Source organism: Glycine soja, chromosome 18, assembly GCF_004193775.1.
Source record: "Glycine soja cultivar W05 chromosome 18, ASM419377v2, whole genome shotgun sequence".
Taxonomy (NCBI): domain Eukaryota; kingdom Viridiplantae; phylum Streptophyta; class Magnoliopsida; order Fabales; family Fabaceae; genus Glycine; species Glycine soja.
In genome coordinates this window covers 48,214,207-48,277,738 of record NC_041019.1, presented here as the reverse complement: position 1 = coordinate 48,277,738, position 63,532 = coordinate 48,214,207, and the positions used below count along the sequence as shown (strand labels likewise).

The window sequence follows — 63,532 nt, the reverse complement described above, 5'->3', positions numbered from 1 at the left end:
CCTTTTCACAGCAATTGTTGGGTGCACCAGCAAAACTGTTGGGTGCACCTAACAACACTCAACTATGTAATACAAGTTACTTGGCGAAAAGATCAAATGGCCGCAATAATTTTTTAAAATTATTAAATGAGGCTAAATTTTAAATTAATACCAAGAAATAAGTTTTGGGATAAGGTGTCCCACGGCACAAAGTTGTAAATATATAACTTTTTTTTTTGCTACTTGTAAATAAATATTTTATTTTTGATTTTTTTAATGATGACTTTAAAGTTGCAATTATTTTAATTTTTTTTTGAAATTTTATTAGAACTCTTAAGATTAATTATTAAAATTAATTAATAACAACACCCAAGAAGCTTCTTCCATAATAATCCTGATGGCTTGTTTCTTCACCAAATCAAACCAAATTCTAGATACCGTAGAACAAGTGACTCCAAAGATGTCAAAGCCAAGCCGTCAACCTTGATTCATTGTCAGTTGCATTATAATATTTTTACCGCGATATGTCTATATGCTTATGAACATGCACAGGTATCAAGAATCTCATCTTTAAGCTATCAGTTATAAGCTATCACAAATATTGTACTCTTAACCATGGCTTATAAAATTTTATTCAGAAGCCCCCCTCTAGGCAAAATATGAGTAAAAGATTCCTTATCAATAAAAAAAACTTATTTGGAGTCGTAAATCATTTACAACTTCTAATAAAAATTAAAAAACTTATTACTTTAAAGTTGTAATTAAAAAATAAATTAGTAGTCATAAACATTTTTACAACTTCAGTAGAAAAGAAAATAAAAAAGTTATAAATTAATTTACGAATTTGTACTTAGAAGTTATGAGATACCTTACAATTTATCTCTATCTAGATATTAATTTAAAATTTACTCTCATTAGGCCGTTTTCCCCATGTTACTTCTTTCACTTGGAACGAGTTTTAGCCGTTTCTTTAACTGGTTATCAGTTACTAGCCACAATGAAGTGTGGAATAGGGTTACTAAAATAATTAGTTTTTAAAAAATAACTATAACTATAACTAGTTTTATATAATTACTTATATAAAAGTAGTTATAAAATTATAATCAGCTTTATAGTTATGGTTATTTCAAATAATTTATTTTTATCTAAAAAAATGAGTTTTTTAAATAATTTATTTTTATTCATTTATGATTATGTTGATTTTAGATATAACCAGTTATATAATTAATTAATTCATAATTAGTTTATATATTTATTTTAAAAATAATAACTGATTATGACCAGTTATATAAAAATTAATTATAATACCTACTTATAATCTAATTATTTTTAAATTATGGTTATCCCATATTTTAGGTGGATATATCTTTTTCACTTGTTGTCTAGAGGCTTTTTGACGCATAAGATCCTCGTAAAGGTAGTAAGCACACAGCATATTACATTTATATTGAGAGTGCGGTATAATTTATTTATTTTTCTTTCGGAAAGAGTTTTCTAAAGAAGACATGAAAGGTGTATGCAAATGTAAGATTTTAGTGCATTCCACTCTAAGGAGTAAAACACTAAAAATTAAAATTTTCAACAATCATGTTTTATGTAAAACACTATATGTTTATGTAATTTTAACAAACACTTGGGGTACAATTAAGATTCTTTCACTCAAATACAACTTTTATTGTATTGAACTGAACTCTAAGCTGCTTTGATTTCATGTAACAATTTTCCTAAACATGGGATAAAGTAAAAGACAATCTGCTTTACCGGTATTCTTGTCTCTATTTTGGAGAACCTCATGAAATTTAATTTAGTATCATCGATTATCTTTAGAAATTCCATACATGACGACACACCACCGAGGACCGTTCGATTCACTGTTAAGTTTTCCCAATCATGAAATGAAATGAAATTTTAGGAGGAATGAAGAGAATCATAATTAGAACACCAGCTAGACACAGTATTAAAAACATGAAAGAAGCCAAATTACCTAGTAGAGAATGACATAATTTGAAAATTTTGGCTTATTTTACGGACCTAGATGCTTTCATCCATGAAACTAAGAGCATCTTCAATGAGAAGTGTTTCCATGATTTCTTAGACTAAGGAACGGTTTCTTGTGAGTTCTTCTGCATTGGAGCATAGTGGCGTGGTAAAGTGAGTTCCTTGTTAAGAATAGTTTCTTATATAAGAAACTCTAATGTTTAAATTTCTTGTGGTTTCTTACAATTTTTTATGAATGACATGACATGCGGGGACCACAAGAAGTGATGAGGAGATCACAAAAAGATGATTAAGAAACTCACATGAGTTTCTTACATTGGAGATGCTCTAAGCACAACTTTATTCCCATCAATGAAAAACTGCTTGATTTGGTGGCTAAGAACACCCTCAACAATTTTAAAGTCATAGGAAGCAACAAAATTTTGAATTGCACCGATTACATCCTTCTTCTGAGGAAAGAAGAAATTTGGTTTTAAAAAGATAAGTATATCACTACTGCTAAAATAAGGTCATTTATACTGTGCTGTCTAAAATAGATAAACATGCTGGCAAATGACAATATATAACTTAGCATAACCATAAAATAATTTCCAGCTTATTTTGAATAATTAGACAACAGGGAAAGGAGGGAATCAATGTACCACTAAATATATCTCAGAAAAGTTTTCCTTATTCTAAAGGTTTTATAAATGTTATTATGTTACTGTATGCTAGAAAATATTTTATTTATTATATATCGTTTTTCAAATTAGAATGACTTTAGTATTTATTTTCTTTTGTCTAGTCGTGTATCATCTTTATCTTACGGCATATTTTTATGAATTTTTATATCAAATTAAATTGACATTTTTTAATTAATTATCCATTAAAGATAACTTTTAATTCCACTCATTATTTAATAAATAAATTTTTTATTAAAAAATCACTAAAATTCCATACATATTTTGTTAATCATTATATACATATTAATAAAACATTTAAATTTTTATAAATTAATTTTTATGAATTAAATGAATTTATAAAATTTAAATGCTTGTGATTTTTATAAATTTTAATCTATATTACGTATTATTAGTAAGATAACTTTTTGAATTATTTAATTTTTTTCATATTTACGTGTACTTAATGACACCTTATTAAATAAGAGTTATCAATGAATTAGTTTCCTGTTAATTGATTATTGGTAGTTAGAGATTAATCAACAGCCATTCATTAATTGATAACAAGTTCACAACTGATTGATACCGACAAAAAGCATTATATTTTTTTTAAAGGGACAAAAAAAAACATTATATAAGCTCATGTATGTGAACTTTCGCCAATCAACGCAATTAATCAATGATTTTTTTTAACAGATTTGTTCCGTTTTCTTCTTTTATCTTGTACATGAAACTCGTTGATTGAATACGATTGAGTGATTGATACTGGCATAGAGCGTTATAAAAGCCATATGTGAGCCTTCAATAGGTGCAATGAATTAACATATAACTAAATCTTTTTTTTTTTTTTGGAAGGCAAAAGATATATATATTATTAATAGGTAAACTAATACCTGTGGTACCAGAAATAAAGATTACAAGGCACCAGAGTGCTACCCTCCAAAATAACCACCCACCCAAATATAGCAAGATTATAGAAGCCCATTCATACTATCCAAAGGAATTCAATATATTGGAAGACCAATGGTTGAAGTTAATATTAAAATCTTTTTCTTTAGCCTTGAGCCAGGACCAAACTAAAAATATAGCATGATCCATGACTTTATAAGGATCAAAAGGTTTTCCTTGGAAAATCAGGTTGTTCCTATGGTGCCAAATAGAGCTAGTTAAGGCAATCCACCACCCACACCTTGTATCATGATTCACAGGTTCCCCAAAGCCTTCATAGAATTGAATAAAGTGGCACTTCGGGGTAATTGGAAGAGGACCTACTACCCGGATCCATCTCATGGATTCCCACCACAAACCTTTTGTCAGATTACAGTTGAAGAATAGGTGACCCACATCCTCCTGTACACTACCACACAAAGGACAGTTATGTTCCTGGATATTGATATTTCTTCTTAGGAGATTGTCCTTGGTGGGGAGTCTATTTTTAAGGAGCCTCCAACAGAAAACCGCTACCCGAGGGGGAATTTTCAACTTCCAGATTGTCTTATAAATCATCCCATCTGAACTTGTTGTGCTAGGGTTAATGCATAAGTTGTAAGCTGATTTAGTAGTGTATTGACCATGGGGTTCAGCCAGCCACATCATAGAATCTCTAATATGCCTCTAAATAGGAATAGAGCAGATTTCCTCCATAAACTGCACAGCTAAATCACTTTCATGATCGAATAAATTCCTCCTCCACCTGAGGTCCCACCCCCAACTATCATTATTAAAATCACCCATGTTTGAGATGAGGGAATTTTGCTGTCTACTAATCCGAAAAAGTTGATTATATTTCTGCTCAAGAGAGTAGTCTGCCCCTAGCCACTTGTCTGTCCAGAATTTGATTCTTTCCCCACTCCCAACCTTCCAAGTCAGATGATATTTGAAAATATCGGGATCTGACCGATGGTATAGCTTTCTAAGGTCCCTCCACCAATGGGAATGACCCCTCTTGTCTGTATCAAGCTGGAATTCTGACCAACCCCCATATTTAGAGTTTAAGACTCTTACCCAAAGCTGTTGCTGACCAGATGCAAAAGCCCATATCCATTTGCCCATTAAAGCTACATTGAATTTTGAAATATCCTTTATTCCCAAACCCCCATCATTCTTGGGCAGACAAATATCAGCCCATTTCACCCAAGGAATTTTGTTATGAGCATTGTCTCCACCCCCATAGAAAATTCCTTTGTAAGGATATGAGTGTTTGGACTATCCTTTGAGGTATCTTGAAAAAGGAGAGAAGGTAAATTGGAAGGGCATTGAGGACATAGTTGATAAGGGTAACCTCTCCCCCATAGATATGTCTTTCTGGGCCCATTTGGATAATTTAGATTTGAATTTAGTGATGAGAGGCTCCCACACCAACTGACTTGAAGGATTGGCACCAATAGGGATGCCTAAGTAGTGAAAAGGATAATCCATTTGACCACAGTTCAGGGTATGAGCTGCTTCCAAACCCCAATTAACTCCACCTTCTATGATTCCAAATTGGCTTTTAGCAAAATTAATCTTTAAGCCAGAAGCCAATTCAAAGCCTCTAAGTAGAGCCTTTACAACATAGACATTCTCCCAAGCAACCTCACCCACAAAGACAGTATCATCAGCATATTGCAGTATATTGATAGGTTCATTCCTCTTTCCAACTAAGTAGCTTTTGTAGAGATTTTTCTGGGCTGCTTCCCTCATCATATCAGTGAGTCCTTCCCCAATTATGTTGAAAAGCAAGGGGGCTAAAGGATCTCCTTGTCTCAAGCCTCTTGAGGGGCTAAATTCCTTAGATGGGCTACCATTAATCAAAACTGATATGGTTGCAGATTAAAGGCAAGCTGATATCCATTTCCTCCATTTTTGGCAGAACCCCAACCTAAGCAGCATATAATCCAAGAAGGACCAAGATACAGAATCATAGGCCTTTTCAAAATCCACCTTGAAAATCATTGCTGGCTTCTTGCTTCTCATTGCTTCCTCCACCACCTCATTAAGGATCAAGATGCCATGAAGAATATGCCTTCCTTTGATGAAAGCTGACTGTCTTTCATCAATGAGATCATCCATAACAGACCTTAATCTGTTAGACAGCAGCTTGGCTATCATTTTATACATGCAACCTATCAAAGATATAGGTCTATAATCATTGAGGGACTGAGGGTGATTCATTTTGGGAATTAAGGCCACAAAGGAAGCATTGTTGCCTCTAGGGAAGCTTCCATGAGCATAGAACTCATCCACGAATCTTCTAAAGTCTGGATTCAGCACATCCCAAAATTGCTTAATAAAATTGAAGTTCAGGCCATCTAGCCCAGGGCATTTATCCCCTCCACAACCCCACATTGCTTCTTTGATCTCTTGGTCAGAGAATGGGGCAGTCAGCTGCTCCCTTTGCCCCTGAGAAATAGATTTGAAGTGTACCCCATCCAAGGTAGGTCTAGAGTGCAACTGTTCAGTGAATCTATTCTGGAAGAAATTAGCAGCTTCATTTTTCACTGTGTTAGGTTGTTGGACCCACTCCCCATCTGTAAGGATACCTGGGATAACATTATAAGCTCTCCAGAAATTTATTAATTTGTGAAAGTAAGCAGTGTTGTAGTCCCCTTCCTTCAACCATCTTGCTCGAGATTTTTGTCTCATTAAAGATTCAAAAGCATTTGAGGCATTCCATAAGTCCTGCTGAAGTGCTTTTCTGTCCACAAGCTCTTGATCAGACAGATTTTGATGAGAGGCTAGGTTCTCCACCTCATTTAGTTTCTGCTGAATGTTGAGGATCTTCTTGGCATTAATATTCCCCTCTACCTTGCTCCACTGTTTTAAAACAGCTTTTAAGTTTTTCAGCTTGTTCTTAAGGACAATACCCCTCCAGCCCCCCTGCTGATCATTAATCCAAGCCTCCCTCACCATTTTTTGATACCCCTTTTGCTGCAGCCACCAGTCAAACACCCTAAAGGGCTTTGGACCCCAATCCACCATGCTAGTTTGCAAGATGGTTGGGCAATGATTAGAGAGATTCCTTTGGAGGACAAGTTGGCAGCTTTCAGGCCAAAGAGATAGCCAATTTTCTGAGACCAAGAATCTATCAAGTCTACTTTTCACATAGCCATTAGGCCTGATCCAAGTAAAACTGTTCCCAGCACATTTAATTTCTTGAATCTCCATATAAAAAATCCACTGATTAAAAGCTGAAATGTCATATGGATCTGCCCTTCTTTGAGATAAACTAATTCTTTCCTCTGAACTTCTGATATTATTGAAGTCCCCAAGAAAACACCACAATCCACTAGGATTAGAGGCCTTCGGCTACCTTAATTCATCCCATAAAGCTTTCTTCCCAACCAGATCACAGGGAGCATAAACATTGACAATCATCATCCTCTGATTATTACTTATGCGTCTCCCTTCAAGCAGTAAAAAACTTCTACCTTTCTCCCTCATTTTCACCTCAAAAATGGAGTTATTCCACATACATAGTAGGCCACCAGCAGCCTGCATAGAAGGAACATAGTCCCATTGAGCAGTGGAGTCCCCCCAAATGACTTGGCAAATACTTTTATTAAAGTTCTCCCTTTTGGTTTCTTGGAGACAGACAAGGTCCACTTTGTGCTTTACAATGAGCCTTCTAACAGCAGCCCACTTGATTCCCCTCCCCAGACCTCTAGAGTTATAGGAAAGAATGATCATAATTGATGAATTTTATTTCCCTTCTCTGCTGCCATCATATCGTCCTTATTCTCCATATCCAACAACAACCCCTTAACCCTGTTATCATCTTCCCCATAAGACAAACCCATTTCCTTCAGAAGGGCGCATTGCAGCTCTATAGTGTCCTCATGTAATGAAGGCAGAGGATCAGATTTAGAAGCTGGGTTGAAATCCACAATTGGTTTCTCAGTCTGTTGGGCATTGCAATTACTACCCAACACTTCCTTTCTTCTTACATAGACCTTTTTGGCAGAAAGAATTGGGCCACTTATTCGCTGGCCCATTTCCATAGATGCCACCTTTAAGTCATGTTGACCAGAGGCAGCATAGGCCTTGCTGGTATTCGTGCTATTCAAAATGTTGTTGTGAGGTAGAGTTACCTCAAGTGGCCAAGCTTTTTGGTGCTCCCCCTCTGTTACATTTTCTGCCTTGCCCAATACTTCCCCACAGATGTTAATCCCCTGACCCTCAGCAGCATGGCAGTTTGTGATGGGGACCTTTTCATTTAGGTTACTACCCTGCAGAGGTCTTTCTTCAGAAGCATTTAATGCTGAACCATTTTCGGAAATTTGACCGTTGAGTGTTTCCTGCACTTTCTCGACATGGAGACAATGTTGGCTTTGTACGTTGTCATTGTTGGAGTGTGCCACGTCATCACTGAGGGTGGCAGACCGGTCCCTACCGATACGACCAAGGGCTTGTACCCAGTGGTCTCTGCGCGATAGATAAAGGAAACAGGTTCCTATGATCGGAGAAGCCGCCGAGGACCTCGTCAGAGACTCCATCAGAGGTATCATCGCAGAACGTGGCCCCAGGAATGTTATCACCCTCTGTTACGGGGGTGTTTGGCTGGGTCGAGAAAGGAGAAGGGGGGAACCACTGGTTGTTTCGATTGAGCTTCTTCGATACTCCCAGGCTGGTCACGTCCTCCGCCACATGTAAGACGTAATGTGCTCCATCAATGGTGGCCGGCACCGTCGCCTGAAACATAGGTTTCATCTTCGTCCTCATGAGAATACGCGCCACATCCATCCTCTGCCTGGCCTCCACATACTCATCCACTTCCACCACCTCACCGAAATCCACCAAGATCTTCGCCATATAATCTACCTCCCATACTGTCGGAGGAAGGCCCCATAGGAGAACCTACGTGAGCCTATGGGTCGGACGTATCGCCGGAGACCATTTCTGGAGCTCCGAGATAGGGGTGGACCCATTATCCTTCTCTTGTTGTATGAGTGGAGCGGCCCTGGATTCCTCCATTTGAGGGAAAAGAACCCAATCGTCGACCCAGTAGCTGGGATTAACATCATCTTCCACCACCCATTTCAATTCCTCCTCCACCCTTTCGAACATGCCTCAGTTCTTCAGTCTTCCTACCCAAGCCTTGTGAAGCCACTCCGTGTTCTCCTTATTCGAGCACATGATCACTGGTCTGTGATTGTCCTTTTCGGCACAATGTGCACCTTCCATCAGGTTCAAGGAGCTCGTTGGGCCAGGTTCGAGCTCCTTAACCACCTCAGCATATGAACGAGGTCTTCCTTGTTTAGCATTGGCTCTCTTGTCCATCTGAGCGCCTTTGTACACCCCCATACCACGGGTAACAATGCCACTTTCATGTGTGCAAAACACCTTCCCCCTGTCAAACTTCGGTCTATTGACAAATAGCTTCTGCCCACCTATGAAGAGGTTATTATCTAGTCTCCTTTCCAAACTCTGCACATCCACCACCTCCTTAAACTTGACAAAACCAAACCTATGGCCTAGTTTGTTTTTGGTTCTGAGGATAAAAACCTCCCATACCTTTCCCCATTTCTGGAACATCTGCCACATGTCTTGCTCCGTTATCCCTTCTGGGAATCTGGAGAAGTAAAATGTCGTAACATCCTCCTTATTCCTCCATGTCATCTTCTTTTCTTTCCATTGGTAACTATTCGTTTCCAGTCTACCTCTACTAGCCACCATTTTCGTTTTCCTCTTGCGTGATACTTCAACCCAGTCTCCATGGTTAGTGGTATCGTCAAGCAATTCCTCCTTCCCGGTATTCCATCTTTCTACAGTTCTTTTATATTGACTATGGCCTCCATTGTTGCTATTCCATTTGTTGTATCCAGTTTGAGCTTTATCCTCAGAAATGCGTCGTGAAGAAGATGCTTGTTGTTGTCGTACCCTCCCAGCATCATTCCGCCGAGAGGTCCTTCTAGTGCTCAAGGTTCGCCACCCATGATCTTCCCATTTCTCACCCTTTGACTTTCTTTGTGTTCGGACTCTCTCTCTCGGTCTGCCTACTCTCACACTCCCCCACCCTCTGAATGGGCTCCCTCTCTCTCTCCTCCTCACACTTCCTCACTCTCTCTCTCATCTCACTTTTTTTTTTATTTGATTTGCATTATACTAAGTACTCTCATTTATTTTGCAACTGTACATATAACTAAATCTTATTTTAACAAATTTTGTTCCTCTTTTTTAATTTCTATTATTTTGTGTATTAAACACATTAATGGAACACGGTTAATTGATGCTAGCAAAGAGTGTTATATAAGCTCTTGTAGGTGAACCTTCATCGATCAATGCACTGAATCAATAGTTGAGTCTTTAACATGTCTGCTAATTTCCCTTTTCTTCTTCTATCATGATCTTGAAATTCATTAATTAAACATGATTGTTTGATACTGACAAAAATCATTCTATAAACTCCTATATGAAAACCTTTAATTTACCATCCGCAATGAATCAATAATCGAGTCTTAATATATTTGTTCATCTTTCTTCTCTTATATCTTGTATGTTAAACCCATTAATTGAACACTATTGATTTTGACAATGGGTTATATCTTGTATTAGTCCTTTATGTGAACCTTCACCAATCAATGCAACACTTCAGTCTTTAACATATTTGTTTCCCTTTTCTTCTTCTTTTAGCATGTACATTGAATTGATTAATTGAACACAATTGACTTATATTGAGAAAGAGTGCTATATAAGCTCCTGTATGTGAACCTTCACTAATTAATGCAATGAATCAATATAATCAAGTCTTCAACATTTTTGTTCCCCTTGTTTTATGATGTACGTGAAGCTCATTAATCGAACACGATTAACTAATACTGACAGAGAACGTTAAACAAGATCCTGTATGCGAACCTTCATCAATCTATGCAATGAAACAACAAGAGAGTCCTTTTTTTTTTTACTGTAACGATAAGAGAGTCTTGAGCATATTTGTTCCACTTTCTTATTTCATCCTATATGTTAAACTCATTAGTTGAACACCAATGACTGGTACTGGAAGATAGTGTTATATAAGCTCTTGTATGTGAACCTTCACTAATCAATGCAATGAATTGAGTCTTTAATATGTTTCTTTCCATTTCTTCTTTTATCATGTATTTAAAACTCATTATATAATGTGAACCTTCACTAGTCACTACAATGAATCAATAATTGAAAACATGTTTGTTCCCCTTCATTTATCATGTACCTGAAACTCGTTAATTGAACATGATTGAATGATACTGCCAGTGTTATATAAACTCATCTCAATGCAATGAATCAATCTTTAAATTTCACTAAAACAATGCAATGAATCAAAATTGAGTTTTTTACATTTGTTTACCTTCTTTTATCATGCACATGAAATTTAACATTTGTTTACCTTCTTTTATCATGCACATGAAACCTGTGACATTATTTTGGATAGAATTGTTGACTTAAAACTCATATTTTATACTATATTGATGCAAAATAATATTGTCACAAGTCAGGAATACGATAAAATATGATGTCAGTAAACGAAACTTGAACTTAATATGTGAAATACTGTTCGAATTACCAGGAGAAAAACGAAGTTCAACTTCCCAATCCTTTTCAAAAGGAGGTCAGCATGGTCGTATGCTAAGGATCACCAGAATTTATTGCTAATTTTAGAAAGATACTAGCATTTAGAATAATGTAATTTATGTTTTTATTGTAATAATCAATTCTTCAAAGTAAAATCAACCATGTAACCTAAAGTAAATAATTCTGGAGAATTCAATAAATTCTAAAAAACCTTACGTAAAACCAAACACACGCTTACTCTTAAATCTACTTCCTTTCACACTCCCTTTACCTTTCATAATTTGATATTAATTCGGTTCTCATTGCATTATCTTTCAGCAACATTGGATCTTTTTTATAATTGATATGGGGGATAACAAAATCATTAAAACTGATTTCAAAAAGCCTTTTTGGTTTCTTTCCTGCATTGCAGCCTACCAGACCACCCTTTTCAATTATCAAACAGTTTGGATTAAGAACCAATCCATGGAAGTGGCTTGATTTGTTAAAAAGAAAAAAGAACCATGCACACACCCCAACTAAAATGAGCGTATGAAAATTGCTATTAGAATCAATGTCGGAACACTATACTAAAATTGATATCCAAGCAAAATACAATTTGGTGAACAGTGTACCAAAATTGAAAAGGGGTATCGAAAATGAAATGAAAAAACTTCTTTCATTGTTTGGGGGAGAGGAGAGGGGAGGAGAGTTAAGTCACTCTTGAGGAGTGGCCTCGTTTGTTGAGTCCATAGGCTCAGCTTCAGCTGACTCATCTGCCTTCTCCCCTTTCTTACCTGTGCATACAACCAAGAAGCATTATTTGTTGAGCCATTCGATATAAGTAACGTTGAAACTTTACATGTGCAAATGATGCAGTTCTGTGCAATAATACAGAAGCATGATGCAACACAAGGAATAATAGAACAATAGCAACAACATGCTCTTCCAGCCTACCTTTTTTCTTCTTTCCACCACCTTTCTTCTTAGTCTTTGTGCCCAAGGCTAGCCAGGCCTTAATATCAGGATCATCTATTGTTTTTGTGGGCTGCAATTCTTGGAGTGGATGAGTTGTGATTCGATCCGATCCATTTGGCATCAACAAGACTGTGAATTTGATATGTGCAACAAAATCACCTGTAATGCAACCAATGTAATGCATGACATGAAGGCTCACATAAATGACAACACAGGATTTAATTATGCCTACTGGCCATAAGTTTTTTACCAGGCTTTTCATGCAAAACAGGATATGGCTGCAAGAGCTCATGGTTGACACATTCCACCAAACCAAGTCGAGCTCTTTTCTCTTCCAAAGCCCTATTATAAAACAAATGGAATTTTAGGAAATAAGAATAATAATTAGAACACCAGCTAGACACAGTATCAAAAACATGCAATAATCAAATTACCTAGCAGAGAATGGCATGATTGGAAATTTTTGGCTTATTTCACTGAAAATGAACCTAGACGCTTTCATCTTCAAGTGATAACTCTTGTCAACAGCCCTCTTATAAATAGTTGTCTGCTTCTCATCCAACAGCTTAGGCTGCAAGAGAATGAAAATTTACTTTTTATCATGCATAAGCTCTACCATACTAGTATACATGTTAATATAATTGACCTACCTTGCCATCCCCAGTGCTTGTTACTATATCAATTGCATAAACTTCGTTCTCCTCAAACTCTGCTTCGTCAACCCTTGTGTCTGGATTAGACAAACTAAGCACAACTTTATTCCCATCAATAACAAACTGCTTCATTTGGTGGCTAAGAACACCCTCAACAATTTTACAGTCATAGGCAGCAGCAACCTTTTGAATTGCATCACTTACATCCTTGTTCTGTGGATAAAAGAAAAAAAAATATTAAAAATGAGTACCCACTGCTAAAAATAAGGTCATTTATGTATACGAATAATAATTTTAATAACGTGCTGATTAAACTAGACAAACATGTTGAAAATAATAGATCAGCATAACCATAATAATTTCCAGCTTATTTTAAATCAGGCAACAGAGCAAGGAGGAAATCAATATAATATCATTAATCATCAAAGCAAAGTTTTCCTTACTAAAGGTTTTATAAATGCTACTGTATTCAATCCCACATGAATATTAAAATAACTCAACCAAACTAATGGTTTGAATATAGTATTATATTATTCCTCTTTTCTAGTTCTATGCAAGTGTTAAGTAATGGTTTTAATAGTTAATACGGTAGTATGGTACTATGTTGGCTATACTACATAAGTGTACTGACTGTATATATCAGCACAACCATGAAATTATTTTCAGCCAATTCTAGTATCGGCAACAGGGAAAAGAGGAAACCAATATGGTACTGATCACCTCGGCAAAGTTGCCTTCGCATATGCTACAAAATATTAGAATCCACATATACACTGATAAAGCTAACATGAGAGGTAAATTACGGGATGAATGATTCTCTCAGTGTAACTATGACAAATGGTGGGCACTGGACAGTCATGTATGTGTAGAATAGTGGATGACTGATTCTCTATCAGTGTAACTATGACAAAAACAGGCATCATTGGAGTTTATCCATAGCCTATGATATCTTCATCATATAGAGATCAGTTCATAAAATATACAATATAATATTATGGATCAAAATAATATAGTTTTAAGAGGAGGGAATATGAAAAGAAACAAGAGAGATCCCGTCAGGATTTTTTCTAAAATTTTATCCGAATAAAAAATAACAAGTGTTTGATGACAGCACATGATAGCATTTATCATACAGGTAAAATAACAGAGTGGAATACAAAATGAACAAATCTCTGTCAGTGTAACTATGACAGAAACAGGCTTAATTGGAGTTTATCCGTAGCCAATAATGTCTTCATCATACAGAGATCAGCTTATCAAATTTACAATATATTATGAACCAAATTAAGATAGTTTCAAAAGAAAACAGACATATCCAGCTGAATTTTTTTACAATAATTTGAATCAGAATAGAAAACAAATCAAGTTTTTGATGCAAATGCATGACAGCATTCATCATGTAGATAAAAAACACTTAAATGAGAACCAAGTAATCTCAAAAGAACAAAACATATAGCATAAGGTGAGAAATACACATTACAGACGAGGAGTTCCAAAAAGTAATGTGAGAGAAAACACGAGAAAAAACATGAATGACCTCTATCAGTGTAACTATGACAATAAAGCTTCATCGGAGCTTATCCATAGCCCACAGCAGTTTTCATCATTTAGAGATCAAAATCCATAAGGCATGTCTTTAGGCAAAGAAAACCCTTCAAACAATACACATGAAACAACCTAATTTCTCTCCAATTTTACTAAGCTGAATTGCTTATAATAGTGTATGACCTTATGCCTATTAACCAAAGATACAAATCAAGAAAGACAACATGTAGTAAAATCCAAATCAACTTGGATTATAAAAATGCAGATACAGTAAAAAGAAAATGTTACAAATGATTACCTTCTTTCCCGGCCTGACAAGCCTCAAGGCCACCTCAGCAGCAGTATTTGCAGCAGCAATGACATCAGCTGCCCTTCCAGTAACAGGACCTTCCTGAAGAACATGGGTGTGAGCTACCACAGCAATGAACCCATCTATATGGCATGCCATATCACTGCAACCAACCAAAGAAACAAACACCAACTTCAGAATACTAGCAGAAACCACCGACTCCATCCCCCCCCCCCCTCATCGCAAATTCATGTCCTGAAAATCTTACATTTTCAATATATCACCTTCTTCCAACACGGCCTCATCACTGGCTAGTGGAGAGAAATGGCAGACAACGTTGTTGACTGATAAACATGTTGGGAAAGCAACACCTCTCTCAATCTTCCTCTTCACATTCTTGTACACATTTCCAGTTTGCCTACACACAAACCAAACCCAATTAGCTAATCCATAAATATTAAAAAAAGACACAAACCAGCAACTGAATGTACAGATATGTTAAGAACAGACAATGCTCCTTCATTTATGAATATTATAAGCTTACTCTCTAATGTATGAATCCCCTTTCTCACAAATATCCACAATCTTCGCCTTTGGTTTACATTCTGAAATAACTAGCTTCAAGGCCTCTGTAAAATCATAGACAAACACAGAAAAAAAAAAATCCAGTGCAATCTTAGCAAAACAAAAAATGTAAATTTAAAAAAAGAAAAGTGAACTCCAGCAAGGTTCCAGAAAAAAATTGTGTCCAATGTATAAAATAACCAAAAACCCAGATAGAATTTGAGACCACAAATATTAAGAGTAAGAGAGTGAGGAACACACTGTTAACGATCTCAGCAGCGGTTTTGTATTTGGTGACAACTTCGGCAGAAGAGAGATCCAACTCTTTCTCCTCCCTTTCATCGTCCGACATGGTGGCACAACTCTTTAGTCCTTGTAACCTCTGAAAAACCCAAATGAAATGGGACAAAGAAATGAGGAAAACAAAAACAAAAAACCAATCTTTATCCAATTGGGTCGTGCAAGAGAATGAAAAACCGATAAACAAAGAAGACCAAGATGAAACATTGGGAAATTGATGGATTTTGAAGTAACACTCACTGTGAGGAAGTTGAGGATGATGGCAGTGCAGAGGAATGAGCGAAGAAGAATGGGATTTTAGGAATTAAATAGAAAAGGAAAGACTTGTAGAGCCAAACGGTGCTCCTGTGCAACTAGGGTTACAGCCACAGGCAGCTTTGGCTTATATAGGAGTTTTCATTTTCGTTGCAAGAGTACAAACGAGTAGGGCTTTTACCTTCCATTTTTTCCCCCTTATTTTTTATTTATTTATCTATAGTACATTACCCTTTTGGTACTGTGCTGTGTACTGTATTATACACAAAAAATTAAAACTACAACATGTATGTAATGAAAAAAAAAAAAAAACAATCAAAAAATACTAGGAGACATTTCTTGTTTTAAATAATTATATGACTTGCTCCAAGTTATTTATCATTTATCATTAGATTACAAAATATAAGATTTTGTTCTAAAGATGGGGAGAAATGTTTATAATATTTTTATTTTTAATATATTCTTTATTATTAAGTAGATTTCATATTAATTTTATTAAATACTAAATAAAATATATTATATTTTTTACTGTATAAAAATTATTATATAAAAATTAAGACTTACGTTAATTTTAATGTTAAAAAAATATGTTGTATAATATATATATTTTTTAAATTAGAATAACTTTAATATTTTTTTGTAGTTGAGTGTCTTTCTTTTATTTTTTTACATATGTTTGGGGATTTTTATATTGAATAAATCTATATTTTCTTTTCCTTTAATTAGTTATCCCATCAAAGATAATACTTTTTAAAAAATTATTTTTATTATTTTCATGTATTTTACAAAATGACATCTTGTTAAATAGCAGTTATCAAATAATTATATTACAAAAAAGTTTAACAAATAACTATATTTCTGTTAATTGGTTACTTAAGAATTAATCAATCGTTATTGGTTATTTGAACACAATTAACTATGAAAGAGCACATATATGTGAATATTCATCAATCGATGAATGAATTAATAATGGAGTATTTATCATATTTGTTCCATTTTCTTTTTCTTTCATATTGTATGTGAAACTCATTAATTAAATACGGCTGTCTGACACTAATATGAAACACTACAGTTTATTTTTAAAAAAATGTTAACTTGTTAAATAACGATTATCAATAAGTTAGTTTCTCTTAGTTGGTTATTAGTAATTTAATTAATCAATTGCCATTTATTAATTGAACATGGTTGATTGATACTTAGAAACATATAGGAAAGGTGTGCAAGTTGTTCGAGTCCCTTTATGGAGTTAAGCATGCTAGGAAGAAGTGGTATGAAAGGCTTTATTTCTTCCTTATTAACCATGACTTCATATAATCAGCAATTGATCATAAACTTAGTAAGAGCTTTCCAAGGTGAATTGATTTCTGCATCATTAGCTTGGTATCATGGGCATTGGATCCCTCTCAAGTATTCCATGGGGATGGAAGTTGCACATTCTTCGAAGGGATTCCTTTTTGCCAATGAAAATATTAGTTAGGTTTCCTTAGTGATACAGGTGTTCTTGATGCTATCCTTCGAGAATCATCATTCTCTCTATTTGAGAATTATTCTCAATAATGATTGTCTGCAATCGGTAAACTTAGGATTTCGATTAACACAATATGAGACTTTGTCATTTCATTTTTTTCTTTACTTCGAAATCAACCCTTTTTTTTTCGTGCCGTTAAAAAATTTAAATTGACAATTAAAACTTCCACAATTGAAAAACAACCAATTTTTTTTTAGACGTCCCTTATGGAAAAGTACAAGAAAATGCTAACTAATTTTAAAGTGCAACAAAAATAACTCTTAATAAACCCGGTCGCACTTTCATTTTTTATTACTATTTTGAAACATGTTTTTCCAAACTTCTTTATAAGTCTTCATTTTAAAATAACCAGTTTTATTAAGCCATTTAAATTCAATTCATGTCCAATTATATTTCAATGACTTGTAATCCATCTATCACCGATGTTTTCAATATTTTTTTCATGAATGATTATTGATAAATAATCATCCGTCATTAAAACAAAAATATTATATATGAACTCCAGTAATATCAAAAGCATAAATAAATTTATCCTTTGAATACCTTCAATTTAATCATATTGACTATTAAGAATATCAATCGAAGGGATTTTAAATGTAATAATGTTGGCCAATAACTAATAGCCATAACAAAAAGTTCAATTGAAGGGATTTTGAATGTAATAATGTTGGCTAATAACTAATAGCCATAACAAAAAGTTTAACACATATATACTATCCTTTTTGGGATCCCTTACCTAGCGCACCATTTTATTAACCGTGAAATTTGTTTTTGTTTTCGTTAACAAACATAATCCAGAGGTATATTCGAGGAAGAGAATAATTTTTTCTTTGGAGGCTTTTTATCTTCTCGGTAGGCCCTTCATCATAGGTTTATATGTTAAACTTCCATCAATATCAAAGATCAATCAATGGAACATATTAAAAACAAAAAAGTAATAAGTTTTGAAAATATTGACTCCAATAATAATTCTAATAGTATTTTGATAATAGTTCTAATAGAGATTTCAAAAATAATTTTGATAGTAATTTAGATGATAATAATAAGAAATAGGGATTGAAAATAATAAAAGTTTTGAGAAGAAATAGAAATTGAAAAAAGTAAAGTTTCAAGAAGAAATAAAGATTAAAAAAAATAAAAGTGTTTAGAAGAAAATAAAAACTATAATTGAAATACGGGTTAAAATATTATTCTAACCCGTCAATGTGTAGACATCGCGTGGACTTAGGATATAAGGGTGTTGTTCCAACCCTTGTTAAAATGGTACAAACTAGTTTTTATAGATAATAATTTTTACCAACCTATAACTTTTCAAATAACTTTTAATCGTCATGTTCACTATCGATGATTTTTGTCTTCAATTTTTACCTTTGATAACATGTATCTTCAATCTCCATCGTTGATATCTTTTAGTGTCTTTGATGCTTTTCACATCTTGATGCTTTCTAAGTCTTCATAAGTTCTATCATCGTATAATTAGTTAACAAATTATATTTTAACACTTAGTCAAAATAATTTATAAAAAAACTATTTTTTAATACTTTATTGAAGATTATTTTTTGATAATTAAAAAATGTTAATATTAACACTATTTTTAGTAAAAGATCTTTCACTTGATTAAAATATCATTTCTAAACATAAATTAATTTTTTTAACATACTTTTTAAAAATAATTCTTTTTAATATTATTTTTTAATCAATTTTATCACAAGTTAAACTAAATAATCCATTTACTTACATCAAAATCATTTTTTTTGGCATTCTTAATTAACTCCATTAGTCATAAAAAAGGGAGAGATAAATGAAATCAAAACTTGCCTAATCATTCAAAAGAAGATATATTTTCACAAATCCAACAATAGATTCTTCCTAAGTCAAGAATCTAGAAACGTATAATACAACATATCAGAAAGAAAAAGCAAAGTAACAACTAACAACCACAAAGGACAAAGTGATGGACCCTTAATTAATCCAATTGATGATCCTTTGAGGAACACCATAGTCATAGGCAACCACTGTGAATATTCCAGCCCACATGGCCAAAGTGATCCAAGCTACGGTGGCTGAAATGAAGCTCAAAGAAAGAACTGAAACAACAGCTCCAACAATAAGCATGATCCAAATTATGAGTTGAAGAAGGCTTCCCTTATATATCTGAAGTATTGTTCCAATGGTAGCACAGAAGAAGTATAAGACCATGGTTAAAATCAGAGACATCATTAGCTTGTGCTGTTCTGTAAACAAAAGCTTCCCGGACTCGGTGTTTGTTACTGAAATCAAAGCAATGATCAGTGTTAAGAATTTGATGAGGATCTCCTGCAATTCCTTGAATACATTCACCACTTGGTCCCTAAGTAATTAATTAAGCACAATTATGGGAAAATAAAAGGTAGTATTTTGCTAGAAACACATGAAGGCAGAATTTGACAGAAAAGCGAAACACAAGGATTGTCTAGTAATAGAAAGAAGAAATGCATGGGAAAGAAAGAGCTTATAGTGTATATAATAACCTCAATGAAGTGAAATGAGTGGAATTCAGGGCAGACATGCTTGTTTGTTGTATCCTGAGAAGGCTTCTTCACGCTTAATTTGTTAAGGGAAGGAACATGTGCTAGGATATATATATATATATATATATATATATATATATATATATATATATATATATATATATATATTGATAATGAGAGAACTTAAGATGTATAATGAGGCTTCATGTCTGAAGAAGAAAAGGGGTTTCATGTGAATATATAGGGTAGAGTTGCTTATGGCAAAAAGGTAAATAAACCAATCCTTGTGGGTTTATTTACAAACAAGTGATTTCGCAGTGCAGGCACAGAGGTTCAAAAAGGTAAAGACGACTTTTTAAATTGGCTCTTTATTATTTATAAGATCGGTTATAAGTCCAAATCAAGAGTGAAACTTAGTGGAGAAAGTGAGAATTTCTAAAATCGCTCTACAAAATTAAATTTAGGATATAAACAAGAAGGGTAAAGACGACTTTTTAAATTGTCTCCTTATTATTTATAGGTAAAATTGGTCTCCACTTTATCTTCAATTACGGATTTGATCCCTCTATAATTTAATTCACAAATTTAGTCCCCCAGTTTTATAAATCCCTGCAAAATTGGTTCTGAAAGCACGATTTGGACGTTAACCGTTAATTTCAAACGTTGACGGCCATGTGTCAACGTCTGAGTGGTTCCCCGTAAAGGCTTCATTTTTTGTAAGTAAAATTATACTTTTGATCCCTCAGTTTTACTCTAATTTCAATTTTGGTCCCCCTATAGTTTAATTCACACATTTGGTCCTCCAGTTTTATAAATCCCTTTATAAATTATTCCTGCAAAATTGGTCTTTTGAATGGTTTAGCTACTGGTGCTAGAGACATAGTAGGTCTTGATAAATCTCACACTTTTTTTTCATCGCAAGTTTTTCACTCACTTGAAACCCAGAGAAAAATCACTCTTTGTCACTCTCCCACTTCCGGGGTTGTTCAACTTGGGAAAGTGGCGCATGAATCCCAACCTGGGTCTGAAATTTTCAAATCTCTTACTTTAACAAGTTCTGTAATAACTCCCTCTTTTTTTGCTCCCCCATGCGATATTATGCGTATACAACTGCTTAAGTGGTCTATGTATGACAATGGTATTTTTGTTTAAAATTTGAAATACAACTTCTCCAGTAATGAAATTTGGCTGAATTTATAAAGGGATTTATAAAACTGGAGGACCAAATATGTGAATTAAATTATAATGGGACCAAAATCGAAATTGGAGTAAAACTGGGGGACCAAAAGTGTAATTTTACCTACAAAAAGTAAAGCTTTTACAGGGAACCACTCAAACGTTGACACGTGGCATTGACACATGACCGTCAACGTTTGAGGTTAACGATCAACGTCCAAATTGGGCTTCAAGGACCAATTTTACAGGGATTTATAAAATTGGGGGATCAAATTTGTGAATTAAATTATAGGGGGACCAAATCCGAAATTGGAGATAAACTAGGAGACCAAAAGTGCAATTTTATCTTATTTATACGATTTTTTGCAACGCCTTGGTGTGAGTGGTAATTCCATTTAACACTAAGTTAAAATTTTATTACATCTTTGTCGTATTTATAAGTAGTCTATTGTTAATAACCGGTGGAAATCCTCTCGAAGGAAGAAAAAGCATCCCTCTGAAAATAATTTCCAAGTTGAAAACAAAAAGGGTAAATTGTGATTTTTGTTTCTAAACGTGTAATTTGCTAACAAATACGTATTTGAAAGATAAAAATATTAAATTTAGCCCCCAAAAGTGTAAAAAGTGAAATAAATATACCTGATCATTAACTTTTGTCCGTCACAGTTGATAAAATAGTTTACGTGACACAGAGAGATGAATTTATCATTAAAATAATTGTCAACGTGATCATGCTGACTAGATTAGATAACAATGTCAAAAAAATATCATTTTTGGACTTGAATATTAGTAATTTTAGTGGACGAAAATGTCAATATTTTTTATTAAAAAAATGAATAATTTTTTTTATCTAAACTTCAATACGTTCCATTCAACCAAAGTATCAATAAGTTACCATTATTGGATGCAAATGTTACTAATTTTTTATTGAACCTAAATATTCATATATTTTTATTAGACTAATTTGTTGAATCCAAAATTTTGTTTCATTTAAGAGTAAAATATAATTTTAGAATAAATTTTTGTCATTTTTATTAGCACAAACACAACATCACACTTTCATTTTTTTTATTTTTTAAATTCAAAGACAATATGACAGTACTATCCACTTTTATGTTTTTTGGATACTAAGTACTATCCACTTTTAGAAATTAAAAGAATAATGTAGTCAAATAATAACCAATTAACCAATATGTAATGAAAGCGACTAAAACACTTCATTGGGTTTTTAGTCTAAATCAATTTTATAAAAACATAATCATCATAAAATGAAGCTCGTGCTTTGATAAAAACAAAAATCAATTGTATAAAATCATAATTATCCAAAATCAAGCCAAACACACATTTCAACTATAAATTCAACAACGCCATGACCAGGGATCCACTTTTAAACTCTAAGGTGGGCACATATTATTAAGTTTCTAAGAAAGGTCTCTCAACTCAGTACACACAGTATTCATAAAAAAACCTCAGTCCACGCAGTTGGTCAAGCCCAACTTCTAAATTCTCAGATACATTTTTGAGACTGCTACTTTAAATATGTTAATGTGTACAAAACTGGAGATGAGTTTCTTTCCTTCCCAGTCCCCCACATCCTTTGTTACAAAAACTAGAACAACTCAGGTTAGATGCTTCGGCTGCATCAAAACTTTTTACCGAAGGACGAATTGTCATACATAACCAGTCACCAAATGAGGAGAAGCACGAGGCAGACCACATACTTGACACTATCAATTAGCACAACCACAAAAATCCAAGAGAGTGATTTTGGCCTCATCATGCCATCAACATCACCATCACCAACCTCTCTGGGATCAACAAGGACTGAAACCACCATAGAAGACTTGTTACCATGGAGGTGGTCTTTCTGCAAATTTTTCACTTGTTCTTCAGTTATGTTTAGACTAGACGTGTAGACCCCATTAAGCGGCTCTGGGAGCTCATGAAGGGTTCTTCTATTCCTGGTCTTCTTGACACTGGTAGCATTCTGATGGTTTTCGGTGGAAACATTGGCTATTGATGTTATAGGAACTATTGCTCCAGTACATGGAGAAACATCAAACTGGAAAACTTCAGTGCACATGCCAGAACTTAACATTGGCCCTATATCAGAGAACAAGAAAACTCTATGTATTTTCAACGTTATGCAGGTTACCAAAATAGGCCAACAGGGTCCTTTATTTTGGCATAAAAGAAAAAAACTTTGCTCAGGCATGATTGAGAGGTGGACACCGTGAAGCCATTGTTTTCAGCTCTTATATTCACAAGAAGACACCATCAATAATGAGTGCATATCATGGCTAGGGATGAAAATGAGTCGAGTCGCTTGTCAAAGGGCCTTTGGCTCGGTCTATTTAAAACCCGGCTCGGCTTGACTTGTTTACTATAAAGGTCAAGTTCAAGCTTTTTAAAAAGTTTTTTTAGATAAAAAGGTCAAAGTCAAACTATAAAAAAGCTTGTTAAGCTTGACAAACCGACTTGTTTAAGTAATAATAATAATTATTATTATTATTATCTATATCATTTTTATGACATTATGAATGACAGGATGAAGTGACATAAAGTGTTTAGAGAATTCACTTGCATGTAAAAAAATTTTAAAAAGAAAAAGACTCAAGTTAAAAGGATAATGCAACTAGATTCATACTTCCAAAGAAAAGAATGTTTTGTAAAGACATTTTTAGACAATTTAAATATTTTTATTTGGCTATATTAGTATAAATCATCTCTAGTCCATATATTTTTTAATATTATGTTCTCTTTTTTTCATTTTCTTTTGATATATTTTGTATTTTAACAACTTGAATTCAATATGATTTTGTTTATCAATTATTTTTGGATTTGTACATTACTTATACAAAATTTTATAAGTTTCTTTTTTTAGTTAGTATTTCACTAGGTTTTAAAACAATTAATTGGTCAAAGATGTCTTTAAGCAGACCTTTAATTAGGCTCGTAGGCCAAGCCAGACTTTTATGTAAGCTGGACCTTTAAAAAAAGCCTATGAAAGGTAATGAGTCAAGCTTAAGCCTTGCGTATTCAACTTAAGTCAAGCTCAAACCTAGTAAAGCTTGACTTGACTTGACTCATTTCCACCCCTAATCATGGCCTAAGAAAAAGCTATTCTACAGCTACAACAATGAAGAAATGAACCAACAATGCAAAAATTACTGGAAAGATATTTTTAATTCAAGATCATTTAAAACCATGCTCATCAAACTAGTCCATCTAACCAACCAATTTGAAAGAAATATGAAAGAACTAAGGAAACTTATTGCATAAATATTTATATCATACAAATTTTCAATGATCAAATAACATGATTTGTAGTCGAGGGAAACTAAGGAACAAAGAGGAAACACAAAACATGTTAGCATATTCAAGACTTGATCATCGCCAAAATTAAAAGCCTTAAAACTATAATATGTGCTAGAATATTCACAATTAGATTAGACAAAAATTAGGAGGACATAACATAAGCCAATAGAAAAAGAGTTAATCTAACATTTTCATCCCTATCACGCAACCTATACAGAGAAAACTCACAAGGAAAGCCATAATATATAGATAATCACCTGCAAAACCTTCACAAACCACTATTGCATTTTACCATCAGTTGCAAAGGACTTCGTATGATCCTTCAAAGCTTTGGCTGAACCAGAGCCAAGAGCCTTGCTCTGTACAGGAGAAACCCTATACACATGTGGATGTTGACCTCTGCTTCTACCAACACCAAATCCTTAGGAATAGCCAATGCATAATCCAAATCCTTAGGAATGGCCAACCTAGTTTCCCTATTATTTTTATTTTCACAAACTCTGTTTAAACACAACATTAGTAAATTAACTGTCAAATTTTAAGAATAGAGGCAAAATGAATCCCTGTGTTCCAAATTTCAAAATCCAAATGGATGATGACAACGATGGACGACGCGACAGCAACAACATCATTAGAGATTTCGAAACCCAAAACCAACGAATTTTCAAAAAATAATCGTGGACATCGACGACGGACGCCAACGGTGCCATTACGGCCAACCAAAAATGACATAAAGAAGATGTGTGCAAAAAAGAGTGAACAAACACTACTACAAAAAGCAGTTTTAACATCGGCTTATTAACATCGGTTTTGGACAAAACCGATGTTAAGTTAAACGCGGCGACATATTTGTAAATAAAGTATCCTTCTTAACATCGGTTTTCCAAAAAACTGATGTTAACTAATGATGTTAACATCGGTTTTTAAAAAATCGATGTTAACGTGTATGCATTAACATCAATTTTTTGAAAAATTGATGTTAACTAATGATCAAAAAATCGATGTTAATGCATACACGTTAACATCGGTTTTCCAAAAAACCGATGTTAACATAGTTAATATCGATTTTTGAAAAACCGATGTTAATATAAACTTTTTTTTTAATTATTTATATATTTTAAAAAAAATCATATATTGCGTTATTAATTATATTTTAATTAAAAAAATATAATAATTAATAAACAATTATAAATTCAAAAGGTAAGCATTAAAAAATTAAACTAAATTTTTAAAATGAATTTCGTAATTTTAATTTTATTATTTCATGATTATCATTTAAATATAACACACATTTATATAAATTATTTGATATTAGTTAATTTGAAAAAAAAATGTTTTTAATAATAGAGTTTAACTTTTATAGAATTTTTATAGAATGTTGGTAAAAATAATTATATCGTAAAAAATTAAAATTTATTATTAATATATTTTTATTTAATTATTATAAAAATAAAAAATTATATTTCTTCTGATTGTTTTACATATATTATATTTCTTCTGATTGTTTTAATCAAATATGGTAATTAAGCATTCGCTTTCAAAATATTACTACATTAATGAACTGTTCTCACCAAACTTGCCCTCAAACCATAATAATAACTAGCGTTAAATTATATATTGTGGTTGGAAGGGAGATCAAATTCGAATAGGGATTACGATATTGGCGAAAGTGAAGTCATGAGTAAGGTGTTCAATGCTTTTGGTGCAATTTTCGTCATCATTGTTTGCAACACCAGTGGCTTGCTCCTCGAGATACAGGTCATATTTCTATTCTCCTTTTTCTTATACAAATTAATTGCGTTGGCACTTACATAAATAGGGAAGAAAAATTATTGTTTTTTTCTCTCAAGAAAACATAATAAATTAACTAGCCAAGTTTGTTGAAAGTTGATAATTAATGCCACTTAACTCGTGGAACGTTACATAGATAAAAAATTGCTTTTAATTTTATTCATTCAAATATTTTATTAACATCGGTTTTCAAATAACCGATGTTAATATAATTTTTTTTAATTATTTATATATTTTAAATAAAATCATATATTGCGTTATTAATTATATTTTAATTAAAAAATAAAATAATTAATAAACAATAATAAATTCAAAAGGTAAGCATTTAAAAATTAAACTAATTTTTTAAAATGAATTTTTTAATTTTAATTTTATTATTTCATGATTATCATTTAAATATAACACACATTTATATAAATTATTTTATATTAGTTAATTTAAAAATATAAAAAAAACTGTTTTTAATAATAGAGTTTAACTTTTATAGAATTTTTATAGAATGTTGGTAAAAACAATTATATCATAAAAAAATTAAAATCTTTTATTAATATATTTTTATTTAATTATTATAAAAATAAAAAATTAGTTTTTTTCTTCTTAAAAAGGTAAATGGAGAATATTGTTTAAAAATTCTATGAAATCCTACTATATTTATATTATCGTATTATCTTTAAATTTAAAATAAATTAAAATATTTGTATATATTAATTTGATTTATTGAAAATATATGTTACAGTAATTTAATTTAAATAATTATAATTATCTCATATATTTGTAGGATTTAAAAAAATGATATTTTCATTATTTTTAAACAAGTTTTTCAGAACAAAAATAAAAATATTTTCATTTTCTTGACACGGTATTTTCATTTTTATTAATTTTAACTATATATATATATATATATATATATATGAGTTATTATTTTATCATACAAATTTTCACAATACTTATTAATTACTAACTTTTTACAAAGTGCATGCCCCCGTAATTTTTTTACTTTTTTGGTTTTAATTTCTATTAGTTTTAGCCATTCTACTTGTTAGAATTCCACAAACCATATTCTACATTGGATTGATCAAACCATGGCATATTATGAAGACTTTTTTTGGTTTTAATTGCTATTAGTTTATAATAAATTTTAGTGTTATAGAAAACATATATTTTATTTATCCTATATATTCCGCATGTTAAAATGCTAGTGATTTTTTCAACATCTAAATGAAATAATAAGAAGAATGTAACCTCAAAAAAGAAAAGAAAAGAAAAGAAGAATGTAGTTGCACTTGCAGGTGTATATTTCCTTTTTCTTTTGGAGCAATATTGCACGTCGTGGAGTTCACACGGAAAAGGCCTTGGTACTCGTGTGAAATATAGGGGGCTCTTCTTCTCACTGTTTCACGAGAAAGAAAAGGGGTTTCGTCTTCATAGGCAGCGTGAGAGTTAAGACGAGATTTCTGACCTCGCTGCCCTTAAGCCCTTACAAAGGAACCGCTCTAATAGCAGAGAAGAAGAGACAGCTTCACGGAGACCCTTCACAACATTTGATTTCCGAAAAACGCAAACGCAAGCTCTCTCTCTCTCTTTCTCTTTCCTTGTTTTCTCTTCAAATCTTGACCCACCCTAACCCTAACCCTTCGCGTTTTCACTTTTCAGGACCAAAAGGACGCCTTACAGAATGGTTTGGTAACCATGGAAGATGTTCAAATGGCAGTTGCTGAAGGTACTTGCAAAATATGACATTGGTTTGGATACCAAAGATACCCTTAGACCTTCACCAAAAATTCATTCAAAGAAGAAGGCCTTGAAACTTAAACAGCTCAAGCGCAAAGGTAACTCTATCTCGCACTAGGTTCTATTCTATGTATGGGTTGGAATACATTTGCACAAAATTACATGTTTAGTTCTTAGGGCATTACAATAAAAATTGGAATAATAAATATATCTATCTATGTGAATGCTCTGATAACTTGTGGAATGTGTTACAATTATGTAACAACAATTCCTGAAAACAACATCGGTTTTTTCAAAAAACCAATGTTAACTGTCAATAGTAACACATTCGTTAACATCGGTTTTTTTTTTACAGAAAACCGATGTTAACTGTCAACATTAACAAATTCGTTAACATCGGTTTTTTTACAGAAAACCGATGTTAACGTTAGTTAACATCGGTTTTTTGAAAAAACTGATGTTAACTGTCAACATTAACACATTCGTTAACATCGATTTTTTTATAAAAATCGATGTTAACTTTCAACATTAATATACATTTTTTGGGTGTAATTCATATTAGCAACATCGATTATTTATATAACCGATGTTGGTAATTTTACGTTAACATCGATTTTTAAAAAATCGATGTTAACGATAATACTATCAGTGTCGGTACTTTCAACAATGGTTCAAAAACCGATGTTGAAAGTCATAAATAACCGATGTAGAAAACATATTTTCTAATAGTGAAACGAAAAAAAATGCAAATCTGGGTGTGCAATAGAGAAGACAAAAATGCTATGGTGATCGTCGTCATTGAAAAGACAACGAGTTAAAAAAGGATGCACCTCGGGGAAGGGAGCAACAAAACTATACAAGAAGAAGAAAAAGAGCCAAGGTACTGTGTAAGAAGAAGAAGAGGAGGCAACCTAAAGGATGGTTTTTTATTTAAAATTATTAATGTCACAAGATATTCATATTCCCATAGAATGAGGAGATAAAAAGTCAAAGAAAATATTATATGACCAATATATTTATATGTTGACAATTAGGGATAACTACGTTGACAATTATTTCATTTCATAAATTTGTCCTTTTGTGTCACATTGGATATTTTATTAACCGTGCATAAGTTAAAGGTGGTCGAATATATTTGTCATGTTATTTACATTTTTGGAGACTAAATTTTATTTTTATCTTTTAGAGCATTTATAAGCAAATTACACATTCAGACGAAAAAAGTGTCTATTTATGAGGAAAAAAAAAGTTAACATTCTAAAGTTACGTAGGCCAAAACTCAAAAGAGTGTTGTGTGTGAAGATAAAATTAATAAAATACATATAAAATGTTTAGTACGTGGTGGGGGTCCTACATGAATTTTCAGAATCATAGTATTTATTTTCAATAATCCATATCCTCTGCCCCTATTTAACATTCCATCCAATATATGATGATCACAATTCAAACACCAACCAACAATTCTCAAACGGGAAACACACTCGTCATCTCACAATTCACTTCAACGAGGTTATCCCATTTCTTCTTATTATCGACTAATTTGGACATTTTTTTTGTTGTGTTTAGGTTTTCTGCCAGATTTGGCTTTTAACTACATTTATTTATAGCAAAACTACATCGTAATTCTAATGTATCTAACTTTTCTTGTTTTGTCTCAATGGGTGTGTTTAGGGACTAAGTACACAATCTATTTACGGAATTGGAAAAGATTCATGACAGATTCTTAACACTGTTGATTGCCTTGATTGCAGCAACAAACACTGACACAGGAAATTTTTTGTTCACAAACAACACAAGCGAATGATGAGTATGGACGTATGGTTTTGGCCGTTGTTCTTTATTCCTTCTTGGCTACTCTTGGGACAAAACTTCATACATATAATAACAGTAACACGAACCTTCTTCCTATCATAACATGTGCTATGCTTATGTTGGGAAGTGTTGTTTCAATTCTGGCTTTGAGCTTTATCTCATCCACTTTTGCTTGGATCACTTTGGCCTTGTGGGTTGGAATATTCACATTGATTTCTCATGAGTATGGTGCTCATAAAAGGACAAAAATTGGATTACCGGTTGCATCACACGGTGCTAAGGTTGTTGCCTCTCTAGAGAAAGTACCTTTGTCAAACTCTGACTATACTCTTTGTTCACATAGTTAGAGTTTATCAGTTCTGTTGTGTTTTGTGGTTATGTTGTGTTTTTTCTTTGATTTGGTTTGATTTAGGATTCTAGATTCTTGATTCAGGAAGAATCTATTGTTGGATTTATGAAAGCATCTCTACTTTTTCATGCTTAGTCGAGTTTTAAATTGAGTAAGTTTTAGAATTTTAAACCAAATAAGAATTATTTACTTTAACATTCTATAAAATTGATTTTGCAGGAATTAATATTATATATACTTTGATTTAAAAATGGTTTAAAAGTTATTTAAGGTTTGAAATTATATTTTAATACTGAGCTTAAAAGAATTAAATTTATTTAATGTTCTGTCAATTTTTCCAATGAAGATTACTTATACTTTACACTAATATTACATTAAAAAAATAAATAGTATAATAGAGTATTTTTGAAGACATAAGAATACTTTTAAAAAATTGATAAGTCCCTTCCTATAATTAATTCTATTTATCTTTGAAATTTGTTTGACTTATGTTTTTAAAATTAATTTGGTTCAGTGTAAAAATTGATTTTAAAACAGAAAAAAATATAATCACATACTATTCTTAGCCTAACATGGCATGTTAATCTTTTGTTTCCTATTAAATCTAAGGTTTCTAAATTTTAATTTGGCAAAATTATAATTTTCAGTCTTCAAAAGTATAATTCGGATTTTAGTTTAGCTTTTAAACTTATTTTTTTAAAAAAAATTAGTCCTTTAAGATATTTTTACGTTAATATTTTTTTGTTAGTTGGAAGTTATGTTAGTGGCAATGTTGCTATAAAGGTTGTCGTTAACACAATATAAAATGAAAAAAATGAGATGGCTAAATAAGAACAACTTACACATTGCTATAAAGGTTTTCTATAGGTTTACTTTCAACTTGCTTCATAAGTCATTGGCAAAACAGATAAAAGTATTGTACAAATAATATAAAGAAAAGTCTAAATATCTATCCACAAAGACATGCTTGTATCAAGCTATTCGTGCAAATTCAAGTTCTAAGCAAATGAGATTTTGTTTTAAATGTAACAAAGCAAAAAATAAAATTGGTTCTAAACTAAAAAAACAACAAATTAAAGGTGAACAAAAACAAAGACAATTAGTGGAGAAGATGAACTAAATGCAAAATAAATGAAGTGTTGGAGATTTGACTATACTAAACAAACAATCTCAATCATTGCAAGGATTTTCTTTATCCAATGTTTATTCTAATGTTACCTCAACTTACGATAGTGTTCTAACCATGATTTCTTATGTGAGAGAACTTAATAAGTTGTTTAATTCAACTCCTAAACCCTCGAAAAGTCAAGCTAAACCACTTGGATTCAAGAACAAGTTTAACAAGTGTTATTCCATCCCTAGACATAACACTCATTAGAAGTCACTTTCAAATCTTAGTTAAAAACCATTTGCCAATGATATTTTAACTATGAAACATGTTTATATTGTTTATCACTAATGATACTAACAAGCATCCCTCCATTCCTAGATGAGACATTCATTAGATGCTATATTCAAAACTCAGTCTTCAAACATTTTCCAATGACAAAACAAAGAATTAGAGATAAGGTAATCAAACCATAAAACAAGCAATAACATAGGAAATAAAGTTGAACAAATATAAAGATTAATTACATGATAGTAGCTTAGCACACCAATTGTAAAACCCTAACAAATCACACCAGAAAGAGAGGGATCCAAAGGTTGTGCAAGTATGAGACTGTACAATTGAGGATGACTCAAGTGAATTAATTAATATTACATATACAAACAAGATGCATCTACTACTGAGATGGATGACTTTTTGAAAAGTTTTCCAAAAAAGCATGTGAGTGAGAACAAAACACATTAAAAAGTCTCATGTTGGTTTGTGGGGATAATCATTATTCCTGAAAGCAACTAAAACATAGCATCGATTTCTCGATTTTCTTTGCTTTAGATTTAGCTAAGCTTCATCACCTATCATAATACAATTTCCATTGAAATAAATGTAATTTAACAGAGCAATATCATTAGCTGGACAACTTCTAGCTAATTAATCTTTTACAAATAAACTTTCATTAAAAAATCAAGCAAAAAACAAAATGACTAATTAGGATACTTTCTCCTTTAATAATAAATGATAATAGAAGAAATATAAAATAACACTTTAAATAATGTCCATATCTATTGTGCTTTTAATTGTCATAGTTTTTGCGTGTCAAATGTTTGCTATTAAGAATAATAATGGATTTGCACAATTGTACATCGAGTCACAAATTTGTACCATTCTATTGCTGGAATTTGTTGAAGTGTGGCACATATGGTGTCTAATTCTATGTTGATATTGCACATCTTCAACTACTAATGATTTACACTGTTTTTTTTTTTTGTGGGTGGATGGGTTGGGGGGATCAACTTAGTAAAAGAAATTCATACTAACCAAGAGAATTTCTACCGGTACTGTTGATTCAATGTTGCTTCTTATGTTGCATCAAAGTATGCATGACCCATATATGCACGTTGTTCGTGCATCTAGGCACCAATCTAGTTGCATTGTAATTTTGCAATAGTATAGTGTATAGATTTTTTAATCCATATATGTTAGTTTGTTAATTTTGTTAAAAATATTAGTGGAAAAATTTGGACGCACAACCATTTGCTTCCTCTTCTCATCCTTAAGTTTCCTCTTCCCAACCATTAAACCAATATTATATATAGTGTTACTCATGGGTGGGGTTGGATCAGTTTTGGGGGAAAATGAAATATAAACCGATTGGTTTTAATTGGTTTAGTTTGGTTTGGATTTTAGATTTTTTTTTTGTCTAACCCAAACCAAACTAAACGAATGTTGAATGGATTGATTCAATTCAGATCATTAGATATTCGATAAAAAAATACTAAAAAATATGTTTCGTAAAAAAATATAAAATAATAGTTTTATACCAAAATTAACAAATAATCTCATGACATACACCAAATTAGTCAAATCCATCTACAATAATAGACATGAAATAAACCAAAATGTCAAACATAAACCAAATTAGCTAGATCCACCAACATACACCTTATTGTCTAATTAAACAAAGACACAAACCAAATAGTCCAACAAAAAACATACAAGATAAACTAAATTGTCCAAAAATGAAAGAAATGTCCATTGTCCAACATAATTAAAGTCTTCACACTTCATGCATTATTCTTAACCATTGGGGAATTAATTCTTGAATGTCAACCTACAATAAGATATCAAGTGAAAGTAAATGTTATAAGTTGTTTACTATTTATTTTAAAACATAAATTCATAAATTTAAAATAAATTGATAACCTTAAGATGAATTAGGTCCAGATGTAGAATTAATAGCTTTACCATCACTTATATCTAGTCCAAACAACTCTACACAATACAAATACAATTTAGACCATAAATCTATAAGCATAAATTAACAAACTAAACCTGAGAATAATAAAACAATTTTTTATAATTGATTCAAGCTTTTGTGATTGATCTCATATCGTAGTTCTGAAGTCAAAAGACATTTATGTCTTGAGATGAATCAAGATCCTTAATTATTTTGATTAGATGTAAACAAATACAAAGGTTAAAAACTACGTCTTATGCGCTATCAAAATATGTTTCACGAAGTCTATATTTGATATTTCAGACGATAGCAAGATGAAATCATGATCTGATACAACATTAAATATGACATTTAAGACTTAATTTAATATTCTGTGTTTGAGATCTATTTTGCAAAGATAATATCTTAGGATCTGTCAAATCCTATGAAGAATAAATGAAGTCAAACTCTGAAATTTCTCAATTGTCATTAAAAGAAGAGTTATGTTGTACAGACCTGCTCTAATGCAAAAGGAAGCGATTTCTTGTTGTGGTGTTCAACACGCTAGCAATGAAGAATGGTTTCTCAACAAAAATAAGTACGTGCATTTAATGCCCCCAACAACCACATTCTTCAGACACAAGCTTAAGAGAGGAAATATGTCTGTTTAGAGACAACAAAGGTTTGATTGAAGATGACCTATAAATACCAAAAGTTTTAAAGACATTAAGTACGAATTGAAGCACTTATTATTCAAATTATTTTTGTAAAGAGCTTTTTGTCTAAATTCTTGTAAAGTTTAGTAAAGCTCTTAAAAAACTTTGTTTCTCTTTAGAGAAAAGACTAAGTGCTGAAAGTGTCTATTCATCTGTAAGATGATTGAGTATTAGTCATTGTGCAATCAAACCAACATAATCTTCTGATTTTTGTTAAAGCCAGTAGTGACTTGGTAGGGTAAAAAATATTGATTGCAACAAGTTTAGTGTAGAGCTTGAACTAAGGAGCTAGAACTGACAATGATAAATACTTGTAACTTGTTAAAGTTACTGGAACTTTGTGGTTTACAAAGAATTGAATGTAGTTTCGGTGGTTGAGATGAACCAGTATAAATTTCTTATGTCTTATTTTGTTTATTCTCTCTTCTTCACTTTAAACTGACTCATGGTTTGAATTTGATGTTTGCTTTTGAAAAAGTTTATGTTTTACAAGATTTTAAACTATTGTTTGATTTGCCTTGCGAAAATCGAATATTTGTTTCCTTAGTTATACTTCATCAGACGATAACTTTGTTGTTTTAAAAAAAAAATTAAGTTTAGTAAAAATCACAATTCAACCCTCCTTCTTGTGATATTTGCCTTTACAATAGTTCAATATGATTAGGACTAGGAGAGGCCCTTAGCCAATTTTGGCAACAAATCAAAGCTTCAATAGTAGAAACACTCAAGGAACTTCAAAATAAGTCAAGGACTCGACTTCCTGTACTAAAAGCACTCTCAGATGATACAATAGACATTGGGATGGCTAAAATATCTCTCGCCATACGGGAAAGAATATAATACTTCGCTAACTTCATTCTCCACCACTTTAAAATCTCAAATTCAATATTGGGATGTGAGTCATCAACATCATCTTCTATGTACCCATTCATCTCATTCCTCTTCACTTCACCTTGTTTATTTATAATTTTCATCCTGAACTCATTTTCCCAATCCCTTTCATTATCATCATTAGTGGAAAAATTAGGTTGAGAAGCAACACTTGATAATATGCTACCAAAATCACTACCATTAATAGGAAGAGGATACATTGTAACATAACACTCAAGCAACTTTTCAATGATCTCTCTTAACCTTTTTATCATCTCTTGACTCCTCTCTTTACCATACAACCGACCAAAGCAAAACTCAACATATTCAAGCTTATAGCATGGATCAAGAAACACAGCCACAAAAAACAAGTTATTTATCTCACTATTTCCCAATATTTCAAAAACTTGGTTTGCATGTGTAGTAAAACTTTTGCAAGATTGGATCATTACTTTTCCTCTACTTGTTTAATAATTTTTTAATGTCACACAATTTTGTTAAAAACATGTGTATTGTAACATGCAATGAACCAACAAACATAAGGGTTGCATCATAAAACACCTTCAACACCTTAATAAACATACATGCACGATTCCAATCATCACTATTAGGACACCCTTCATTGGCAAGAGCTATCAAATATTGAGGATCATCATATTCAATCCGTTTAAATTCCTTTTCAAATTTTTCAACAACATCAAACATTAAATATGTAGAATTTCACCTAGTTGATACATCAAGACATATAGAAGCTTCACTAGTTATACTTACCTCATATGCACACCTTTTAAAGGTAGCCAATCTAGATGGAGAAGACCTAGCAAATTTACGTGCAGCCCTTATTCTACTAACATAAGGGTCAATTTCTTTCAATCCATCACTTACAATCAAGTTCAAAATGTGAGCAACACATCTCATATGCATTAAATCTCCACCTAGCAAAGTATTGTCCTTGTTGTGGTTGAGTTTGTTGTCTAGCCTCTCCTTGTGTTTCTTGAGTTTGTTGAGCTTATTGTGTTGGGATTCCTTGTGTCTCTTGTGATTCTGTTGGAACTTTTGGTGGTTGACAAGTTCTATTAGAATCTGCCTCACTTGCAATTAATTAACAACTAAAAATAATGGAAACCAAAATTAGTACAAAAATAACCATATGAGTACCAAATTAACATTTATCAGTATCATAATAGATAAGAAAATAACCATAAAATAAAAATTAGTAATAAAATATTAACAAAAACAGAAACAATTTTAGAAGCAAACCAAAAAAGAAAGAATTTAAAAAAACTTGAAGAACCAAATCTTACTCTGTTAATGTTCTGAAATAGAGTGACTGTACTAAGTTACATTGAGTTCTCAAAGGAATGTTCCTTCAGCTATTAAACAAGCACAAGAAACAAATATTTACAACAATGGAGAGAAACTAAGTGAACTCTGATGACCCATGATGTCAACGAAATATTTACAACAATTTGTTAGCTTTAATGATTAATTTAAAATTTGTTTATTTCAAAGTTGAATTGTATAAATTTTGATAAAATAAAATTTAAATTATACTTATATATTTATATGTGACATCATTTCTATTTTCTACCAATTCTCTAATTTTACTTATATATTTATATGATAATAAGCAAGGAAGTCAGATTTACCATCTATTTGTGAGATTTTTTTTTCTTAATAAACAGCATAGCTGATTAACTTTAACTCAATCAAGTCCATCATCTTTATTTTTTGACCGACATCTATTTTGCATCCTTATCTCTATTTAGACACAACAAAAGAAAAACACCTTCCATTAAGCAGTAAAAAGAACATTGTTATTTCATCAATCCAATGACAGATTCTTTCTGACTCAAGAATCCAAATTCAAATTTAAACAAAGGAAAGTATACCATTAATAGATACCAAACAAAATATAATTGAGACACAATAACACTAAAAAGTGTGAACAGTGTTTGGCAGGGGTGCTATGCTTTTGTCTAGAGAGGCAACAACCCTGAGCTTCGTTGAGGAACAACATAGATATACACAAACAATGCTAAAATTCCAAGCCACAAGCCCAAACTGATAATAGCAAAAGTGAATGAGAAGATGCTCAAAGCTAGAAATGAAGCAACGCCTCCCAGAATAAGCATGGCACAAGTTATGATTGGAAGAAGGTTTCTATTGTTATGTATCTGAAGTATTGTATCAATGATCACCAAGAAGTGTTGAGAAGTGTTGAGTATAGAACAATGGTAAAAACTAGAAACATCATCAGCTTGTCCTGTTTCATGAACAAAGAGCCTGTTGATGTGATCAGAGCAAACAGAGTGTTGAGAACTTGTTAATGTTCTCTGACAACTCTTTGAATAGATTCCTAATCACATTCATTAAGGAAAAAAAAAGGGTTAACATAGACAATACTATGATGCAGATTTGCAAGCTATAACACTACATTTATGTGCAATGCAACTCAATGCTGAAACTGACAAAAGACTCATAAAAGGAAAAAAAAAAGAAGAGGGTGTACGATAAGCACCTTCAAACAACGTTATGGTGTGAAAAGTGAAAACTATAAGGCATAACATAACATTTATATTCCTAGGAATATAAGAGGACTGACCTCATTGAAGTGTAGTGAATGGGTTCATAGCAGCCATGTCTTCTTTTCTTTCTTTGCTCAATTTGCTAAACTTCTGAGTTGAGAACAAATGATTCAGTTTTGGTGGATGAAATTAGATTATAAGAGCTACGAATATGTATTTATATTTTATATGATGTGGGGCACTGTTGATAATTTAAGGGTGTGTTTGGTTTGCATTTTCATTTTCTGTTTTCATTTCCTGAAAACTATTTTCAATTTTAAAAGATTAGAATTCTGAAAATATGTTTAGTTTGACTTCTTGTTTTCTGCTTTCAGGAAATAAAAACATTCATTTCCACAACGTGTGAAGGAAAGGAAGGAAATGTATTTTTAGATTTGCTTAAAATTATATTCATTATCACCGTGTGAAGGAAAGGAAGGAAATGTTTTCATTTCCACAACGTGTGAAGGAAATGAAGTTCCTATTTTCAACTGAAAACGAGATTTTATTATTTTCATTTTTTGGTTCGTTTTGGAAAATATTTTTACTAAAAATGTTTTTAAAAATCCAACCAAACACATTTCCATCATCATTTTTATTTTAAGTGAAAATGAAAACAAGAAACAACCAAATCAAACACTCCTAAGTTTTTCCCACTTTTTCTACTTGATTCCTAAGGAATCAAAGCATAGGACTAAAACGTTTCATACATTTTATACCTATTTTATGGGAGAGAGGGATAAAATGACCAATAGACCATTCTTAATTCATTTCTCTCTTTCACTGCCACATAGACAAAAAATTTCTTTAAGGAATTATTCAGTTCTCGTTGATTGTCAACTTGTGCTTTATAACTTCCAACATTTTTTCTCTGTAACTATTTCGCTGGACATGATCATTAATCTTCTTTGAAAATGTTTGAACAAAAATATATAAAAGAATTTGAACTGATTAACAAGATTTCATGACGCATGTTTCAATATTTACTAAACCAATTTTATTAATTATTTTAATTAGTATATAAATTTCTTTAACTAACATTAAATACAAAATAATATTTAATGATGATTACATATAATTCTCTATCGGTCAAACTAATTTTTTTAATTTTTAAAATTAATTATTTTCAATGTTTATATTTTAATGAATATTTTGTTATCCGACTGTAGGTTTTTTGGTATTTTTTTTTTCATTCACAAAGGTGATAAAAAAAGTTCCTCCTCTTGATTGGATATGAATAGAAAAAGTATTTATTTATCTATAAAGTATTAAACTTACAATTTTAATTTAATGTTATTATTCAAAATATTACACGTACACAAATTTAAAGGTTTTAAAATTTTTACATATTTTACTATTAAATTTTTTCTATGAAAATTGAAATGTTCTATTTTAGAGTGTTTCTTTCCCAAAGTAGCATCAACACATAACCTCTGGTTGAAGACTTGAAGTAAAAGAAGCCACCACAATTATCAAAAGATTGATCGACCGAGCTAGCTCCATATCTGGAGTTTTAAACGGAGACGTATTATTATAGAATTGAGATTGTGAGGCAGACAAAATATGAAAATCAATTCAACTGAGATTGTTTCAGTTTAATCAATTATTTAAAATTAAAAAACTGTTTGTAAAAAATTGTCCACTTAAGTTTGAGTTTGATGCAATGTTAAAATTATTTATTTGAACGGAATTATTTATTTGATTTGATGCAATGTTAAAATTATTTCGAGTTTTCAACTATCGGTTAAGTTTGATTCAAAGTTAACTTTGGTTTATAAATACTTTTTGAACAAGCATAGTGACACTTGATTAATTTAATTAAATGTGTAAGTATAATTAATTTTATCTCACAAACATTTTATTAAAGTAACACTTTTTAAATTTAAGAGACTGGTAAACACGAAAAGATAAAATAACATGTGAATAGAAGTTTTATTTTCCTAAAATATATCTTAATTTTTGACCTAATTCTATCCCTTATGATTGATTCAAACTCTGATAAAAAGATATATTATATTTTAATTCTAGCTATTTTATCTCTTAACATAACCACAAAATTTATATTTTAACCTATAATAAATATGTCTTTTTTTCAACTTTCTTTATTTGTGTCCTCAAAATCATATTTCCTCTTTCTTATTTTGCCATCATTCGAAAGAAGGCGTCAAATGATATTTGAGACGAAGATAGTCAATTTTAACCGCAGCATTGTTAATATGGCTTGACAATAATAATGTAACAAATCATGGTACGTGAATGTTACATGACCCAACTTTCCCAAATTTTCATTTCTCTACGTGACGTTAAAAAAATATTTTGCACAACTTTTTGTGACAACTTTTGTTATCATTTTAAAATATTTAATATATTTAATATCTATATATACATATATAAAGAATAAAAAATAAATGAAATATAAATATTATTATATACATTATCACATGTAAAATCAATTATTTAATATAAAAATAATGAAACTAACGTGGAATGTGGAATGAGAGGGAAAAGAGTCAAAGCAAGATTAAGGAAATAACAGCGAACCTTCCATATGGAGACCATGAATATCCTTTAAAGGGTAGAGCATCAAGATGAATTCTAAACTTAATCTTATTAATTCAGCTGTTCAGTTTGAAATTAATTTTGATAGATTTAAGTTTCGAAAATAAAAGGGTTTTTTTAAAAAACTTAATTGATAATATTTTACATAAAATAAAAATATATTTATATTTATATTATTTGTTTTAAAATGTATTTTAAAATATACTTTAATATTAATGTTATACTTCCTTATTGTTATAATTTAGTTATATATAACATTAAAAATTTTATATTATATACAAATATATATTAATTAGTTAAATTAGACTTAAAATCTAAATTAATTAACAGGTAATCTTATCAAAGTTTTAAATTTTGGTGAAAAGAAAGTTAATCTCCCTCAACTCTTCTTATAAACTCCCCTAAATCTAATAAACAATGGCATGCTATTTCTTGTTTCTGTGTCCAAATTTTTCTTATTACTTATTAATATTATTTTTTTTTACATTTTTAAGGAATTAAATATAATTATTTTTATTGAATATTTTATTTGTATATAAAATATTACGAAGATTAGTGATATAATCTTGTAAAAGAATATAATGCAAATCTTAAAGGTTTGTTTGACCTATAAAATTAGAATTATATCAAAATCATAATTTTTAAGTTTGATTTGCATAAAGTCACTTTAGAAAGAGAAAAAAATCTTGACCACTAAAGAAAAAATAATATATATATATATATATATATATATATATATATATATATATTTAAATACTTTTCATTAATGATGATAGGCTTCATTCTTTTCCATCTAAAGTGAATTACTAAGCATTAAAAACAAAAGAAAAATAAAATTATACTACTCAAACTAAAAGAAAGAAATAAAAGAAAAGAAAAGCATTAAAAAGAAGTTACTTTCATCAATCCAACTAGAGATTACTCTGAGTGAAGAATCTATAACCTTATTCAAACTAAAACAAAGAAAAAACATAACAGCCACAAGGCACAGCATGCAGAACTAGGAAACTCTATTACCATATGTGAAAACAAGCATATTTTGGCAGAGGCAACAACCTTAATTAGCTATGTGTGATGGACCCTTAATCAATCCCATTGATGATCCTTTGAGGAACACCATAGTCATAGGCAACCACTGTGAATATTCCAACCCACATGGCCGAAGTGATCCAAGCTACGGTGGCTGAAATGAAGCTCAAAGAAAGAACTGAAACAACAGCTCCAACAATAAGCATGATCCAAATTATGAGTTGAAGAAGGCTTCCCTTATATATCTGAAGTATTGTTCCAATGGTAGCACAGAAGAAGTATAAGACCATGGTTAAAATCAAAGACATCATCAGCTTATGCTGTTCTGTAAACAAAAGTTTTCCTGACTCAGTGTTTGTTACTGAAATCAAAGCAATGAGCAGTGTTAAGAATTTGATGAGGATCTCTTGCAATTCCTTGAATACATTCACCACTTTGTCCCTAAGTAATTAAGCACAATCATTAAAGGAAAAACAAAAGTTAGACTTGTACTTATATATACTAGAATTATGAAGCAATAAATAGCTGAATGGTGCATTTAAAAGATGTTGAAAATTCCAATGGATCAAAATGAAGTAGAATGACCTTGAAACAAGGTTTAATCAATGGAAATAGCATATAACAACATATATAGTATTTGTGGTTAGAGAGTAGTTATAGCTAGTTACACTAAGCACTAACCTCATTGAAATGGAATGAGAGGAATTCAGGACAGACATGTTTAGTTCTGACTTAATTCGTTTCTTGCTTCCCTGAGATGAGAGCAAGAGTAATAAGTACTAGCTCGCTTTTAACAGGAGAGCAAAGGTTGCACAAGCTAGTTTTTATTTCCAACATAAATAAACTTGGTCATAACTGGCACAAATTTACTAACACGTCAACGCCTACAACATAATTTTAGTCCAATTGATAGAAAAAAGGGATACAAAACACAAAATGATTATAAAAAATGTATTCACTTTCTTCCCATCGGTGCACCTGTCAACCCTCATCCATGGCATTTAATTTGCATTTCGCGTGTTCCTACATGCATGCGGTTTCTTCATCTTTAATCTCTTATTCAAACTAACGAATGCTTGAAAGTAACCTTGAAAATAACACTGATAACGAATATAACCAATACTAATAGAATAGAAAATTATAGAAACTAATAGGATATCTTAATAATAAAAATAAAAAAATATTATAGCAAAAATAATATAATAGTCTAAAATCTAAAATAGTAGAAAAATAATATAATAAAAAAGAACACAATAGAAGTATATATTATAAAAATTTGATATTATAATAGTTAAAATAATATTACAAAAATAAAAAATTAAAAGATAAAAATATTTGCTCTCGTTAATCAACTTTGGATGAGTCCGAAGCGGGGTAAACGGCAGCAGTAGTTACTAGTTAGTAATCATCATGAATATTTTATAGCCCGCATTCCATCTATAGCTGACAAACTTTCTAAGACGAAATCCATTTGTTAAATTATTAGTTGGAAATATTAAATAAAAAAAAATATTTGACACCATTCAACGGGGAGTTTCCCTAATGTATCCTTGCACTCTACATTTTCCTTAGCACTCTACATCAGCTGGGCAGTCCCACATAATAACTCTATAATCAATTTTTGGACTTCCACTGTCTCGTCGTCGAACCCTCCTTTCCTTCTCCTTTGACTAGAGCATGCCTCTTTCCTTCTCCACCGGTTATTAAAACTTAATTAATTCTATACAAAATTTTCTCTGTGGGTTTAAATAAAAATTTTAACTTCCTCTGAATTTTTTAAAGCTAAAATCGGAATGTTGACAGTATAGAATTATACTATAATAAAAGTGAATGAACAGATAATATGAAATTAAAACTATTAAGCTGTAATGCTATTGGGATTTTTTTTTTTTTTGATTTCACAACTTATTATTTAAGTAATAATTTCTTGACTTCTAATTATTTCTCGATTTCATTGTGAAATCTGTCCCCTTTGTGTAAGGATATTTTCATCTCTCCCCTCCCATCTACACCTTGAAAGAGAACGGCTTGATTATTTGGTTCCTAAAATTGACCCTTCTACTGTCTACTCCTCGTGCCTCTCTCTCTTCGCATCGCACCTCACTTTTGGAAAGGCCATGCATGTTGGACTGGACTGGACATGCTACATACTACTTTTTGTTTTGTAAAAACTAGTTTCTCGTCCGTGCATTGCACGGGACTTAAAGTAAAATTTTAATGTTAATCATAATATTTTTTCATATATTAATGGGTACATATCTTTACACACTAATATATATATATATATATGTATACTATAGTATAAATAAAATAGTACAAGTATATTTTTTTAAATATGAAGACAATACACATGAGCATGATAGTTTTGTGTACTAATTAAATAAACATTAAATAGAAAGTGTTTGTCATTTAACATAGGTTCTGTTGGATAATATTAGTTGAAAAATTAACTAGAAATTAGAAAGTTAGTCGGTAGCTGAAAAATTAGTTTATTAAATTATAAGTATTTAGTAAAACTAGATGTTAAAGTAGTTGAAAAATATAAAATAACCAAAAAATAAGAAAATCATGATTTACTTAAAAAGATAATAAGAAAATTAAATAAATATATTAAGGATAAAAATGAAAGAAAATATATATAAAAAGCTTGATAATTGTTGTGCATGCTTAGTTTTTGTATTGAATTTGCACAACAATTATCTTGATTTTTCTCATTTATCACTTAGTTTGATTTCAATAAGTTAGAATTCAATGTTCTTTTAGATTTTTAGCTTAATGAAGTTAATTTTAGTGAATTTTGTAGAGTTTTGGTGCATCAACAAGGAAGGAAGAATCTTTGGGCTAATGAAGCAATGCGCTTAGCACACCTATGCGAGCTTAGCGCGTCACAGTCAGCTTGGAAGATCACGCGGCAAGCATCTGGAAGGAGATATGAAGTTTGGTGTGCTTTGAGCTAATTGGTCTCAGTGCCATTGATTTGGACTAAGCGCGTACCCCAGGCTTAGCGTGCAGTCACTTAACCAAGTGTTACTTTTATGTGCTTGCTTAGCACGAAACCCAAGCTAAGTGTGCAAGCCTTTATGAGAAAAAATGGCAGTGTAATGTTTTGGAGCGAAACTTTAAAAAGGAGGAATATTTAGGGCTTTAAGAGAAATGAATTTCACACTAAAGAACATCTTGGGTGCTTGGGTACCAAAAAATTTGTGATGTAACTATCTTTACCATCCATTTAATGTTATCTCAATATTATAGCTTCATTCCTATGCTTGTTGCCTTGTTTATGGTTTGATCTTTCATGTGCATGTATGTTATAGTGTAATGATAATTGGGAAATATCTTTAATTAAGAACTGAAAAGGGTTTCTAGTTAACTCATATCTAGGGATGTAATGGTGTTGATTAGCCTTTTATAAAACTTTTCCCTTAATCAAATCACCTGGTTTAACTTGCTAAGGGATTAGGAGTAGAATCAAGTGATTTAGGCTCTTTCACATGAGGGATCATTGTTAGAGTAGATTATTTGGTTAATGTAATAGTTGAAATAATATTGATTGGCAAAAAATCATTACCATTGCATCAAGAGTTATGTAGGACAAACACCCAACATCTTTTACAAAATCTGTACGAAATCTTTTCTTGCATCCAAAGTGTTTATGTTTTTGTCCCTTTGAACTTTGTACTATTTTTTTTATATCTTTGCTTAATCTTAAGTTTTAAATTTATATGTTTATATCTTAAAAATCATTCAACTCCTTTTTATTTAATTGCTTAGAATTTGGGTTACACCAACTACTTAGCACAAACAAAGTCTCACTAGATACAATTCTCAATCTTACCGTTTTAATACTACTTGCGTGATTTTGTTCACTTGTCAATTGGTTAACAAGTTTTTAGCGCTGTTGTCGGAGACTTTATTCCTTATGATCGATAGCTTGAGTGTTCAATTTCTAAGCTTTGATTCTTTATTCTTTGATTCATTGTTTAAAACTCTATTTTAACATTCATCTTGTGAACTTTGCTAACTTGATTTATCTAGTTACTTAACTATGTATACGAGGTACAATCTCAAAGGAAGATTTGTTTCCACTTGATAATGAGATTGAAAGAACATGTCAGAGGAACAACACCATAAAGAAAAAGTGACAACAACAAGAGAGGAGGGTTAGACAAAGGGCTCAAAAAGCCTCTCCTTCTCAACCAACATCACCACCTTTACCTCCTCCCAACCTAGAGGAGCCTCTGCTCACGAGGAAGAAGAAAAACCCAGAGTGACGATTGAGGATTACTCAACTCATGCAATTCCATAATACTTCACAAGTATTGCTAGACCCAATGTGCAAGCGGCTGGCATTTGCTATTCTTATTCGTTCATCCAATTGATCCAAGGCAACCTCGTCCATAGATTGCCTAATCAAGATCCATTTGCTCACCTAGCTACATACATGGAAATTTTCAACGCGGTCAAGATAATGGGAGTGCCTAATGATGTGATTCATCTCAACTTGTTTTCATTTTCTTTAGTCGGTGATGCAAAGAAATGGCTAGATTCTTTCATAGGTCATAGCTTAAGGACTTGGGATGAAGTGCTAGACAAGTTTTTTCAGAAATACTTTCCGGAAATCAAAAGAAAGACTGAAATTTCATCATTCCATCAATTCTTGAATGAGTCCCTTACTGAAGTTTGGGACTAATTTTAAGGGTTACTTCGGAACACTCCAACTCATGGATTTAGTGAGCCGATGCAAATTAACATGTTCATCAATGGATTAAGACTTCATACTAGACAATTACTTGATGCTTTCGTGGGTGGCAAGATTAAGTTGGAGACCCCGGAGGTTCCAATGAAACTTATTAGAAATATGGTTGCTAGTGATGAGGCTATTCATAGGGATAGAACTTTTATTCCAGCCAAGAAGAACCTATTAGAGCTTACCGCTGATGATGCAATTCTTGTTCAAAATAAGCTATTTGCCAAACAAATTAAAGCCTTAACGGATAAACTTAATAACCTCCCACAACAAATGCATGCTCTTCAACCTACTCAACCTTCCAATATGCAAGTTGGAGGATGTACCTTATGTGGTGGAGCTCATGAAGTTGGGTTGTGCATGGTCCAAGAGGAGGCTAACAAGGAGCTCAATTATATGGCAAGTGTTTCTCCTTGGCAAGTGTACCAATTTTTCAAAGTAATATTAAAACAATAAGGCCAAGTGTCGAGTTCACATGGACTTTGATTGTACTCAGAGTTTGTATATACCAAATTTTAAGCAACAAAATGACTAAAAGAGGATATATTTCAGTATTAAAGCGCAGAAATGTAAACTTCAACAATGATAAAGGACATAAAAACAAAGCAAGGTGTAAGAAACAAGAAAAACAAACACTTGGGTGTGGAAGGTGATATTTAGTGCAGAGTTTTGTAGAAATGTTAGGTGCTTGGCCTACCAAAATTACTCTTGATGCAATGTTAAAGATTTTCCACCATTTAAAGTTGTTCCAACAATTACCTTCATATACTAAAATATTCTAACCATGATTCCTCATGTGGAAGAGCCTAAATTACCTAATTTCACTCCTAATCCCTTAAGAGCTAAACCAACTAACTTACTTTAAGATTAATGATGCATAAATAAGGCTAAACAATATCATTCTATCCCTAGACATGGATTACCTAGAAGCTACTTGAAGTTATTTAGTGTAAAAACATTTCCCAATGATTAAAACCCTATAACATACATGTGAATGGATGATTAAACCATAAATAAGGCAATATAAACTTAGATAAGAAGCAATAATATTGAAATAATACTAAATGGATAGTAAAGGTCATTACATCAAAGAGTGTTTGGTATCCAAGCCCCCAACAATGGGTAATTTAGCCTCTCACAGTCATGAGAGGCTAAAAAATACAAGAAGAAACAAAGAAAATGGAAGAAGAAGAACTCCAAAGTTAGTGAGTTTTGCTCTCCTTTGTGCCCTTGCTGACTAACTCCCTCTAAAAGCACAGTGTCACCCTTTTATAATCTTCAAAACACTGCACAATCATGCTTTTCAAAAATGATTATACGTTAAACTTGCATGTGTGCGCTGAGCTCACATGCAAAGTACAACTAGCTTAAGTGACCACGCGTTAAGCCTCCGAATGCACGCTTAGCGCACATACACGATGTAGCTGGCTTCCAACTTGGCTTCTCACGCTAAGCGTGCATTGACACACTGCTCCAATTCTTTAACATCTTCTAGACCTCTGCTGTTGTGTCAACTCTATAAAAAATAGAACCAAAATATTGTAAATTCACTAACTTTAGCATTCTTGAGATAAAAACTTAGAAGAAGATAAATTCCTATCTTTTTAAATCAAAAGAAGCATTAAAAGAGAAGAAATTAGATAATTGCTATGTAATTTAAATGTACAAATTAAGTATGCATAACAATTATCAACAAACCAATCTTGAGGCTATAATCATGGAGGAAATCAAGGATACAATCAAAGGGGAAATCAAGGTTATCATCAAGGTGGAAATTTTTCTTAAAATCAATTTTCGGAATGAAAATTTTATACGGGAAATAACTTCAACAACAACCAAGGGGGTCCATCCAATCGACCCCCCAATCAAGGCCCAAATCTATATGAAAGAACCACCAAGCTTGAGAACACCTTGACGCAATTCATGCAAATCTAGATAATAAAGTAGATAAAGATAAAGAAAGATTTGATTAGCCAAATCTATTGAGAATATATTTCATGTGATCCAATCTTAAATCATATACTCTTGTATTATATAAGGATACACAAATTTCTTCTCCTAGAACTTTATAGACAATCTCTCTTAGAAATATAAAAAAAATTAGTAGATCATTTAAGTTTGAGAAGAAAGAAGAAACAAAGAGAATCGTACTGACCCACTAAATGGAGAAGATGAATAATAAGCAAAGAACGCGTGAATTACTATGTGTTTCAAGAGGTGAGTAAAACAACCTTCTTTTTCTAAACTTCCATGGTATAGATTTTAAGCAATGCGTCTTTTTGAGTTTACCAGTCATAAATCGATAAATTGATACATTAATCCTTGCATGGACTAATCCTTGTGATTATTGCAAAATTTAGGTTCCATAATGTTCTTGCGTGAAGTTATTTAAGTGCCTAATATAATCATACCAACATGTAGTTTTTACTATTCATGGGATTTAATTTAATTTTACAAAAAAGGGTATTGCAAAGTACAAATCTTCACTGGTTGCATATTAAATCTAGGGATTTATTTGAAAATTCACGAATAAACTTTCTTGAGTTTTGTGTTTAGCTATCATATATATCAACTAAACTATATTTTGGTAGATGTGTGTTTTAGTTCATAGTTCATTATTAATTGACTTATAAGATGTTATAATTTGGGGTATGACTTTGTGAGTTATTAGTGTGTATGGAACTAGAGTATTTATTTGGTAGTTATCTGGTATGATGTTTTGCAACTATGTATGAATTGGTCATCATCTTTTGGGAAGTGGTGACAATCTATATTTTATTTTGAGAATTGAATATACATGAGATACTTCCATCTAGGATGAGAAAAAAATATGAGATAAATCCATCTATGATGGGGATGAGATAATGAATACATGTATCTGGGATGGGGAAAAGATTATGGATACCTCCATCTAAGATAAGGAAGACAGTGATATGTCATTGCATGGATATGAACTCATAGATCTTTTGAAGAATCTGAAATTCATACCAGTTCTGGGAACCAAAGAGTTGAGTCCAGTGATTCTAGGAATCACTAAGTTATGTTTGTGATAATTATTTGTTCAAGAATTGAATGCAGTGAAGTGTTGGTGTTTATTTACTAGAATGTTCTTTTGTTGTGTGAATAAATTTGCGGTTGTTTTGTGTGTGTGTGTGTGTTTAATTTAATTTTGGGATGCCTTTGTTGGATTTTTTTATTACCACACCAACTGAGACCAATATTATTTGCGAACTCTTTTAAAACTTGCTTTATTCACTGGAATTATTATCTCATTAAAAGTGTTGTTTGCAAAGTTCGAGGAAGAAACTTTTGAGACGAGGGAAAATTGAAGACTTAGTTTATTGTTAGTTCAACTTTGTAGATGCCTATATTTGAGAATATAATTGTTTATTTATGTAAGGACTCATTTATTTATAATATTTGAAGTATTTCAAACCATTGAAATTTCTAAATTCTTATTTTATGAATGTTTTAAAGTGTATTTATTATGGCTTGTTATTGTAATGAAGGGCGCTACAATCATCATTCCTTTTGGTGAAGCTCGTTAACATATGCCAATGTACACAAAATTTATGAAGCACCACCTCACAAAGAAGGGAAAATACATCAACAATGAGAGCATAGTTGTGGAAGATAATTGTAGTGCATTAATCCAAAGAACCTTACCCCTAAAATTTAAGAACCCCGAAAGTGTGACAATTCCTTGCTCAATAGGTGCAGTATCCGTGAGGAGGGATCTTATTGATTTAGGGGCAAGTATCAACTTAATGTTTCTTTCGATGCTCTGAAGAATTGGCAACTTGGAACTCATGTAAACTCGGATGGCTCTTCAACTCGCAAATCGCTCCATCAAAAGACCGTGTGACATTGTTGAAGATGTCCTCGTAAAAGTCCAATATTTTACATTTTCAATAGATTTTGTTGTAATGGATATAAAAGAGGATCCTGAAGTGCCTTTGATCTTGGGGCAACCATTTATGCTCACAGCTAGATGTGCCATTGACACGGGGAATGAAAACCTTGAGCTAAGCATGGAGGACCAAAAGATGACCTTTAATATTTTTGAGACAATGAAGCATCCAAGTTATTACAATGCTTACTTTAGGGTGTAGGCTATTGAACATGAAGTTGAAAATGTTGTGCAACAATTCACTATGCACTCCCTTCTTGAGAAAGTTCTAGTCAATGCCATTGATTGTCTCACTAATGAAGAGGAGAAGGAGCTTAAAGCTTGCTTGGAAGACCTTGATGAGTCGAAAGAAGTATTCTCGAGGGGAATACTTTCAAAGAACTGAAAAAAGATGTTGTTGAGAAAAATAAGGTGGAATTGAAGGTTTTACCTCCTTACCTTAAGTATGTATTCCTACAAGGGAATAATGCAAAACCGGTGGTCATTAGCAACTCTTCGTCTCCAAAGGAAGAAATTAAATTGGCGGATTTGCTCAAGAAGCACAAAAAGGCAATTGGGTGGCACATATCCAACCTTAAGGAAATGGTATTATGGTAGGTGATGAAGTTAATATAAATCTAGAGCAAAGAAAGTCAAGAATCTGGTGCCCGCCTATCCTTTTTAAATATATATTTTTATATTTGATTCTAAAATTCACACAAAAAATAGTGCTAAGAAGGATTCTCATGTTCTACACTTAATTTTTTTTCCAGGAGAAAAACTATCCCAAGTAAGTGAGAAAGTTTCAATCATTCCACATGAGTAATTATGTGTGAAATATCATATTTAAATGATCTTAGATGATTTTTGAAGCTTATAAAAGAAAAAAGATGCTAAAAATTATTTGGGTCTTACTTTATTATTGAATTTTGTACCTGCATAAGGATACTACAAGAATATTCTCCTTTATAGTATGTCAAAAACTCCTCATCCTTCTTAGGTGAACCTCTTCTCCAACCTCCATTATACTTCGATGGGATATATACCTGCAAAGGTACTTTGATACTTAAGTTAACGATCTTCTTAGATATAGTAAATGAGAGTAATAAATGAGAATGAATAATATGTATTACCTCTAAAATTTCACTTTTTATATTCACATTTATGGGTATGGAATCCATGTACCTTACATTTGGTACTATTGGGAATGTTAATCCATAGTTACTTGTTAACGAGGTCTTGATTATGAATATATTACTTTTTAGCAATCTTCCACCCTTAATCTTGAATGAAGCCAACTTGCATCTAACCATGCATCCCAGTGGTGTTTCGCCATGGCCAAGGGGGTGTTGGCTCTAAAGGGGATATATGCTAGGAGCAGGGGTGTTTGGTGTTTGGCCATGACCACAATCAATGGATGTTTGGCCCTGGCCGAGGATATTATGTTTTTCGCCGACCAAAATAAGAATGATCAAAGGGTGTCTAGTAACAGTCGAGGGTGTTAATTTACAATATAGCCAATAACATCCCATCTATATGGGTACAAATTTGATATCAAAATATATCTAACCAGGATTCATAAGTAATTTAGCATGTCTTTTTTTAGAATTTAAATCTTTTTTTTATACCTATAATTTCAGCTACTAGAAATATTATATACATAGAAATGTTATAACAGTCATTTTCACCGAACATCGACTAAAAAAAAGAAGAAATAACAAGTCACACAGCCCAAATAACTGAGAAACTCTGACTGTGTGAGAGAGTTTGACAATGGCATTTTGTCTAGAGGGGAAACAACCTTAGAACGATGTGATGCGATCCTTACTCCAATTCTTGATCCTTTGAGGAACACCATAGTCAGTCACCATTGTGAATATTCCAAGCCACATGACCAAAGTGATCCAACTAATAATGGTTGAGATGAAGCTCAAAGCCACAACCGAAACTACACTTCCCAACATAAGCATGACACATGTCAATATAGGAAGAAGGTTTGTGTTATGATTATGAAGTATTGTCCCAAGCACAGGCAATCAGGAGTAAAGCACAATGGCCAAAATCAGCGACATCATCAGCTTGTGCTGATTTATTAACAAAGAATTTCCTGTCATTGTTTGTTGCTGCAACCAAGGTAACCAGCAGGGTTAAGAATTTGTGATGGATTTCTTTCAATTCCTTGAATAGACTGTCCACTTGGTCTCTAAGCACACTCGTTAGGTAAAAAAAAAAAGTTAGACATACTAGAATTATGATGCAATTCTGCTATAAATAAATGTTGCTCAACGCAGAATGTGACAGAAAACACAAACAACAAAAAAATGTCCAATTGGTGAATAATAGAAAGAAGAAATGAGATAAAATCGATAGCAGGGTGCGCAAGTGAAGCATGCAAAAGATGTTAGAATCACCTTCAAACAGGGTTAATGATGGGAAATAGCATATAACATATTTGTGGTTAGAGTACTTCTAGTTACACTAAGTAACGTACTAACCTCATTGAAGTGAAATGATTGGAATTCAGTAGAGGCATGTTTGGTTCTTGCTTCCCTGAGATGAGAGGATGAGTGCTTTCTCGTTTGAGAATTGTTGGTTGGTGTGTGAATTGTGATCATAATATATTGGATGGAATGTTAAATAGGGGCAGAGGATATTGAAAATAAATACAATGACTCGGAATATTCATCTGGGACCTCACCAAGTATTCAACGCGCTTCGTTTTGTACGTTTTTTTTATTATTATTTTTACATTCACACACACATCACTGTCACTATTGGACAAACTCTTCTAAGATTTTGGACTTTTGGTCTTAGTTTTTGCTTAATGTTAACTTTTGTTTTAAATTTGGAAAAATCTTGCTGTGTTTCGGAGGGGTTGCTTTTTCTTCCTCGAAAAGGATTACTATCGCGTAATAAATAATGGATTAGGTTCTAATTAAACATTTATCACGATATAATTTTTTTAACTTAGTGTTTAATAGAATTATTAGTATATATCTATATTTTGTGGGTAACCATTTTATGTTAATGATGTAAAGTTGCCTTGTTATCACTGAGGTCTCTTTTTTAAATTATATTTTTTTATGTTCAAATTCGAAATCTCACTTAAAAAAAAATTGAGTTGAGTTTTGCCTGGACTAAACTTATTGGTATTGTATATCTATATATACTGATAAAGGATTTTGCTAAAATAAATTAAATTGTTGCATTTCATACGTGGATACTAGTATTTTTCTTATTTATAATATTAGTTATTAAACTTTAGCCTTAATTAGGTTATTTATTTTTGGGATTAATTAGGTTATTTTACTTCTAATAATAAATTCTCATTGTCCTTTTTATAAGACCTTTCACTAGCGAAGACAAGGGTACTTACATAATATGCAAATTGACAAAAGTAAACTATGTAGGAACATGTACTTGACTTTGCGTTATCTCCATGTTCAGCCGCATGAAAAAACAAGAGTTAACTAGGCAATTGGATTTTAGCTAGAAAATCGTATATTTGATCTGTTTGTGTCTAATATATTTTTGTATTTATAATAAGCAAGTTTTATTTTGGAATTTTCTGTAAGATATTTTATCATTTCATCAGGTCGTTGAGTTCTTTTTTTCATCACAAAATAGTGTCGAAGCTTACTAAAGATAGTTTCAAATCTAGTCTGTTAACAACTCATTATTAATTGAATAAGTATATATTAGTTGCAACTTTATAGTTTATTTATTACTTTACAATTTTAATTTTCTCTATATTAATTTCCTATTGAAGTCACTTCCTAATTTACTGTTTATTACTATAAAGTGAAGATCATATACGATATTGCAAATTTGGAAATTAAAAAATATTTTTTAAAGACTTCTATGCACTTCTTTGATATTTAAGTGCATGCAGTAATTTTATTTTTATGTATTTTATTTTGAATTTTTGTAAATAAATACATTAAAATGAAACGTGTAGTGACAAGAGATTAAATTACTGACAATTTTAATTGTCACTAAGCATAGATTTAAATTGGTAAATTAATTCCTGTCAATTTTAAATGCCACTATCGCACAAGTTATTTCCCATATTTAGTGTTATTTAATCACGGTTTTAATTCCCCACAAAATACAATTTGCATAAAACTTACTCTAAATATTTTCTCAAACATTATAATTTTATACAGTGTGGAATTAAGAATCCTCAATTATTTGAGCTAAAGTTAAAACCGTCATAAATCTACTTCTGAAACCACACCTAAAACAGTAAAACCTTCTATTTTTGGCAATTCAATGTTAAATAAAGTTTTTTTTAGGACGTAAATGTTTAAAGTTGGAGAGAGCATAGTTTATTCAAAATGTGTTTTTTTTTTGTCAAAGTGACATTGACATACCCTGTTGTCCAAGTAAAAGAAGTACTTTTTTTGTTAGTAAAAAGAGAAGCCACTTCCCGATCAAGTTTAAAACCAAACGTATTATAAGCGAGTTTGAGAACCTATATATTATATTGACGCAATCAGAATACATGCTAGTTTAGTTTCTTCCTTGTAGCATTTGTTGAATGATATAAGATTCCGATTTACATTAGCTTGTCAGTGTTTTTCTGACATAAAAATTATCATGTTTAAAAGATTTTTAACAAAATAATTTTAAAAAAATTAAAACACCAAAAGAGGTTAACTTATAATAATAGCTTTCGGAAAATAAAAATATCATCAAATTAAATACTTTTTTAAAAATTACCAAAACACGTAAGTATACATACAACATTTTTTTTAGTAAATACAATCACACGTGATTTGAACTAATATTTTTTAGCTTTTAACTTTTTATGTTTTTTTATCCTTAATACATTTATTTAATTTTTTATTACTCTTTTTAAATAAATATGATTTTATTATTTTTCTATCATTTATATTTTTTTTATTTTTTACCTACTTTAACAACAAGTTTTATTAAATATTTATAATTTAATAAATTAATTTTTCAGCTTCTAACTAATTTTTCAGTTTTGTTGACATAATCATAGAATATTCTAAAAGGTTAACTAAATTTTTTCTAAATTTTTTTTTTTTGATAAGAAATATGAATTTATATTATAATGATGGGAGCACTAGGAGTACTCCAACCCATTACAAGAATGTCTCAGATGAGATAGTTTCAAACTTTACTACATAGAAAAGGTGAATTCCACCGATCTGAAATATTCGATCCACCTACCCCTCCTATCTTTCCCATGAACCAGGCCCAACATATGTGCTTAATTTGATTGATAGTCTTGGGAATGTCTTTTTCCTCCGCCTTGAAGATGCTATTATTGCGCACCTGCCAAATGATCCACAAAGTAGCCAACCAAAACATAAAGGGCACCTTGTTGCTGCTAGTGTTGTATTTGAGGAGCCTATCATATTCCCAAAAATGTTGAACTCCCCCCACTGCTATAACATCGACAATCCCAATCCAGCTCAAAACTTCTTTCCAAATACATTTAGAAAAATCACAGTGAAAGAATAAGTGTACAACATTTTCATCACAAGAATCACATAGAGAGCACCTACTATTATTAATGACCACATTCCTTCTAATTAAATTATCCTTGGTTGGCAATCGATCCAATAGTAACCGCCAACAAAACAAAGCTACTTTGGATGGCACAGGAACTTTCCAAACTATAGATAGTATATCCAGTATATCGCTATTCATTTGTGTTTGATTTACCAAAGACATGGCAAAAGAATAGCAAGAACTTATAGTGAATAATTTGGAGTTGTGTAAGGACCACTTCCACCTGTCATGAGATTCTGCCACTAGATGCACATCAACCAGAATGGTCTCCAAAGAGTGAAGTGACTCTTCCTCATTCGGATTTAACTGTCTCTTCCAAGTCAAGCCCCACGTCCATTGGTCTCTCCTCCATGAACTTGCATTTCCTACAGACTCCAACTGCTGAGATGAAATTGCAAACAGCTCCGGAAAAGCATCCTTCAACGGCTCGGACCCTAACCATTTATTATACCAAAATAGAATTGATTGTCCATCTCCTACATCACAACTCACTGCTCTTTGAAAAAAATTCTGGTTTTGTGACAAATCTTTCTCCAACAACATCAAATCCCTCCACCATATTGAATCTTTTGTGCCCCATGATCGATCAAGACTACAAGTTTGCTTTGCTATTAAATTACCATATCTAAAAGCTAGCAAATCCCTCCAAAGTGCATTATGATCATGAATACACCTCCACTTCCATTTAGCAAGCAAAGATATGTTGAAAACCTCTAAATTCTTCACACCCAACCCTCCCTCTTTCTTCGGTTTGCAAATGTCTTCCCATGACACCCAACAAATCTTCCTTTCCTCCTCATGTGATCCCCACAAAAAATCTCTTTGAATTTGTGTTAGTTCCTTAATAACCACTTTAGGAGCTTTGAAAAAGGAGAAAAGATATAGAGGTAAACTCGAGAGAACCGAATTAATAAGTGTTACCTTTCTTCCGATGGATAGATTACGTCCCCTCCAACAAGACAATTTAGCCCTCATAGAATCCACCACCGGTTTCCAAGTCGATCTTCGCCGCGGGTTGGCACCAACCAGAACACCCAAGAACTTAAAAGGTATTAAAGTCATACAACAAGAGAGAAAGATTGATGCTGACTCTAGAAAACCTTCATTGATATTCAAACCAATCAACTTACTTTTGTGGAAATTGACCCGAAGACCAGATACTAACTCAAAGCTTCTGAAAATAGTTTTGATGCTCCACAAATTCTTCCAAGACCCCTTACCCAATAAAATTGTATCATCAACAAATTGTAATAGAGACAAGTTCACACCATCTACCACCTGATAACCATCAAAATTTCCAACTTGAATTGCCTTTTGTACCAAACCAGAAAGTCCCTGTGCCACAATGAGAAATAAAAATGGAGATAGTGGATCTCCTTGTCTTAAACCTTTATGAGCTGTGAATTCATCCGTGGGGCTCCCATTAACCAAGACTGACATAGAACTAGAAAAAACACACGCCTGTATCCACCCAATCCATCTCTTATCAAAACCCATTCTGTTCAACATGTAAGTCAAAAAACTCCAGGAAATCGATGATTTTTAGTCCCTAACAAAAAATTGACCGATAAAGGTTTTTGAATTCTTTTTATTAAGATCTTTAGTCCCTATACTTTTACTTTTGAAAAATTTAATTTTTAATTCTTGAAACCTCATTAAATAAATAAAAATAATAAATACGTTTTAAAGACTAAAATTTTTAAGAGTTTAGGGATTTTGATAGATCAAACAAGAGTTTAAGTATTAAAAATCTTAATAAAAAAATTGAGAGACTTTTAACGGTTAAACTTTTATTTAGCACTAAAAATTGAATTTCAAAAAAGTTTGGTAAATAAAATGTTAGTTAACCCTATTCTAAAATAAGCAAAGCAATTAAATGTGCTAAATTAGATCAATTAAAAATCCAGATTTACTTACTGAAAGAAGATATCGTAAACTGAATGTAGCTAAAGCAAAACTAAAATTGAATGTAGCTAAAGCAAAACTATCATACATTCAACTGATTAATTATTAAAAAATTAATATGAATGTAATAAGTAATTACCAATTTAACCTGATAAGAAATAATAAGGAACTCTAACATATTAGCAACCTAAAGTATGATTGTGGTCTTCAAAACACCAACTTAAGAAACAATTTTTCATCTAAAAAAAAAAAGACAGTTCAATAAGAAATAAGATAATTAGATTAAAAAAATCATTAAACCAATTATTCATGACTATTATCTAGATTTTGTTGCATTTGTTTTTATCAATTATTGTAAATCCAGATATTCTTTCTAACTCCTCTTCATAATCTAACATAAAGTTTTCTTGGTAGTTATTGATATTTTATAAAAAAATTCTAAAATTTCAACAAAGAGCATATAGTGTATATAATAACCTCAAAGAAGTGAAATGAGTGGAATTTAGGGCAGACATGCTTGTTTGTTGTATCCTGAGATAAGAGCAGGCTTTTTTGTTTCAGAATGGTTCATTGGTGTGCCTCGGTGCTTATATTATTATTATTCATAACACATGCAGGCAGAATTTGACAGAACCATGGTGAAGTCAAAACACGGAACATTAGCCTACGTAATTAATTCTTAAAAAAATGAATACAACACTCCCCCGCAAAAAATGAGATCATTGTGATTGTGATATTAGTTCCCATATTAGTCTGCCATGATAATTAGGATAAAAATTGGTTGTTTTCCTAATATCGATAAAGTAATAAAGTATTCATAAGCTAAAGAGGATGTCAAAGTACAGGAATACAATTTTAAAATCCACGTACCTGAAATCGACGTCATCATGAATTAATTTTTATTAATTTATTAATAAAGCAAACTGCCATCAAGCAATAGCATGGCAAAATGGCAAATAAGGCAAACTTCCCATTTATCGCCACTAGGCAACAGCACCCTCGTTATAAACCCTCCTTTTCTTCTGACATGAACCCTCATTATACATCTTAAGTTCTCTCATTCTCAACCCTCATTGTAAGCCTGCTCTTATCTAGGATACAACAAACATGCATGCCTGCCCTGAATTCCACTCATTTCACTTCTTTGAGGTTATTATATAACTATATGCTCTTTCCCATGCATTTCTTCTTTCTATTACTAGACAATCCTTGTGTTCCAGTTTTCCGTCAAATTCTGCCTTCATGTTTTTCTAGCAAAATACTAACTTTTATTTTCCCATAATGATTGTACTTAATTACTTAGCGACAAAGTGATAAATGTATTCAAGGAATTGCAGGAGATCCTCATCAAATTCCTAACACTGCTCATTGCTCTGATTTCAGTAACAAACACTGATTCAGGGAAGCTTTTGTTTACAGAACAGCACAAGCTACTGATGTCTCTGATTTTAACCATTGTCTTATACTTCTTCTTTGCTTCCATTGGGACAATACTTCAGATATATAAGGGAAGCCTTCTTCAACACGTAATTTGGGTCATGCTTATTGTGGGAGCTGTTGTTTCAGTTCTGGCTTTGAGCTTCATTTCAGCCACCGTAGCTTGGATCACTTTGGCTATGTGGGTTGGAATATTAGCAGTGGTTGCCTACGACTATGGTGTTCCTCAAAGGATCACGAATTGGATTAATTAAGGGTCTATCACACAGAGAAAGCATCAAACTATGACACTATATCCTGATCACATCACAGTTATGTTGTCCTTTGTGGTGGTTCGTTGTTGTTACTCATGTTTTTTCTTTGTTATATTTTGTATTATATGTTTCTAGATTCTTGACTTAGGAAGAATCTGCTGTTGGATTTGTGAAAATATATCTTCTTTTTAATGATTAGGCAAGTTTTGTTTATCTCTCCCTTTTATGACTAATGGAGTTAATTAAGAATGCCAAAAAGAATGATTTTGATGTAAGTAAATGGATTATTTAGTTTAACTTGTGATAAAATAGATTTAAAAAATAATATTAAAAAGAATTATTTTAAAAAAAGTATGTTAAAAAATTAATTTATGTTTAGAAATGATATTTTAAAATTAAGTTTAAAAGAATTGATTTTATTTAAATTGTATAATAGAACTATTTTTGAAGAATTATTTATGTATAATAGAACTATTTTCGAAGTATTAATATAGGTATATGTTTAAAAATTTGGTAGGTTTTGCACCTAAGAGGAGGGAATATGAAAAGAAACAAGAGAAATCCTGTCAAGATTTTTTCTAAAATTTTATCTGAATAAAAAATAACAGGACGGAATACAAAACGAACAAATCTTTGTTAGTGCAACTATGACAGAAACAAGCTTAATTGGAGTTTATCCATAGCCAATAATGTCTTCATCATACAGAGATCAGCTTATCAAATTTACAATATACTGTATTATAAACCAAATTAAGATAGTTTTAGGAGAAAGTGGAAGACTCAAAAGAAAACAGACATATCCAGCTGAATTTTTTTACCACAATTTGAATCAGAATAGAGAACAAATCAAGTTTTTTATGCAAATGCATGACAGCATTCATCATGTAGATAAAAAAACACTTGAACTGAGAACCAATTAATCTCAAAAGAACAAAACATATAGCATAAGGTGAGAAATACACATTATAGACAAGAGGAGTTCCAAAAAAGAGCAATGTGATAGACAACACAAGAAGAAACATGAATGACCTCTATCAGTGTAACTATGACAATAAAGCTTCATCGGAGTTTATCCGTAGCCCAAGATAGTTTTCATCATTTAGAGATCAAAATCCACAAGGCATGTGTTTAGGCAAAGAAAACGATACACATGAAGCAACCTAATTTCTCTCCGATTTTACTAAGCTGAATAGCTTATAATAGTGTATGACCTTACACCTATTAACCAATGAAATAAATCAAGAAAGGCAACATGTAGTAAAATCCAAATCAACTTGTATTATATAAATGCAGATCCAGTAAAAAAAAATTGTTACAATTGATTACCTTCTTTCCCGGCCTGACAAGCCTCAAGGCCACCTCAGCAGCAGTATTTGTGGCAGCAACAGGACCTTCCTGAAGAACATGGGTGTGAGCTACCGCAGTGATGAATCCATCTATATGGCATGCCATATCACTGCAACCAACCAAAGAAACAAACATCAACTTCAGAATAATAGCAGAAACCACTGACTCCATTGGAGAGAAATGGCAGACAACGCTGTTTACAGATAAACATGTTGGGAAAGCAACACATCTCTCAATCTTCCTCTTCACATTCTTGTACACATTTCCAGTTTGCTTACACACACAAAGCAAACCCAATAAGCTAATCCATAAATATTAAAAAAAAGACACAAACCAGCAATTGAACGTACATATATGTTAAGAACAGGCAATGCTCCTTCATTTATGAATATTATAAGCTTACTCTCTAATGTATGAATCCCCTTTCTCACAAATATCCACAATCTTCGCCTTCGGTTTACATTCTGAAATAACTAGCATCAGGGCACGCAGAAAAAAAAATACAGTCCAATCTTAGCAAAACAAAAAATGTAAATTAAAAAAAGGTGAACTTCAGCAAGGTTCCAGAAAAAAATTGTGTCCAATGCATGAAATAACCAAAACCCAGATAGAATTTGAGACCACAAACATTAAGTGTAAGAGAGTGAGGAACACACTGTTAACGATCTCAGCAGTGGTTTTGTATTTGGTGACAACTTCGGCAGAAGAGAGATCCAACTCTTTCTCCTCCCTTTCATCGTCCGACATGGTGGCACAACTCTTTAGTCCTTGTAACCTCTGAAACACCCAAATGAAATGGGACAAAGAAATGAGGAAAACAAAAAACAAAAAACCAATCTTTATCCAATTGGGTCGTGCAAGAGAGTGAAAAACCAATAAACAAAGAAGACCAAGATGAAACATTGGGAAATTGATGGATTTTGAAGCAACACTCACTGTGAGGAAGTTGGGGATGATGGCAGTGCAGAGGAATGAGCCTAGAAGAATGGGATTTTAGGAATTAAATAGAAAAAGGGAAGTCTTGTAGAGCCAAACGGTGCTCCTGCTCCTGTGCAACTAGGGTTACAGCCACAGGCAGCTTTGGCTTATATAGGAGTTTTCATTTTCGTTGCAAGAGTACAAACGAGTAGGGTTTTTACCTTCCATTTTTCCCCCTTATTATTTATTTATATATAGTACATTACCCTTTTGGTACTGTGATGTGTATTGTACTATACACAAAACATTAAAACTACAACATGGATGTAATGAAAAAAAAAAAAACAATAAAAAAATACTAGGAGACATTTCTTGTTTTAAATAATTATATGACTTGCTCCAAGTTATTTATCATTTATCATTAGATTACAAAATATAAGATTTTGTTCTAAAGATGGGGAGAAATATTTATAATATTTTTATTTTTAATATATTATTTATTATTAAGTAGATTTCATATTAATTTTATGAAATACTAAATAAAATATATTATATTTTTTACTGTATAAAAATTATTATATAAAAATTAAAACTTACGTTAATTTTAATGTTAAAAATCTGTTGTATAATATTTATATTTTTTAAATTAGAATAACTTTAATAATTTTTTTGTAGTTGAGTGTCTTTCTTTTATTTTTTGACATATGTTTGTGGATTTTTGTATTGAATAAATCCATATTTTCTTTTCCTTTAATTAGTTATCCCATCAAAGATAATATTTTAAAAAAATTATTATTTTCATGTATTTTACAAAATGACATCTTATTAAATAGCAGTTATCAAATAATTATGTTAAAAAGAAGTTAACAAATAACTAGATTTCTATTAATTGGTTATTGGTACTTAGGAATTAATCAATTGTCATTCGTTATTTGAACACAATTAACTATGAAAGAGCACATATATGTGAATATTCATCAATCAATGAATGAATTAATAATCAAGTGTTTATCATATTTGTTCCATTTTCTTTTTCTTTCATATTGTATGTGAAACTCATTAATTGAACACGGCTGTGTGATACTAATATGGAACAATACAGTTTATTTTTTAAAAAATGTTAACTGGTTAACTAACGATTATCAATAAGTTAGTTTCTGTTAGTTGGTTATTAGTAGTTAAATTAATCAATTGCCATTTATTAGTAGTTTCTCTTCTTTTAATGTAATAGATAAAATAGGAGGATGAATTTTACAATTAAGTCTTTAATCATTCATAGTCTCTTTTTTTAAATTTGTTCTCAAACTTGTTCATCCTCTAGGGATAACCAAATTCGTTTCCCACCCATAAAATTGTCATTCTTACTTATTAGTATATCAGGACTAATGTCAAATTAGAAATTATAATAAAGTAGGACAAAGACATATTTAATCTTTCTTATCTTTACTTTTACTTATGAAAAGGACGATTTTGGAGACATGAGAATATAAAAAGAAACAAGTATAAAAAAAATTAACTTTATTTTCTTGGAGCTAAGGAAACTCATGGGAAACATACTAACCTTTTTCATAAAAGATATACTTTACTTAATCACAAGTAGTCAGAATCTCGGTTCTTTTCTTTTTTTTTTTCTATACAATAGAATAAAGTTCGGATATTGATAGAATTTGTCTAATTCTTCTTTGTAGTATAATACTTTAGTAGATTTTGCTTCATTTATAATAGAATATTTTTCATTTAGTTTAGTTTTAATTTTTATTTATAAGATTTTCCATTAAAAAAGGAGTCTTTATGTCACGTTACAGAGGACCTCGTTTCAAGAAAATACGTCGTCTGGGGTCTTTACCAGGACTAACTAGTAAAAGGCCAACAGTCAAAAGCGAACTTAGAAATCAATCGCGCTCCAGTAAAAAATCTCAATATCGTATTGGTTTAGAAGAAAAACAAAAATTGCGTTTTCATTATGGTCTTACAGAACGACAATTGCTTAAATACGTTCGTGAAATTATAATTTTAAAAACGAGAGAAAAAAAATCTTGAAGTTTATAAATGTAATAATAAATTGTTATAAATTTGTATATGCTTAATAGGCTTCATTTGAGTGTACACGGGTTTTATCATATATAAAAACTATGATTTGTATAAAATAATTTTGTAAACATGTTGAAATTATAAAGAATGTAATAAAACCTGTGTACACTCAAATGAAGCCTATTAAGCATATACAAATTTATAACAATTTATTATTACATTTATAAACTTCAAGATTGTTTTTATTTTCTCATTTTTAAAACTATAATTTCGAGATTCTGGCGACTTGTGATTAAGTAAAATATATCTTTTATTAAAAAAGGTTAGTACGTTTTCCATGAGTTTTCTTAGCTCCAAGAAAATAAAGTTGAATTTTTTTTTTATACTTAGCTTGTTTCTTTTATATTCACATGTCTCTAAAACCGTCCTTCCATTAGTAGAAGTAAAGACAAGGAT

General features: G+C 31.6%; 3 protein-coding genes and 1 pseudogene across 7 annotated transcripts; all 4 read right to left on the bottom strand.

Moving 5' to 3' along the window:
• Nucleotides 1–4,841: 4,841 nt before the first annotated feature.
• LOC114397356 lies at nt 4,842–5,318 on the bottom strand. Its single transcript, XM_028359416.1, has one exon. It carries the CDS (start codon nt 5,316–5,318, stop codon nt 4,842–4,844), a length of 477 nt encoding a protein of 158 aa, XP_028215217.1.
• Nucleotides 5,319–11,684: 6,366 nt separating this feature from the next.
• Nucleotides 11,685–15,875, bottom strand: LOC114396592 (ERBB-3 BINDING PROTEIN 1). Its single transcript, XM_028358656.1, has 10 exons — nt 15,714–15,875; nt 15,435–15,555; nt 15,154–15,238; nt 14,878–15,027; nt 14,619–14,772; nt 12,773–12,988; nt 12,557–12,693; nt 12,373–12,464; nt 12,102–12,281; nt 11,685–11,941 (listed from the first exon to the last, which is right to left on the bottom strand). The coding sequence occupies exons 2-10, from the start codon at nt 15,523–15,525 to the stop codon at nt 11,862–11,864; spliced, it is 1,185 nt and encodes a 394-aa protein (XP_028214457.1). The 5' UTR covers nt 15,526–15,555; nt 15,714–15,875; the 3' UTR covers nt 11,685–11,861.
• A 6,599-nt stretch (nt 15,876–22,474) lies between these two features.
• LOC114397355 lies at nt 22,475–35,767 on the bottom strand (annotated as a pseudogene).
• A 23,800-nt stretch (nt 35,768–59,567) lies between these two features.
• Nucleotides 59,568–61,194, bottom strand: LOC114395727 (ERBB-3 BINDING PROTEIN 1-like). Of its 5 annotated transcripts, XM_028357567.1 has the most exons (5): nt 61,064–61,194; nt 60,784–60,904; nt 60,531–60,600; nt 60,107–60,236; nt 59,568–59,998 (listed from the first exon to the last, which is right to left on the bottom strand). In XM_028357567.1, exons 2-5 carry the CDS (start codon nt 60,872–60,874, stop codon nt 59,993–59,995), a joined length of 297 nt encoding a protein of 98 aa, XP_028213368.1. In that variant the 5' UTR covers nt 60,875–60,904; nt 61,064–61,194; the 3' UTR covers nt 59,568–59,992. The 5 variants fall into 5 exon arrangements, 3 of the variants coding, with proteins under 3 accessions (XP_028213368.1, XP_028213366.1, XP_028213367.1); XR_003663093.1 differs by having other exon boundaries at nt 59,568–60,236; nt 60,478–60,591; nt 61,064–61,192; XM_028357565.1 differs by having other exon boundaries at nt 59,568–60,236.
• Nucleotides 61,195–63,532: the final 2,338 nt, after the last annotated feature.

Coding starts and splice junctions, on each gene's coding strand:
- LOC114396592 (XM_028358656.1), bottom strand. CDS start 15,525: ATGTCGGACGATGAAAGGGAGGAGAAAGAGTTGGATCTCTCTTCTGCC. Junction 15,028..15,153: donor GGGGATTCATACATTAGAGA/GTAAGCTTATAA, acceptor GTTTGTGTGTAG/GCAAACTGGAAATGTGTACA. Junction 14,773..14,877: donor GAAGGTGATATATTGAAAAT/GTAAGATTTTCA, acceptor GGTTGGTTGCAG/TGATATGGCATGCCATATAG.
- LOC114395727 (XM_028357565.1), bottom strand. CDS start 60,874: ATGTCGGACGATGAAAGGGAGGAGAAAGAGTTGGATCTCTCTTCTGCC. Junction 60,601..60,783: donor CACTGCTGAGATCGTTAACA/GTGTGTTCCTCA, acceptor CCCTGATGCTAG/TTATTTCAGAATGTAAACCG. Junction 60,237..60,530: donor GGGGATTCATACATTAGAGA/GTAAGCTTATAA, acceptor GGTTGGTTGCAG/TGATATGGCATGCCATATAG.
- LOC114397356 (XM_028359416.1), bottom strand. CDS start 5,318: ATGAGGGAAGCAGCCCAGAAAAATCTCTACAAAAGCTACTTAGTTGGA.